Genomic DNA, 72,089 nt, shown 5'->3' with positions numbered 1-72,089 from the left:
ATATGACTATCATTACATGTTTAATGACATGTCCTTCTGTTGGTGTAAATAGGTATTTACTATTTAAACTTTACTTAAGTTTACTTAGGTTAATGCATTAATTTATTATTTTGCATTATTTTATTATTTCTCTTTATGAGACACTTAGGAGTTTTTGCATCTTCTATAGTTGTCATGTAGACAACATAGAAGTACGCAAATCTAATTATGCACATGGTGTCTACACCACAGGAGTTTGCATCATTCACTGAGTTGTCATGTAGAAAACACAAATTTTCACACTCCTAATTTAGTACATGCTATCTACAACACTGATGTGCGTGTTTCACCTTTGTAGGCTTATCCTCACATCATCGCACTTACTTTCATGCATAATGGAGGATAACCCATATCTCGTGGACATATACCTAGTTGTTGGACTTATCATGATGCTAATTCTGAGGCATCTCAGAGGCCTTTATATTGAGGCACTCCTAGTGTACTTGTACATAGAATTGAATACTATACAGTTATTCTGATCATACTTTGGTCTAATTTGTGCTTGTGTTTTTGAGTTCCTTGGTCTTGGGTAAATTCTACCCTAAGGCAGATTCTTACATGGTATCAAAGCTGAGGGAGATACTCACCACATAGCCATTGGAGACCTCGTTGCTTCATCTCTTTAAGGGACCTAATTTAGATCCAAAGCATCAGTTGCAATTGGGAGCATCTAGAGCTGAAGCAAACCTCATCATTGCATCCAGAGTGAAGATTCGGTGAAGATTGACTATAAATGTGCCTATTTTAGGCCATAGTCAACTAGGAGGCAAATTTTTTTTTTTTGCAAATTGGAACCCGAAGGCTCGATTTGCAAATCTAGGTATGGTCTTTTTCGATTTGATTAATTGATTTTTAGATCTATTAATTTTTTGCAATTTGTCTATATTTTTTGAAAAATAAAAAAAATGAAATTATTTTTTGCCCAGTTGGGCATACAGAGAAAGGCAGAGAAAATATTTTTTTGCACGTAGGCTTGAAGCCTGCCTGCTAAATATTTTGTAAAGAATATTCTCTTTTTCTTTTGCAGGTTTTTGAGGGCTACATAGTATTTTTTGGCTCAACAAGGCCTACACTGGCAACTACCCAACAGTCGGCAACAAATTTCTAGCTACATAGCTTAATCGATGACCACAATCCACCAGGATGGCCACACCTACCCGGCAGAGACCTCTTCCCAACCACTGGGAACTCTGTGGCTTTTGCTTTCATATCTGCACGTTGGCTTTTAAATGCCCTCAAAACCTAGCACGCTATCCATGTGGGACTATATTGCATGAAGTCTCCAGTACAAACAATGGATTCTAGCCATCGTTGTTCCATTTTTTGACAATGAATCCAGCGTGTAAGGCCCACACCACCCCTACATTTACATTGACACGTGGCCTCATTAGGTCTTGACACGTGGCACACAGTTAGGACTCTACGCAGCAAACAACGCACATGCAGACACCTTAGACTGGGTACCCTTGTACAGTCAACTACCACGGTGGATCCTAGTCAATTGTTGAGTTAGCCACCATGCAAAGTGCCACATCTACAAAATTTTTACTATCCATATGGATCTGTACCAAAACAAATCATTAGCCATACATAGTGACATCATCACCAGCTCAAGCAGACGATGATGTCATCAGTTTGATACCCTAAATTTGATGGTCATTTAACCATTATACCAGGGCATTCTTCAATTGATGATACAAATATTTGGATGTCAAATTTAACATATTGGTTTCCTCTACAGACCCCTCTTCAGATGCATTTTTGATTTGGCAATCCGACTTCAAACAGCCATATCTTGGTCATACAGACTCCAAATCAGGTACAATTTTTTTTTGATTTTAGGTAAAATTTCTTGAATTTTTCAGTGGTGTAGTTTGTTTCTAGTGTTGGTGCTTGGATTGGTCAGAAATCATAGTTTTTCATGACTATGCCTGTCTAATCTTGTGTTTTGCAACTTCAAACACATTGTATGGGCTCATCTAGACTCCTGTTCAGGTTCCATTTTTTTTGAAAGTGAATATTTTTTCATCTAGTTTTCAGATCTGCAATTAGATTGTAGTCTTATTTGGACAAAAGTATCACTTTCAGAGATAGGTCTTTTTTTGCATTGTAATGGTTCACAATTGATGTAATTTTGAGCTACATTGTAATAGTCCAGATTGGTACTTTATACAGAGGTTGTAATCAGCAAAATTAGAAATTCCACTTTGTCCATTTTGGCAAGTGGCCCATTGTAAACGGACTATATATAAAGTGCCAAAATCATTTATTTGGGGGGGGGGGAGGGGCGATTTTGTGATTAAGTAAAAAGGGGAGGTGTGTACTATGTACGGTGTCTCCTTTATCTTGTGTTCTTGCATTATGGGTTCTTTTTCAAAGTTAACTCCACATAATTATTCTACTTGGAAAGAAAACATTAAAGAGTCATTAGTAGAAAAAGGTTTATGGCGTTATGTCACTGGTGCAGCCAAGAAACCTCTTGTTGATGCTGATGAAGCTTGTAAAGAAGATTGGGAATCCAAAAAAGAGATGGCCTTAGGAGCCTTGTTGAAAAATATCTTTGATCCTGTCAAATTTCACATTAGGAAGCTTATAGATCCAATAGATGTTTGGGCTAAACTAGAAGCTTTGTATGAGACAGTAGATGAAGACATGGCTTACACAATAGAGGATAAACTTCTCAAGTTGGATCCTAGAAATTTTGACACAATTAAAGACTATCTTACCCAAATAGAAATGTATAGGACACAGCTAAATAATTGTGGTGAACCCATTAAAGATGGAAAGATGATCAAACATATCATGAATCATCTTCCATCTGAGTATGCTCCTTTTGTTTCTAGCTTTAATACACACAAATTAAAAATGGGTAGTGCCTATGTTAAGCCTTCATTCAAGAAATTCTCAAAAATGTTGATCCTTGAACATGACAATCTAGTGGGTATGGGAATTCTCAAGTCTTCCAAAACTAAAGCCTTGGTAGCAAATGAAGGTAATTCAAGTAGTAAAAACTCAAACAAGAAGTAGAAGCAATGGAAGGCCAAGCCACAAGATGACACACAACAGTCCTCCTTAAAACAATAATCTTCCACAAGTCAATCTTCTTCCACTCAACATTCTTCTTCACAACAAGGAAAATCTTCTTGCAAGAACAATCAAAAGGGGAACAATTCCAACAAGAAGGAGAAGAAAACATGTTCCTATTGTAAGAGGAATGGACATGAAGAACATGAGTGCAAAGATAAGCAGATTGATGAATTGGTAAACATTATGAGGAAACACAAAATTGAAGTTCCTAATACATACAAAGACAAGGGTTCTTCAACCACTTCAAAGGGCAAGGTCCAAGATTTAGTTGCAAATACAACCAATCTGGAGGAATGGGTTCTAGATTTGGGAGCCTCTCATCACATGGGTGCTTCAAGGAAGCAATTTTCCTCTTTAAAAACTTCAAATGTACCTTACATCTATGTGGGCAATGATACTCAAATTAATGTAGAAGGTAAAGGGAATGTTGAGTTAGAGAATGACATCTTCAAGGATGTACTTCATGTTCATAGCCTTAGCACCAACCTTCTCTCCATCTATCAAATCACTCACTATGGATGTGGCAACAAAGTAGAGTTCCTCCTTGACACAGTAGTGGTAAAGAATCTCAAAGATGATTCAATGGTGGTGATTGGAAAGGAAAACCATGAGACTAGACTTTATTCTTTCTCACATTTTGTGCCTAAGTCCATGTCTCTTGCCTTGTTGACTCATTCAAACACTCAAAATAAACTATGGCATGAAAGATTTGGACACCTTAATTATTGCTACCTTCAGCAATTAAGCAACAAGGAAATGGTCATTGTTCTACCTCAAGTCAAGTTTTTAGAGGGAGTATGTCTAGGTTGTGAAGTAGGTAAACATCTCGAAGAGAAATATGACAAGGGGAAATCCTGGAAGGCAACTGTTGTTCTAGAATTGCTACATAGTGATGTAGCTGGCTCCTTTCCAGTACCTTCTTTTGGTAAGGCCTGCTATGTTCTCACATTTATTAATGACTTTTCAAGATACACTTGGGTCTTCTTCCTTGGTCATAAGAGTGAAGTCTTTCACAACTTTATCACATTCAAAGCTCAAGTTGAGAAGAAATTTGGGAAAGCCATCAAAATACTAAGGATAGATAATGGAAAAGAGTATGTCAACTCCAGACTTATAGACTATTGCACACATGAGGTGATAAATCTTCAACATCCAATTGCATACACACCATAGCAGAATGGTGTAGCTCAAAGAAAGAACAGAACCCTTAAGGAAATGACTACTTGCATGCTTCAACACAAGTCTCTTGATCAAGTGTTTTGGGTTGAAGCCATGTGCTGTGCCAACTACATTCAAAACTAAAGTTTTCATAAGGCCTTAGATGGAATAACACCTTTTGAGGCATGGTGTGGTAGGAAACCAAGTGTTAAGCACTTCAAAGTTTTTGGTTCTCTAGCATGGGCAAGGATACCTCCACAAAAGCGAAAGGCATTAGAACCACAAAGAAAATCATGCATATTTGTTGGATATCCTGATCATCTAAAGGCATATAAATTAATGGATCCAAAGAATCACAAAATATTCTATGAGAGAAGTGCTCATTTTGAAGAGACATGTCCAAGTTTGGCTTCTTCAACTCCTCCTTCTTCCTTCTATGTGGATAGTGATCATAGTGATGAAAGTGACTTGGAAGATGAAATTCCTCTAACGTTGACTCGCAAGACACCACCTTCGCAGGGTCAACAAATAGTTGAGGACATTCCTTCATCTTCTTCTACTAAACCTCATTGGGCACAACAAACTCTTGATGTAGCATGTTCATTGGTGGGAAATCCTTCAGATACTCAGAGGACTAGGTCACAACACAAGTCATTTCTACATACATACATAGCCATTGCTTCAAATCCATAGTCTTTTAAGGAAGCATTAGGGATTCCAAAATGGGATATAGCTATGGAGGAAGAATATAATTCATTGATGAAAAATAACACATGGGACTTAGTTCCCCTTCCTAAGGGAAGAAAAGTGGTTCGATGCAAGTGGATCTATCGAACCCAATTTGTAGCAGATAGAAGTATTGATAAACATAAGGATAGACTAGTTCCCAAAGGTTTCTTGCAAGTTCTAGGTATTGACTATATATAGACTTTTGCACTAGTTGCCAAAATGAACTCCATTTGCTTGACACTAGCAATTGCTGCCAGATGGATGTTAAGAGTGCATTTTTGAATGCTGACCTTCATGAGGAAATTTATATGGAGCAGCCATAGGGGTTCATACATGATTCTACTATGGTTTGAAAATTAAAGAAATCCATTTATGGTTTAAAGCGGGCTCCTCAGGCTTGGTATGCCAAAATGGATTCATTTCTCCTCTCAATAGGTTTTAGAAGATGCCATTTTGATTCGAATGTTTACATTCTTCAAAAGGATGACTCTCACTTGATCTTAGTGCTTTATGTCAATGACTTGATCATTACAGGGAGCACTACATCCATCATAGCCAGTGTCAAGACCTCTCTTCAGGATAGATTTTCCATGACAGACTTAGGTTTTCTACACTAATTCCTTGGAATTGAGATCATATAGTTTTCAGTAGGGATTTCACTTTCATAGCCCAAGTATGCTCTTTACTTGCTTTCTCAGTTTCACATGAGTGACTGCAAGCCTGCTCCTACTCCCTTCCCATTAGGTGTCAAGCTAGCGACTAAGTGTACCACTCCACTTTTTGATGTGACATTATACAGATAGTTAGTTGGGAGCCTTATCTACTTGACACACACACACCCTGATATTACCTTTGTAGTTGGTATGGTTTCACACTTTATGCAATAACCTCATGAGCTTCATTGGAAGGTTGCCAAACATATTTTGCACTATATCAAGGGTACACATACACATGGGATTCATTATGCAATAGGTACAGGGCTTCAATTGATTGGATACACAGATTCAGACTATGCAAGAGACTTAGATTCTTGAAAGTCTACTTTAGGGTACACATTTCACCTTAGTTCTGACTCTATTTGTTGGCAAAGTAAGAAGCAGAATAGTGTTACTCTTTCTTCCATAGAGGCTGAGTATCATAGGGCTGTATATGCAGCTACAAAGGCTCTTTGGTTACAACATATCCTAGAGGAGTTTGGATTCGATCTACCTAAGTTGATAGTTCTTCATTATGACAATCAAAGTGCCACTGATATCTCTAAGCATCCAGTTTAGCATCAGTGGACAAAGCACATTGAGGTTCACATGCACTATATCAAAGAGCTTATACATGAGCAGATCATTTCACTTTAGTACTGTCCTACAGCAGAGCAGGTCGCTAATATTTTCACCAAACCCTTCACCGAGGTCAAGTATTCTCATTTACGAGATCTCTTAGGGGTGTGGGATGTTGTAGATAGGGGAGTCCCTTGACTTCTCTTCTTTTGGGAGGGATTTTTTCCTCTTATGAGGTCTTCTTCTCTCTCTCTCTTTTTCTCTATTGTACGTATCTCTCTTTTTGGGGGAGGGTCTTTCCCATGAGGTTTTCCCTCTTTCTCCACTTTATGAGAGATTGCATTGCATCATTTTAGCATTGCTTTTGTACATGGGTACCTAACATGGCCTAATAGTCGAGACCCATTATGCATTAGTGAGCTTAAGTGCATTCCCCTAAGTTGCACTTAAGGGGGGGTGTTGGTGTAAATAGGTATTTACTATTTACACTTTACTTAAGTTTACTTAGGTTAGTGCATTATTTTATTATTTTGCATTATTTTATTATTTCTCTTTATGAGACACTTAGGAGTTTGTGCATCTTCTACAGTTTTCATGTAGACAACATAGAAGTACGCAACTCTACTTATGCATATAGTGTCTACACCACAAGAGTTTGCATCATTCATTGAGTTGTCATGTAGAAAACACAGTTTTTTGCACTCCTAATTTAGCACATGCAATCTACAACAATGATGTGCGTATTTCACCTTTGTAGGCTTATCCTCACATCATCGCACTTACTTTTGTGCATAATGGAGGATAACCCATATCTGGTGGACATGTGCCTGGTTGTTGGACTTATCATGATGCTAATTCCAAGGCATCTTAGAGGCCTTTATATCGAGGCGCTGCTAGTGTACTTGTACATAGAATTGAATACTATACTTTTATTCTGATCATACTCTAGTCTAATTTGTGCTTGTGTTTTTGAGTTCCTTGGTCTTGGGTAAATTCTACCCTAAGGTAGATTCTTACACCTTCCATAATTGCATCATTATGGAAATTAAGGACATTAAAAGTTGAAGCTTAACTTTAAATGATATATTAGCAATAGGCTTGTACAAAAGTGAAATATTATGAGACTTAATGCAAGAAAAGATATCATGAGATTTTGTTGACATATAATTACTATGTGCTTCTTAGAATTAAATATTTTTAATGCACAAAATCTCATGATATCTTTTCTTGCATTAAAGTCTCATAATATTTCACTTTTGTACAAGCATATTGCTAACATATCATTCAAAGTTAAGCTTCAAGTTTTAATGTCGTTAATTTCAATAATGATGCAATTATGGAAGGACATGCCATTAAACATGTAATGATAGTCATATCATAAGATGAAAACTTCAAAGTTTACATGTAGTTTGAAAAATTGAGAAATGAATATTCTTTCCTATAACTAAGGGCATGGGTCCCACTAGGCTATGATATGAAAGAGTAGTAAATTGAAATAACAAAAATTCCTAATAAAGAATGAATAAAATAAAATATGTAAAAGATTATATGGCTTGGACTTGGCAAGTACTACAAGAAAAGTGTTCTAAAAAATTACCTAAATTAATGGATTAATAGGATGGGATGGAAAGATAGTGAAGAGAGAGGGTGAGGTGGAGTGTATGGTAGAGAAATAACTTTCAAGAAGAAAGAATTTATCATGGGAATCTTGAATGGAATCAATAATTTTTCAAAGTCAAGGTAGAAGACCTAGACTCTTTTCCTACAAGAAAAGTATGTCTTCATTATGCTAGAACTATTGTAGAAATTCTGCATGAATGTCTATTTTATTATAGAGTTTGAGGCAATGCCCATTAACAACAAATTTGAATCAAAAAAGACCAACAATAGAAAATTGGACCACTCCATTTGGAAATACAAAAAGAATTTCATATTGTTCTAACCAATGAGTTTGAAACTTTCCTGGGTTGTGTTGATAACTTAAATCATAAAGAAGTGTCCAATCTTCCACACCAAACACTTTATCCTTAATAAATTTATCATGCCACTTTTTCCATTGATGTTGGATGAGTTCTATGTTTTTCAATGTAGATTTGCACCATTCATCAAGGCTATTTAAACTTAGAATTTTTTCCTATTGTGCATTTCCATACCAAGTTGTAGAGCAATGTTCAATTTTTTATATTCAAAATCCATAGGCATTATAACTAACCTACCATAAAAAAGCTCTAAAGGACTGAAACCCATTGTAGATTTCCACATGGTTCTATAAGCCCAAAGAGCTTCAAGAAGGCATATGGCCCAATCCTTCCTATGGAGTGCTACTATTTTGGTGAGAATGGCTTCTAGCTCCCTATTGGTAGCTTCTACTTGGCCATTATCTTGTGGATGATAAGGTGATGATTTTCTATGTCAAACGATATATTCCTCCATGAGAGAAGCCATCAAAATAGCTATAATCTGAGCTCTCGAATCAGATGTGAAATCCCTAGGGACACCAAACCATGTAAAGATAGATTCATAAAAGAACTTGACAATGTTGTTATCCCTTGGATGTTTCATGGGTTTGGCCTCTACCCACTTAGTTACATAATTAGAGCAAACTAAAATATAGGATTTACCTTGTGAAGAGGGTACAATAGGACCTACAAAGTCAATCCCCCATTTATCAAAGGGTGTAATGACTATTTGAGACTGCAAGGGCATTTCATATGATTTAGTGGGTCTCCCCATGCATTGAAACTTATCACATTTCTTTGTGTATCTAGCTACATCCTTGTCTAAACTTGGCCAATAATGCCCAATAGTCATTATTTTAAAGGAGACTTGTTTAGCTACAAAATGACCCCAATAAGGCTCATCATGGCATGCCCTTGAGATATCATATGTTTCATCTTCCCTTATACACCTATGCATTACTTGATTAGGACCAGTATAAAACATAAATCTAGAAATCCAAGAATAGTTAAAGCTCTTTTCAACAAGTAACTTTCTTTCTTTAATAGAGAAGTGAAATAACATATTTCCTATGGTGAGGTAATTTGTAATATCTACATACCATGGATTTTGTGTTAGCAATAGGAACAGATGTTCATTTCGAAAATAGTCATCAATGGCTACAAGATCATTAGGGACATGCAACCAAGAGAGAAAGTTAGCTACTAAATTGGCCTTGTTGGGATTATCTACTATTGTGATATCAAATTCCTACATAAGTAGCAATACATGAGCCACTCTTCTTAATATTGCAAGCTTATTCATTAGATACTTTATAATAGAGTGGTTAGTGTGAACAAATATTTCATATCCAGTAATGTAGTGTCTAAATTTATTTAATGCATAGATAACTACAAGTAGCTCTTTTTTAGTGACTATGTAGTTGAACTTTGCACCCTAAAAATTTTTACTAATTAAATAAATAACATGTTCAACTGATTCTACCTTCTGGCCTAGCATGAAACTTTTGCTATTTTAAAACTACCAAGCAAAAAAATGCGTAATACCAAGATGATAATACTCACACAATCTAGAGATTAGTCAATTCTTATTAGCAATTGTATGTGCAAAACCATTTGGGCCTAACTTCAACAAAACCAAGGGTGGGTTTCTACTCTTCTGGCTCTACAAAACTAGGGTGGGTATACCCAGAGATGATTCAAGACTGTGAAAATTGTATGAGGATTATTTTTAGTTTCATTCTGATTCTCATCTCAAATCCTCAAATACATACACAATTCTTGATAACTTGATAAACATATCCCATATAACAGATATGGCCAAAAATTCTTCTATAGATCTACAAGTGTTCTCAGCGAAAGTGGCTAACTAAAGGTAAAATATTCCATGCAAACAAGTACTAGCCAACTTTTAAGATCTACAGGAAATAAAGTAAAATTAATTCAATTTTGCATTTTTTGAAAAGCATTTGTAACACATTTCTCTTACAGCTAGATCAAATTTTGATCAGTGCCTAATCCATTGGGGTTCAGAGTCTACAAAAAATTCTTAGATCTAATTTGTTGCCTTACAACAAATTTTGTCAGCAATTCTTATCAGAACTCATCATTCAAAATCATTTCCCCTACTACAGTAATCTTATCATATTCATCAGAGCTTTTACTTAATCCATTGAATTAATAGGAGTGACAAATAGATATACAACCTTACTGGATTGCATTCAATTACACAAGCCTTTACCTATACAACATCAAGGTAACCAAGTAATCAAAAGGAGACAAATTTTAGAAATAATTGATATGGGGACAGTTCATAATTTTTATTCATTTTCCTTGAAAATTGTATACAAATTACAATAGACTCAGAATGACCTTCAGAAGAAACACAGCTCATTCTATATTCATGTATTCTTAAGATCTGATAGAGAAAATACACCACCCATTCATTCAAAATAATGGACCAAAAATAGACTAAGTATATCACTTAGAAAATATAATTTGAAACCTTTCTCTAGCCCTGGAATCTCACTTATATAGTGTGAAATGCAACAAGCTTCAGGCTAAGAGAAAATGACAGGTGTCCTTGACAAGAGGAAGACACAAAAATCTGCCACAAAATGAAAAAAATGTTGGTAACAGAAGATGTCTAAGTTGAAACATTCTTTTGGTGGGTTAGCTTATGTCACATGCTTTAATGTTACTGAGTTGGCTACTATTTTGATCCTTCTTCATATGCAACAGCCAAATTAACCAACGATGAATTTTGTTCTAATGATGGCATGCCAACCTCCACCTGTGGGTCTTCATCACCTTTATCCTATATGGTAGGAACAACATCTACCTTTTTCACTTCTTTAGTCATATCAGCATCCTGTGGGCCCTGGCTTGCAACCGAAGGTGATTGTTTATTTTTGTCTTCTTCTTCTAGTTGGGCTTGTGTAGTGATAGTGTCAATGGTTTTGATTTCTTCACCTTGCACCTCATCACTGTCAGTTTCATCTTCATTAAATTGTTCATCAGGAGCCATTTTTGCCATCGACTTGTCAAATAATGTATCATCTGGCCAATTGAATTGCAAAATATCCCTTTGTATTTTCAACACATATTCAACATCATTATTAATGGTAACAAATTCTTATTTTAAAGAATCAAAGAATATTTGGGCCTTCACCATTTCTTCTATTGTGGTAGCCCATCATGCATGCCCTGATTCATTAATGACTTGATTCATTCTTAAATAGAATAAATCATCAAGTTCCTTTGCCCATTCATCTTTTCTTTTCAAATTATTCCTTTTATATAGGGCATGAGGAAACAAACTGAATTTCTAGCTCTTGTACTTTTTCAAGTAGCCTACTACTATTTTTTGTAAATGAATTCTTTTATTATCAAAGTCAACAAGATTAGAAATAATATCAAATGTTTTTTCAATTTGATCAAAAGAATCATCTATAATAGAGAAACACAAAAATGTTATTTCTTTCTCCCTCCTTACCCATTTATTCACAATAGGCATCAGAGCCTCATCATTAGCTTTCAAATCCTCCCAGATACTGATCACCTTGGCCAATTGATCATAAATTAGAGGCCATTCAACTTTATCCCCCAAATATGTGAGAGCTTTCCTTAGTTTATTTTCATATTTGGATTCCAATTCTACATGTAAGGCCCACAGTTTGCCTTTTTCTTCTTTAAAATCCTCAGCAGTGTAGTATTGTGGCTTTTGGGGTGTATTTGGTATTTCTATGAGGGGGTGGATTTGAAAGGTTCAACTAGGGGGTGAGGGTATATTATTCTTGGCCTAGTGGACCTTCCCAATAGTTTTTTCTCAAGTTCAATTCTCTTTTTTACCTCTTTAATGTAGGCATCCACCACTATTTCATACTTGCTCTGCAGCTCAGTCATTTCCTTTTCTTCCTTTTCTGTAGTAGCCAAGGAAAATTGAGAATAATCCACATTCATGTGGGCTGCCTATACATGTGAAGTATCAGCAACTCTCCTCACAATGATACTCCTTGTTAGTCCCGAATCATCCTAGATCCTCTTCTTAATGACCACATAACAAGAGCAGCTTGGTCATTGCTAAATGCAGTTCCAAAGAATTCCCTTTTATCTGGATCTTGCAATCCCAAATTATTTGACACAGAATTGAAAATCAAGGCATCAACAATGTCCCAATTGGGCAATAATAAAATATTTGCAGCCTTTACCATCTGTCTCCCCTCTTTAGGGGTTATATTCTGGAATTCTTGTATCATTTGTTCCTTTCTGCTGCCATTTTGTTGGTGTTTTAAACTACCAAGCAACAAAATGCTTAATACCAAGATGATAATACTCACACAATCTAAAGATCAGCCAATTCTTATTAGCAATTGTATGTGTAAAACCATTTGGGCCCAACTTCAACAAAACCAAGGGTGGTTTTCTACTGTTTTGCCTCTACAAAACCAGGGTGGGTATACCAAGGGATGATTCTAGACTATGAAAATTGTATGAGGATTATTTTTAGTTTCATTCTGATTCTCATCTCAAATCCTCAAATAGATACACAATTCTTGATAACTTGATAAACACATCCCATATAACAGATACGGCCAAAAATTCTTCTATAGATCTACAGGTGTTCTCAGTGAAAGTGGGTAACTGAAGGTAAAATATTCCATGTAGACAAGTACTCACCAAATTTTAAGATCTACAAGAAATAAAGTAAAATTAATTTAATTCTGCATTTTTTGAAAACCATTTGTGACACATTTCTCTTATAGCTAGATCAAATTTTGATCAGTGCCTAATCTATTGGGGTTCAGAGTCTACAAAAAATTCTTAGATCTAATTTGTTGCCTTACAAAATTTTTTATCAAAAATTCTTATCTGAAATCATCATTCAAAATCCTTTCCCCTACTACAGTAATCTTATCATATTCATTAGAGCTTTTACTTAATCCATTGAATTAACAACAGTGATAAATAGATATACAACCTAACTGGATTGCATTCAATTGCACAAGCCTTTACCTATACAACATCAAGATAATTAAGTAATCAAAAGGAGAAAAATTTCAAAAAGAACTAATATGGGGATAGTTTATAATTTGTATTCATTTTCCTTGAAAATTGTATACAATTTACAATAGACTCAGAATGACCTTAAGAAGAAACACAACTCATTCTATATTCATGTATTCTCAAGATCTGATAGAGAAAATACACCACCCATTTGTTCAAAGAAATGGACCAAAAATAGACTAAGTATATCACTTAGAAAATATAATTCAGACCCTTTCTCTAGCCCTGGAATCTCACTTATATAGTGTGAAATGCAACAAGCTTTAGGCTAAGAGAAAATGATAGGTGTCCTTGACAAGAGGAAGACACTGACATCTACCACAAAATGATAAAAATGTTGGTAACAGAAGATGTCTAAGTTGAAACATTCTTTTGGTGGGTCAGCTTCTATCACATGCTTTAATGTTGTTGAGTTGGCTACTATTCTAATCCTTCTTCGTATGCAATAGCCAAATTAACCAACAATGAAGTTTGTTCTGACGATGGCATGCCATCCTCCACCTGTGGGTCTTTACTGCCTTTATCCTGTATGGTAGAAAAAACATCTACAGTCATATTAGCATCCTGTGGGCTCAGGCCTACAACCAAAGGTGATTGTTTATTTTTGTCTTCTTCTTCTAGTTGGGCTTGTGTAGTGACAGTGTCAATGGTTTGGATTTCTTCACCTTGCACCTCATCACTATCAGTTTCATCTTTATTAAATTCTTATTTTAAAGAATCAAAGAATATTTGGGCCTTCACCATTTCTTCTATTGTGGTAGGCCACCATGCATGCCCTGATTCGTTAATGACTTGATTCATTCTTAAATAGAATAAATCATCAAGTTCCTTTGCCCATTCATATTTTCTTTTCAAATTATTCCTTTTATCTAGGGCATGAGGAAACAAACTAAATTTCTAGCTCTTGTAATTTTTCAAGTACCCTACTACTATTTTTTGTAAATGAATCCTTTTATTATCAAAGTCAGCAAGATCAAAAATAATATCAAATGTTTTTTCAATTTGATCAAAAGAATCATCTATAATAGAGAAACACAAAAATGTTATTTCTTTCTCCCTTCTTACCCATTTATTCACAATAGGCATCAAAGCCTCATCATTAGCTTTCAAATCCTCCCAAATACTGATCACCCTGGCAAAATGATCATATATTAGCAGCCATTCAACTTTTTCCCCCAAATATGTGAGAGCTTTTCTTAGTTTATTTTCATATTTGGATTCCAATTCTACATGTAATGCCCACAATTTTCCTTTTTCTTCTTCAAAATCCTCAGCAATGTAGTATTGTGGCTTTTGGGGTGTATCTGGTATTTCTATGAGGGGGGTGGATTTGAAAGGTTCAACTGGGCGGTGAGGGTATGTTACTCTTGGCCTAGTGGACCTTCCCAATAGCTTGTTCTCAAGCTCAATTCTCTTTTTTACCTCTTTATTGTAGGCATCCACCACTGTTTCATACTTGCTCTGTAGCTCAATCATTTCCGTTTCTTCCTTTTCTGCAGTAGCCAAGGCAAATTGAGAATAATCCATATTCATGTGGGCTGCTTGTACATGTGAAGTATCATCAACTCTCCTCACAATGATACTCCCTATTAGTCCTTAATCATCAGGCTATGATGGAGTAGTCTTGGATCCTCTTCTTAATGACCACATAACAAGAGCAGCTTGGTCATTACTGAATGTAGTTCCCAAGAATTCCCTTTTATCTAGATCTTGCAATCCCAAATTATTTGACACAGAATTGAAAATCAAGGCATCAACAATGTCCCAATTGGGCAATAATAAAATATTTGCAGCCTTTACCATCTATCTACCCTCTTTAGGGGTTATATTTTGGAATTCTTGTATCATTTGTTCCTTTATTTGATCCTCAATGGAGGCTTCATCCATTTTTGGATGCTCTACTTTCATATTTTTACATCTTTCCTCAAAAATGTGCAAGTTTTCCCTCCAAGAAAACTGATGGAAAGCCCTAGATTTTACAAAATTATCATCAGACAAAAATTGATGACTAGCTTGTTCTAAAATAGGGTCTAATTCACTTCCCCTAAAATCTACTATAGTTAACTCAAAACTTGGCACGGGAGGCTCTTGGGGGTTCCCTTCATCAATCTCTACCTAGGTAACAAAGACTCCCCCTTGTGATCCAATTTGTTCAATTTTCTCATCAGTGCGCTGCTCCTCCTTAATTCTCATAGGGGTTTGGGAAGGTGAGTAACTTTCATCATGTGTTTTCTCTTCCCTTATTATCTTTCTTCTCTTAGGAGAGGATTTAGGTGCCCTTTCTTCAAAAACATCACTAGTAGATTCAACTATCTATTTTACTTTATTCACAATTGGCCTTTGATCTTGAATGATAGTATATCTTGTCTTCCTTTGCACAACTAGTGGGCCTACCCCTATATTGGCAGTGAAACCCAATTTTCTCATCATTTTCTTGGCTTTATCTAGAAAAGAATCAATGAAATGTTGCTTCTTCTCATTCATTACCTCCATTATTTCAAGGAATGTACTCATAAGCTTATTCACTCCATCCACAGTAGTCACAGTATTACTAAGAGGGTTGTAATGTTTATAAAAACAATTAATAAAATTCAAAACTTTTGAATATATTCTCCACTTTTCTTTCTTTGTTTCTTGCTCCTGTAGAGAGTATTTATTCCTTATTATATCTTCAGGGAAATAAAATTCATGTTGAGCTAGATGATGCTTGATTATATGCCTAAGAGTAGAATTAAAAAAATCTTTTGCATCACAAAAATGAGAGTGAGATATTGCCATTTTATATTGATCCAAAAATTTGTAGAGGAAGACCCACCCCTGCTTGGTTATTACAAATAGTGGGCTATTGTGCAAGTGGGAAAAATTGATCCTATTCCCCTTTTGTGCAAAAAGGGTTCTTCCACTCCTCCCAACTACCACAAAAATTCAGCCACTCCTACCTTTAAGGGCACTTGGTAAGGTAGTACATGGGGTGTCCCTTTGAATCCATAAACTTTGATGATAGTTGAAATTGAATAAGGGATGATATCTCCCCAATTATGTGAAATTTTTAGACTATGGGGTTTTTCCATAGGCCTAACAAGATGCATTAGTGCCTTAGGAATTCTGGGATTGTCACTCAATATGAGGCATCTCAATTTGGAGGTGAAGTGCCTATCAAATCTAACAAAACTAGCACTTTCTGCCTCCCTAGTCATATCTACACTTCATAATTGAATTGGAAATGCTTCTCCCTCTTGTTCTCTATTCAGAACCATTTCTTTACCAAAGTATGTAGCCCCCTTAAACAAAAACATGTGCATCAATAAGGAATATTGACCCCAAACCTTTTCAACCTTACCCTTTGCAATCCCTACCAATCCACTGTGAATCTCAGTAGCTAGATAAGAAGCAAAATCAAAAATTATTTCCACACCAAATAAGGAGATTTGAGTGATCATATACATAAAACTCATAGGGATAAAGTCTTTTTCATCCTCTGCAAAAACTCTGCACAGGGTCCTATATATCTCTATTGCCCTGACATTAAAGCATGATTTCTTAAAAGGTTCTTTAGAGGATGATGTTATTGCTAGTAGGGTTCCAATTATACTAATGTAGGCCTTCAGTGCACCTTGTCTAACTATGTCCTTCTTTGACATATATTCCTTTTCTAATTCTGTCAAATCGATGGGCACATGATACCTAGTGAGAGGTCCCAAACAAAAAACTTCTCTAATCTCTTCTGGGCTGATGGTGATTAGAATTTCACCATCTAGTCTTCTCACTACCCTAATGGCTTGATCATAACTCTTCACCACGGCCTCAAGGAGGTCATAATCCATAAACACATTGGGAACAACTAGCTTTCCCAGGTCAAAATTCCATATATTGGCATGTGGGAATATAATTTCCTTTCTGCAAACCACTTCTTGAACAAATTTAAACCAGTTTGTGAGGTTTGAGCATCCTAGACCCAATTATCCTTGTCATACATTCCATCAACTATTCTCAACCTAGGGTTTAATGAGGTTAACCTTTTAAATTGCACTATTTCTACAGTAGACTTAGACAGTAACTTAAGCAAGTCATCCTGTACATTTCTATCCAAATAATTTACTTGACCTAAAAATCCCTTCTTTGGAGGCATCTTTGATTATGCTTTGTAGAAATGAAACACCTACAGAGATTACAATAGATTTACTTGAATTGCATTCTCATTTTCCTCTTTATTCCTGCAGATTTTTTCTGTGAACAAACTACTTCACAAGTTTTCCAAACTTCTGCATGATTTTCTTCAGTAATTGCTTTTGCTCAGTAATATCTCAAAATGTTTGCTTACATAAGGTGAAACTAATGAAATCTTCTGTATTATAATCTATTTTTTTCTCACATGCAACTTTCATGTCTAATTAATACAAAGAGTGGCACCATATTCTATGTTTAAATCTGCACTGTCAATCTTTAAAAATCTCACAATCATGGGATATGGAGAAAAAAAACTAGGCGTTGCACTTGACAAGTTGGTCAATCGATCCAATGAAAATTACCCACGTACATAGCTCTTTCCTTGAATGTGCTTCTGTTTAGACCCACTGACAATTTAGGACACATGTCAGCAAGTCGCTACTTCACTATACATAAAGAACAAGCACCTTGCTAGACCGAAGGAGCAACATAATCGATCTAATTTTAATCTTGCAGATGATATGTTACTGTACTGCTTAGAAAAATAGTGGTGGGCCCTCATTCGCTACCTTGCTATACGTATTGTTCAAGCAACTCTTTATGGTGAGATAGCGACAACCATTGATCTGAGATTGAATCAAAGGTGGAGAAATTGCACGAAGTTTCCTGAAAGGTGGTGGGTCCCATAATCGCTATGTCACTTAGCTTAAACAACTTGCAACTTTCCAAAGCGAGATACCGAGGACTGTTTATTTTGCTTTGCTCTGATGATCAGGATCTCTTGTACACTTGATTAATGGGACATAGGTCTAGAGTATTGATGACGTAAGAGATTCTACACTACTAGCACCCAACAAGACTTTATTTCAGTCCTAGTCATCATCCACATTACTAGAAGTCCCACCGGTAGTTGATTTTACGGCACCTCACTACTTCGCTAATAGCAAGATGCTAGAATTTTTTGATAGTGAGCTCTGGCAATTTTAATAAATCTTGACATCATCAAATACCAAGACCCATCAAATTTTTATTGCTCCTACCAACTACTTCTAACAATAGCAGTTATTATTGATCATGTCACCTAGACAAATCATGGTTACTAATAAATTTTGATGCCATCGTACCTTTGATTTCACGGCACCTCACTACTTCGCTAATGATGAGATGTAAACTTTTTTCGATAGCGAGGTAGCGAGACATCAAAATAATCATCATTCTGATGCCAACTTCTAACTGCTTCTATTGGGTTTCTTTTTCCATTTTGACAACACTTGCCAGGTGTCTGCAACTGAATGATCAACTAGAAAACAAATCTCCAATTGCTGTGTTTCATTTCATGGTCCCATTTTACAACTTTCTTGCACTTGCTACCTTGCTATACATAAAGAGTGCCCATGTTTTCATAGCGAGGAAATGACAATGGTTGATCTAATTAGATCAGACGGCTGGGGAATTTGAGAGGAAAAGTAGCTCGAGGGTGCGGAGGATAAAAGATAATAGAATATTCATCCTTTTTGAAAATTCAAACATTTTGCACTCAAAAAATAAAAATGAATGGACTAAAATGTAGGGTTATCACAAAATTTTGAAAGGCTAACAAAAGGATGACTTAGTTAGAAACCCATTTATCAATTTATGGAGACAAATCTAAATTTTCTATATCTAGGCAAAGGATTTCTACCATACAAAAATTCAGACCAATAGTGGCTCTATCTGGGGACATTGAAATCTCTAGATTCAAAAGAGGGCTCAGAATTTCTGGGAGAAGTAGACCACACATAGACTCTTAATAGATCAACCACTTACTAAGAGAACAACGCACACATGAAAACTATGCACAGGAAAAAAAATAGAGACAAAAGGATTTACAAATATGTACAAGAAAACCCCAAACTATTGTTCATGGAAATAATAAGTATTTTTTCAAGAAAAATACCTCTTCAAGAACTGTCCCTGAACTGGTAGCTCAAGAATATTGTTCGATAGATCTTTGAGTACATAAGAATCCTCACCCCAAGTAATTTCGATCAAATAAGGGCCTGACCAAATAGGATCAAATTTGCCATGTTTTCCTTTATCCTCAATTCTAGCATTCCACATTAAGACTAGATCTCCATCTTCAAACTTTTTGCTTACCATTTTTCTATCATAGGGTGTCTTAACTTGCAATTGCAACTTTTGGTTTTTAAGAGATGCTTCTCTTCTAGTTTTTGTCAGTCCTACCAATTCATCCATCCTTTCTTGTATTTCATCTATAGTATCTTCATCATACAACTGAATGTAATTGTAGAGTCCCATCAAGTTGTTCTAAGGCATTCGTGCTTGAATTCCATACACCATATCAAATGGAGCTACACCAATGGCTTTCTTTATAGTTACCTTGTCAGCCCATATTGCTAACTGTAACTTGGAATCCCATGCCTTTTTGTTATCATCCAAGGTTCTCTTAATAACCTTCAATAGGCTCTTATTTGTGGATTCAACTTGTCCATTCCCTTATGGATGACAAGGAGAAGATGATGACCTTGTTATTCCATATTTATCAAAAAATTTAATGAACTCCTTAGACCTGAAGCACATTGCATTGTCTGTTACAATTTTCTGAGGGCAACCAAATTTGGAGATAATATTATTTAGTAGGAAGTTATTGACAACTTTACTTTTTCCATTTCTTGTGGGGATAGCCTCTACCCATTTTGTAAAGTATTCAGTAGCCACTAGTATCCAAGAATAGCTAGTGCTAGACTTGGGGGAAATTTCTCCTATGAAATCCATACCCCACTGTTGAAAGGGTGCTTGAACCTCCACTAGCTTCAACGAAGTATTGCCTGAGAACTTCAGTTTTCCAGCAAACCTCTGACAAGGGTCACATTTCCTAATCATAATTTGGGCATCCTTGAAAAGGGATGGCCACCAAAATCCAGCCCTCATCACTTTATGTGCAGTGGTCTTGGCCATATAGTGCTCTCCACACAGTCTAGCATGCATTTCCTCCAAGACTTCTTTTGCCTTTTCTTGATCAACACATTTCAGCAATACCCCTTCAAAGTTTCTCCACCATAAAATGTCTTGGACAATTATTTATTTGATGGCTTGTAATTTAATACTCCTCCTTTCATTTTTGGGAAAATGGGGAGGAGCTTCCATGTGTTGCAGGTAATATATAACATTAGTGTACCAATCACAATGATCCATGTCACATAAGCCAGGTCTGAAGACATCAACTACCACATTTATCTGATTGGCATCTAAATTAGATTCAACCACAAGTTTAGCCAAACCTTGACCTCTTACCAACTTAGTTTTCTGCATTTCAATATTAAATTGTTGGATCCTATTGATCCATCTACACCTTCTGCTTGATACTTCTTGTTGAGAAAATATATCTTTCACTGTAGCACTAGGTACAAAGGCAATGATAGTAGCACCTACTAGGTAGCATCTAAAAGCCTTTACAAACTTCACTAAAGCATATGCCTATTTTTCATTTATCTCATACTTCAATTCAGCAGGCTATAGTGACTTGCTGAAAAAGGCAATGGGCTACTCATATCCTTCTTCATTTTTTTGCAACAAGACTGTAGCTATAGTGTGAAAGGATGCAAAAGAAAAAATATGCATAGGATTTGAATAATCTTGAGTTCTCAATACTGGAGCATTTTTTATTGTAGTTTTAACATCTTGGAATGCTTGTGAAGGCTCACCATTCCAATCTATAGTAGCTCCCTTCTTGAGCATTTTTGAGATAGGTCTACTGATTTCAACAAAATTGGTAACAAACCTTCTAAGAAAATTAACTTGGCCAAAAAAGGATTGAATTCCTTTTATATTTTTTGGCTTTGGGACTTTATCAATAGCTGCTACTCTCTCAGGGTCTATTTTCACCCCATCCTTGGACAATATATGTCCTAATAATTTTCCTTCTGTGACCCCGAATGTGCTTTTCTTTGTGTTCAAGGATACTCCATATTCTAGAGCTTTGATAAAGATTTTTTCTAAATGCCTGTAGTGATCCTTAGCCTTCTTACAATATGTTGTACAGTCATCCTAGTATACAACTATAAATTTGTCAATATAATCATGAAATGCTACATCCATGGCTCTTTGGAAAGTAGCTCCTACATTAATTAGGTCAAATGGCATCCTTACATATACATATGTTCCCCATGGGGTTGTGAAGGTCATCTTGAATTGTTCACTTTCCTTTACCAAAACTTGATTATATGCAGAGAAACCATCCATCATTGACATCAGTTTAGAACTAGTCACTTGCTACAACATGGATTCCATATTGGGTAATCCATAATTGTCCTTCAAAGATGCAATGTTCATATTCCTGAAATCTATGCATAATCTTATATCTCCATTCTTCTTTCTAATAGGTACCAAATTTAAAACCCAGGTGGAATGCCTAATTGGTTTGATTATCCCCCCATCCATTAGTTTCATCAACTCTTCTTGCATTTTGGGAGCCAGGGTAGGGTTTATTGGTCTTTGTTTCTATCTAAAAAGTTTTACATTATCTTTTAATGGTATGACATGCTGGAATGAATCTTCCCTATAAGCCTTAAGGTCATCATATGACCGTGCAAAAACATGTCTATACTTTCTAAGCAAGTCAATCAATGTTTTTCTGATTTTAGCATGCAGATTTTGGCCAATATAAACCTTTTTGGGAGCTTCATCAGTACCCAAGTTTATCTTTTCTAATTCCTAAGGCTTAGGGTCCTTAACTCCTGGTTTTACTCTATCCTAGTTATCAAAAATACTTTCCAAGACCACTAACCCCTTAGGCACCTTATTGGTTTTCAATTGCATAATCTCCTGACCAAAAATGGTTTCCTTACCATCTATGGTTTCAATTAGTTCACTGCAATCCATTTCCTGACCATGGTACTTGTCCTCATTTAACAAAAAATTTGTAATGTCTTTTTCATCTTCAAGGACTTGCCAATTTTCAATGTTATCAGGCATGGAAGGTCTATTTTGTACCTCAATTTGAGATATTCCTGCAAATGATATCTCCTTAGGCTTGATTGCTACATTTTCCAAGAAATCAACCATCTTATTTTGAGTCCTATCTCTCCATGAGATACCAAATGCATCAAAAGATTCAATCTAATCCCAAACTGCATTTCTATACTGCTTTAATCTCCTATTCTTGGATGCATAAGTTTCTTTTATCTGGGAGATGACTAATTCAGAATCCCCTATGACATGTAATTTCTTAATTCCATGATGTGTGGAAACTTTCAATCCTAGCAAAAATGCCTCATATTCTACAATATTATTTTTGCAAGAAAACTTCAAAGTGAATGAATATCTAAAAGTATTTTTCTCAGGAGAAACAAAAACTACACCTGCCCCTACACCCTCTTTTAAACTTGCCCCATCAAAAAACATTGTCCATAACACTAGTGAGTTAGTGCAACACTCAACTTCATGTTCAATTATAGTAGGTAAATTTTCAACTTTTTGAATAATCAGTTCAGCTTTGAAAGCATTGACACCAATATCTAAGAAAAAAGTGGCATCTTTTTCAATTTCTTCCCCTAAAATGTGATTTACCCTTGGCTCTCTATTTACCCTGATAGCTTTATCCCCTATGTGGAAAGTAGCATAAGTTAGATCACATTGCAGGCTTCCCCCCATGGAAGCACTCCATTTTCTAGAGAGTAACATTCCATAGTGTGGAGGTATATCCATTACAAGGATAGACATGGTTAACTCTACTTTAGAGTATGCAGCTAATTTGAATGGTAAAGCATTTATGGTGCCTATGACTGGGACTTCCCTAGCATCAATTCCTCTACATCTGCCTTGCTTGGTGTCCACTTTTGACCCTTAGGCTTCCATTACTTTAAAAGGCATTATGGTGTTAGAAGCTCCTAACACTAGTACATTTGAGGTGATTTTGCAACCAAATTTTGTGACCATTTATTAAAATGTTTTAGATTGGTCGCAAAATTGAAAGAAAAATCTCTTTTTTTAAAAATCCATGCCCATGTTGGTCAAAATTTTGACCAACACTTAGTTGAACATGTCAAAATGAAAAAGTGTTTCGCTCATCCATTTCATTGTTTTGTTAAATAAGGGTTTGGCCACTCATTTCATTGCATTTTGTTAAATTGAGAGGAGATTAGCCCAGAGGGTGGGAGGTATATCGCTCATAGGGCATCTCGATTTGGATGTGAATACGATTGGGATACGGATGTGAACACCATTTTTATTGTCTCTGATGGTTTGAAAGATTCTACGAAGTGCACGTGGGGGAGCTACACAAGCAATTTAGGAGAAGAGGCAAAAATCGAGGAAGAGGCAAGGAATCAAGGTGCTTATCACATTTTTCTGCCATTTTTTCCTCAATCTTAGCCATGGCATTAGGCAGTTGGATTCAACCTTTCAATTATGAAGGGATCCCCTTCATATGTAGAAATTTCTTTAAAATATGTCATGTTGTTGCTAATTATGATCTTGCAAAGTCTAAATAATCTATTTCTTAGTGGGAAGATTACTCTTTCCAACATTATATTATTGAGAAGAATTCATCCATGCTGACCTTGTCCTAGATGGTTGCTCATGATTATCCTATTTTTTCTCCTCTAGTAGATGTAGTTGGGATAGATTTTTCCCAGATGGGGGATGATGCTATTGTAGGTGCTTATGAGAATTTTCTTTCTATTTCTTCTCATTTTTCTTGCTTAGCATACACTATTGTCCTTGTTGGCATTATTGGTTATGTTGTTGCTTCTTTGGTTTTTCCTACTAGTTCTTTTCTTTCTGTAGGCTCAACAAGTAATAGTGTTCCATTTTGAATTTATGGTTTTGCTAATATTTTATATAAGGCCTCAATTAGTGCTTCTGCTATGCTTCTTGAAGGTGTTTCTAGTGCTATCTATTTAGTGGATGTTGGTTCCTTTTCTATTGGTGCTTTTGTTTCCTTAGTTTTTGTTGGCTCTTTGATTTGTGTGGGGACTCCATTACTAGATTCCGTTTTCTAGCAAGTTGAGGCTACAAAGGTGAAAGAGGATTGGATTATTGTAAAAAGGAAAAAAACTCTAAATTTCTCTTCTCTTTTGATATGACTATTCAATCTCATATATGGGAAAGAAGAATGGTAGCTCTTAGTGTCTTTTTGTTGGTGGTAGGACTTGACTAGTTTTTTTTCTAGTCTATCCTTCTTTTATTTGGATGGATATGGTCTTTCATGATCTTGTCTCTTGTCATGCAAATCTATTTTTTTGGTCCATTTCAAACATGAAAGGTGAATTAGCATTTCAAACACCTAAAGTGTTGATAGTAGGGAGTCCATTTCATCCAGTGATGAACCTTTAACTGGGACACCAAGAATAGTAAGTGTAGTCATCGAAGCTATCATACCTATGTTATAACTTAATTGTTTCATTAATAAAGATTCAAGAACCTATCAAAAATTTTCTTTCTTTTTAGAGATGTGAACCACAAATGACTTTATACATTATTATTTCATTCATTAAAGGTTCACTCACCAAACAGGGGTGCTGCTCCACCTGCACTTTCTTTTATGACTTTGATTCCTTTTCCATGGGCCTCTTTAGCATATTTTGTCATTCCATTAGGTGTTCAATGAGTAGATTCAATGGTTATCTACAACACAAGTAGAATTCAAATATCTTATCAAAATGTGTGGTACCAAATATTGTTGTATTCCATTTACTTAAGCATTTATTAAAATTATTCTTCAAGAAATTGTGTGCAATTCAAATAGTCTTCACAAACCAACCTCATATGAGACACTAGATGGTTTGAGAATTTTTGTAGCAGCTGTCATGACTAGCAGATTAGAATCTGAGCCAATTATAATACCCACTTCTAAGCTACCTGTAAGAAATAGACAAAAGGAAGAAATCTTAAGACAATAGTCTATGTATGTATTGAAACAAATCATAGAATGAAAAATAAGACAGAAAATGGTAATGCAAAAGAATAGAGATATTGGAACTACAAAATCAATTGGGATAGATGCCTAAAAATATTGAATAAATAATAAATTGTCAATTCACAAAACTGTAAGCATATGTCATGATCAATGAGTTGATATTATTGTACATCAAGGGTCTAATACACCAAGATGATGGAAATGAACTTAAACATATTCATCTGTCAATTGGAATTGCTCCATTTTGCTGATATATGTGCTACTAATCCTATGTATTCAAGGTATGATACATTGAGATGTTAGAAGGGAACTCAAGCTTGATGGACTGTAAAGTCTGATTTGTGGTCTCTATGAGCTATTATCATCCAAAAAATATACCCCCTTTCATTCATCTATCCATGAGCTATTTCTTGTGATTGTGATTGTGATTGAGCTTGTAACTCAATGACCTACTTTGGTTGCTAGTGTAGTTTTAGTCTTTTGCTTACTTAGATTCACTCCTCCATCACAATGTAATGTCCCCAAATCTTATTTGATATACTAACAGATTAGATATAACAGAGTAAATATTATTCTAAATAGAATAGGAAAAGGTGGATTATAATTAACGAGGACTGTCATCAACATTTATTTTCCAAATATAATTTTCAAGCCTCTTGGAGCATGCAAGGGAAGAAGCTGACATAGCTTATGAAATTATGCTATGCTCTTATTCTATGGAACCAATTTTTGTTGAGGTTGGACACCAAAAATATTACCTCACAACCATGTTCATGGTTGATAAGGCACTGGTAGAAAAGATTTCTCAACATATTCATTTTGTTAGAAAAGAGTCAATGCACAAAAAAATTCATCAATGCACATAAAAATTCAAAAATCATTCCTAATGGATATGGAAAATTAATGAAATAAGGGGGGTATGATCATATTGTGTGACTTATGCAGATAGATATTGGAACCCTTAACATGAACTAATATACTACTATAACCTTGTTAACATGTTTTTTTTTTTACAGCAGATGATCTGTGATGTAGCCACATTGTTCTTGGCATTGAGAGCCCAGTCATGTTTGGAGGCTTCATAGATCAAAATTTACAATTATTTTTTATTGATCTTTGAAGGATTCCTAGATTAATTTACAATATTTTCAGTAATCTTCAAGGGCTTCAAAAAAAAATTCACTTTGTGTGATCTATGAAGGCATCAAAGATAAAGTCATGATATTTTCAGTTATCTTTGAAGACTTCATAGATAGATATGTCAAATTTTCCTAAGTTCAAAGATTTTAGAATTTATGTATTTCATAGAAGGATAAATCCCACAACATAATTATATTGTTAGTATCTATTTTCTCAGAAACTAATTAGAGAGGAGTATATCATTGAATATATAGATTTTAGTGGCTTAAAATGAAATTCCATATGGATGCATGACCAGGATTGATATAATGCCTGGATATCCAAAACATCTTGGGGACAAGGGTATTTCAAAATGTAATGACACACAAAATGATTACCTAGAGATCTATTCAATATTAATAAAGGAGTGAAAGTCTCAATTAACAAGAGTAACAAACCATGTCTAATAAGGATAAGATTGAAAACTAAGAAAAGATGACAACTAAAAGACTAAAATAATTTTCCAATCAACTAGAATGTTAAAAACTTTCAGCAAATCCAATCTAATTGGATAAAATGACTCACCTCTAGATTTTTGAAGCAATGCTAGAATAGAGAAATGCTGCCACCACCCATGACACCCATTCAAAATGTAATTCAAAGCTACCAAAACTATAAACCTTACAAAAAATCCAATGCAAATGGATATTGGGTCCACCCCTAAACCTCATTTGAAGCTCAATTTTATGAGGAACAAAAGAAATTATACATACCCCAATTCTCTCCCATTATACCTACATAATCAAAATACAAATTAAAATAAAACATTAAGATCAAGATTCAAGGATATGGAAGTCAAATCACAAAAAAAAAAATTTATAATAAAACCTGGTACTATAATCTTCTCTAATTCGGATATGTATCTACCAAAGGATTCAGTGCACAACATAGCTTTTTTGCTTTATAAACTATTATCCAAACCAAAACTACTCTCATAAGGAAGATAGGGCTCAACCTTTTAGACCAATAATTACATGGAAATGTATGTGAAATGTCTGATCCTATAACCCACTTCAATTTCCTGATCATTTTTTTTGTTCTCTCTCATTGGCTTACCAAATGACATAATGTAGATTGTGAAGACTTCTAGCAATTCTATTGGCTTACCAAGTGACATATGTTGTTACTATCAGACATACTTTTCTTCAGTGGATGAGAAGTAGAAATCCTTAGGACATATCATAGAGTTGGATCTCATCCGCTAGATCCAATATGGATGAGAAAAAAGAGTCAGCTTCCCTTAGTAATGACAATCCTCTCATTAATTTCCCATATGCATCTTGAGTTTTGTTTCCAAAGTGTTGCTTCTTAATAAATAGTAGGTAATTTTTCATGTTTTGATGGGAATTGTGCCATTTAACTAATAGTTCCCTCATAGAGTAGTGCCTTCCAAATTGCATGTAGGCTTTTTATTTTCATCTTTTGAAGTTTTACCTATATGGGTGCATGTGTAGTTTTTAATGTGCATGAGAGTCCCTCATAGAAGACCTCAAAGGGATCATTTTTAAGTTTTTCGAGTTAGTAACTTTGAACTTTTGATCTTCTTTCTTCTCCTTATTATGTGACCATCTTATTCTATTAGCTTGTGTGTTGGTCAAGGTCACAAAAGCCTCGGGCTTATCATCAAAGTAGTATTCTAAATCTTAGATGAGGATTTTTTGTATTATAATCTAGTATTATAAACTAGTATAGGAGTAGTTATGCATATAATTTCATACATCTGCAATGTAATTTTAATTTTATGCATGGTTAGAACACTAGTTATAGTTTCTTAGTTTAGGAATTGAAGCATTATATAAAAAAGTATGTACAATGTAAATAATATTGAATTTTTTTTTGCAATAAAGCTTTATGCAATTGTTGCTTCACTCATGGTGTGAGAATGCTTATATCTATGTCATTTGATTTTTTTCCACATCTTGTTCAAAACATATAATGCAATCTCATCTATGAAACATATTAAAAGCTAAGGGTTTGGAGTGACTCATATACAATTCATTTTTTGTCATTTCATTATATAGTTTGAAAAAGTGTGGAAAAAAATCAGATTTTAATTATGAATTTTCTGTTCACCAATCTATGTTAAACTAATCAGCAAGGTCACTTTCCTAATACTTTATGAACTGGATGCTATTCACAAGGTCAGTTTCCTAATATTCACTATAGTACTTGCTATTTAATTGAGATACACATGGCTCATTAGTTAGTTTGTATTCTCTTTGGATTTTGTTAAAGAAGATAGCTGAATGCTATATGAACTAAAAGTTCTGTGGTGTCAACAGGCTTGTGCATCTCTTGAGCCAAATTACCAGCCCTAGTGACATTTGTGGTTGTTCAAAAGCAGCACCATACTAGACTATTTGTAAACAACCATGCAGATAGGCATTCTATAGATAGACTTGGGAACATCTTTCCAAGTCTTTAGTACATAATAAAACAACTGAATTTCATAAATTTTTTTTTTGATAGTTGATTTATTTAAATATTGCCCATCAAAAATTACTTAGTACATCTCATCTATTTTTTGCACAGGAGCTTGTAGTTCTGAAGAATCTGATAGCGAAGAATTTGAAGAAGATATTGTAGCAAAGGTATATTTGGTGTTCTTTTTTAAGTGAAAATGTGATTGGAAATTTTGTATGTTTTCATATTTCACTTGTAGAGAGGTCAAATTATAAATAGAAGTGAAGTTGTATGGATTTAAGTTTCTTCTTCATTATTTATAATGCTCTTGATTCCTTCTTTGTAGCTGTAAAAGTACTTGTTTATTTTCACCTTTCCAGATACCCTTTACCAAGTTCTTCAAGATTCCAAAATATCTTGGGCTGACCCCACTCTAGCATGTCCTAACTCCTACTTGGTTCAGAGACCTAACTCCTTTTTATATGTGTCTTCCTCTTACTACTCCATCTGCAGGTTGCAAACAAATTATCCTTGTTCCACCAACGAGTCATTCCATTCAAGAAAGACCATGTCTGACGATATCAACAGAAAAAGAAATAGGGAGAAAATTTCTAGACTATGGTCTAACTTAAAAAGAAAAGGTGATGGAAAATATTATTGTCCTTTCAAAATGTGTAAGGGCTTAAAGACTCAAAGATATCTAATCACAACAGCTGAGCAACATTGTAGGCAACATGGTCACATTGAAGGGGGAAACGAGTATCACCCATTGGTATGTATTTTAATAGTTTATAAATTACATAAGACATAATTTGATGATGACATCATGGTCATGGTTAATATAGGGTCATCATTTTCATATAGGTCAATATCCCTGAGTTTCATGTTATGGACCATGACAATTCGAAGAATGCAAATTTCCAAATGAGGGAACATGGAGGTGTGAATATTGAAGTAGAAACTAATGATACCATGAAAGAAGACTAGGATGATGAAGATCATGATGATCAAGATGATGATGATGCAGAGCTTGATGTACCTCTACTTGAGAAGGCACAATAGTCCCTATATGAAGGCTTGAAAACAACTCTTCTTGCTGTTGTATTGCTATTGGTGAACTTGAAGGTTATGAATGGTTTATCCAATGTAGCAATGACACGTATGTTAAGGTATGCCATCATCTTTCATTATTTTACTTGTAGTTCCCTTAAAATTAACATTGGGTTTGTGTAGCAATTAATATTCTTTAAATTAAGAAATTGTATTTTTGGTTGTAGGTTGATAGATGAGTGTTTGTTACCACCATCAAACATTCTACCTTGCTCATACTGAGAATTATCTACCATTATGAAAGATATTGGAATGGAGTATCAAACAATACATGCATGTCCAAACGATCATATTATATATCATAAAAAGCATGAATTTGCAACATAATGCCCTACTTGTCATATCAGTAGATATCACTAAGATCGATTAACAAAAAAGGTGCCTCGCAAGGTTCTTTGACATATTCCCATTATTCCACGTCTGCAACAATTATTCAAGTGCAATAGCTTGGCACAATTTATGGATTACCATGCACACAATATAAGTCAAGATGACATTATGTGAATGCCTGTAGATGGTTCAACATTTAAGGAAATAGAGGAAAAATGGCCACACTTTAAAGAAGAACCTTGTAATCTCAAGCTTTCATTGGTAGTAGACGGTGTCAATCCTTATGGAGAGATGAGATCTACTTACTCGGTGTGGCCTATTTTTTTTTATCAAACAATAACATACCTCCTTGATTGTCCATAAAGAGAGAGCACATAATGCTGACACTGATTGTTCTAGGTATTTTTTTATTTAGTGGTCATCTAAATTAATTTATTATTACTAATCCATCAAATGGTAAAAATAATTATGTAATTTTTTTTCTCATTCAACTAGGTAAGTACCAAGTTAAAGATATCAATGTATATATTGAACCCCTTATCGATGAGTTGGTGGTGTTATGGAATGGGGTTACTATGTATGACATTTGTAGACCAATAGGACATAGACAATTTCAATTTCATGTAATGCTTGTATGGACAATACACGATGCCCCTGGGCTAACACATTTTTGTGGTATGTTCTCTTCTTGACACCTCTTTTTTGGTATGTCAAAGTTAATACATTTAATACAATTATACACGATCTTGCAGGTCTTCAAACAAAGGGTAAATTTGCATGTCTAGTTTGTGGTCCAAAGATGAAATCTCGTCATTCAAAAAATTTAAGAAAGCAAGTGTTTGATGAGAATAGACACTTTCTACACAAAAATCATAAGTACCAAATTAAAAAATATATTTTTTCAATGGTCTAGAAGAGACTACGTCAAAGCCATAGAGAATGACACCTCATCTATGAAAGTTGGCATACAATAAAATAAATCGTCGAGGTAATGTCATTCCATTTGATAGGTTTTATTTCAAATTTATATTTTGATATTGTGTTTTGTTTACTAATGATGTGATTGTTGCTTGTGAAGGTCATCAAGACATTAATGACCAACTTCCAAAAGGACTAAAAATTTATCCTACATAATTTACTAGGTTACCGTACTATGAGCAACTCCCAATTGTGCATTTTTTTGATCCTATGCATATTGGAAAGAATGTAGTAGAGACATTATGGAAAATCTTGGATGGAAGGTGTGACAAAGATCAAATTGTCAAAACTTGTAGTGACATTGAAGAATCCAACCATGCCATGAAAAATGGCATTTGATTAAATAAAAATGGAGACCAAATTGATACAAGTGCCTTTAGTTGGTTATTTTCAGAGTAGCAAAGCAATGCTATAAAAGAAGTCATAAAAAAATACGATTTCCTGCAGGATTTGCTACGAACATAAACAATGTCATGTCAAATAAAAGTGAATTTTGGCTAGGGTTGAAAGCACATGATTGGCATACATTTATTAAGGTAATTCATGTTATTTTGTATTCACTACATATTTATATACTACATGTAGTCTCAATTGCATTCTTTTATAAAATATTGACAATATCATTTTACAAAAATTGTAGTACGTTCTACCTCTATCTCTCCCATGCCACTTCGCCAACAATGTCAAACAGGTTATATATGATCTTGGAAAATACATGAGGTGGTTGTCATCTAAATAAATCAGTAAAGAAGATATAAAATATTGGAAGAGAAAAATTCTTCTTTTGATGTGTGAAATGCAAAAGTGTCTACCTCCAAGTTTTTTCAATACACAAGAACACTACCTCATACATCAAGTTGAAGAGATTGAATTGTGTGGACCTGTACCAACTAGGTTAATGTGGATGGTTGAGAGGCACTCAAATTTTTTGAAAGGCTTGGTTTGACAAAGAGAACATCCTGAGGGTTCTATGGTGGAGGGATATATGGTATACCAGACCATGGTGTACATTAGTGAATATCTTCCTACGTTTGTAGCAAAGATCCATGTAGATTGTATGTGGGATCCCAACTCAATTAACAAATTTGAAGGGGAGTACTTGATGGGAAAAGGTAGATCGAGGTAAATCTAAGATGTTATTGTAGTTAATTAATTCTTATAAATCTTCAATATAAGTTATTTTTAATTGGTGTATTTTTTTTAAAATAGGTGGTCGAGAGTGGGATGCAATACATTTGTGTATTGCAAACAATCTTGATTGGATGACAGAATAGATTGAACGATGTCAAAAAAATGGTTGCTCATTAACATGGGAAGGTGTTGCTTCATTGGTTATAGAAGCTCATCGTAATGGAGATTCCAATGTTATGCCGATGGTAGTTGATCTAGTAAAGGGTTTAAGAGGTGGAGAGGTACGTAGAAATTTATTAATGATCATAACTTGACATATGTTTCATATCAATTCATGATGCAAATAATTTACAAACACTTCAAAAATTGCAGGTCAAGCACCACAAAGCTATGTACTATCATGGCCAAAAATTTTGCATAAAAAGGTTGGATGACACAAAGAAAATCTATGATCTTGGGATAACTGCAGTTTTTGAGGTCACCAATATATCATCTAGAAATGACATACGTCCTCAACAATATCAAAATAAATACTATGGCATCTTGGATGATATAATTGAGTGTGAATTTAACACCTTCAAAGTAGTTTTATTCATCATCAAATGGTACAGGTTATGATTAAATCAAAATGATCCAGATAGAACGATTATTCAACATGATAATGGATTTACAATGATCAATACAAGGTCATTTGAGCTAGTTGGAGATGAGCCCTATGTTCTTCCAAGCCAATGTGAGAAAATGTTTTACTCAGAGGTTCCACATAAATAGGGTTGGTCATTTGTTGTTAGACATGATCCAAGAGGAAGGTCTATAAAGTATAATGTTATGGAAGAAGAAGATATTGAAGATGATGAAGAAGCAGATGATGAAGATCAAGATGATGATGATGACGATGATGGTGATGGTGATGATGATAATGATGATGGTGATGATGATGATGATGATGGTGATGGTGATGATGGCGATGATGATGGTGATGATGGCGATGATGATAGCAATGATGGCGGTGATGATGGCGATGATGATGCTGATGATGGCGATGATGATGATGATGATGATGATGATGATGATAATGATGATGATGATGATGAAGAAGATAATCAATGACTACAAATGTCATCACCCCTTCTATTGATGATCTTGCATTCCATATATAAGGTAAATTTGTTCATGTTTATGATGTTGCATATTGTTCATTTTATCTTCTAAGTTATTTGTAGCATACACGTATCATGTAATTTTTAGCTAACTTAAGATAAATGATTAACATATGCAGGAAATTCGATTACATATTTATTGTGTTCATTTCTAATGATTACAACATATGTTATTTATAGTTACCAATGTTTATGTTGTGTCTGATTATGACCCTTTTTCAAATAGTCAATTGACTATAGGTATATCATCATCCCTTTTGTTGACGATCTTGCATTCCATATATAAGGAAAATTTGTTCATGTTTGCGATGTTGCCTATTGTTCATGTTGTCTTCTAAGTTATTTGTAGAAAACATGTATCATGTAATTTTTAGCTAACTTAAAGTAAATGATTAACATATTCAAGAAACTTGATTACATATTTATTGTGTTCATTTCTAATGATTACAACATATGTTATTTATAATTACCAATGTTTATATTGTGTCTGATTGTCAACCTTTTTACAAACAGTCAATTGACTACAGGAAATTTGACCCATTTGGTGTGGATTGTGCACAGTGACATGGATCAGAAGGTATAAGTCAATAAATAGACATAATTTTCTTAGATTCTTCTTGTTTATCATTGAGCACGTATGTCATAAATAGACATATTATATAATCATATAATGTATATATAGACAAAGAAGGTCCGTATAGAAATATAATTGTATAATCACTTTCAACTTACTACATTTTATATTTGTCACTTTCACTTTCCATTTGATGGATTGCAGGACCCACCAAATGGGTACTTGTTGGATCTATCTACATCGAATGAGGGAAATGAGGAACTGGTAAATGAAAGCTCTACATGTAGTACGGCTAAAATAGGGAGATCAACTAGAGGTCAAAAGAATAGAAAAAAAATTGATAAATGTATGCAATTTTTCCTTGCTAATGGGGGGTCATGTTCTTATGATGATGAGACCAAAGGCAACATCAAGGTGCCCTTTTGGTACTCACACATTTAGAAAGAATGGGTACCCAATGAGCTAACTCCAATTAACATAGATTTTTGTGTTAATGAGAGGATATATCACATTGCTCCATCCTCATTACATGGTTTGGACCTATTTTCCATGAATGGGATAAAGGTAGGTTACAAAAAAGTTGTCAAATTGTTCAAGTATGTCGGTCCATGTTACAATTACAATGATTGGATGCAGATTGTTCTGTATAGAAAAAGTATGCATAGGTATGGGGTATCAGCTAATTATATACAACGGAAAGAAAATGATCAAAGTAAAAGTTTTGCTATGTACATTGATGGGAGACCAAAAGTGATAGGTAATATTGCAAGTTTTATAAATAGTACGTGACCTTCTTCAATTAGTAAGCAACCCAATTGCATATTTGAGGTGCATGACGGGAATGAAGTTTTTGTTTGTGCAATAAAATCAATAAGTGCAGGGGAAGAACTGCTAATCGATTACCATTTAAATCGCATAGATACAAAAAAAGTTACTATCATGAGGGTTGTAAGTACTATTTACCATTTTGTTAATAATTTTTTTTTTTTCTGTCAGTTGCTTTCAATTAGCTGAATTTTTTATGTTTAATCTTTGTGACAGGATGATATGGATCCGACAGATGATAGAGGTCACCAGGATGCTACTCCCACCCCTTCTTCAATGAGGGTAAACCTTTTTGAAATTGTACAAATTAGATAGTTGAAAAATGTTAGATTACTAAGTTATTTTATTTACAGTGTAAGTACTATTTATCGTTTTGTTAATAAGTTTTTTTTGTTGTCTATTGCTTTTAGTTAGCTAAATTTTTTATGTTTAATCTTTGTGACATGACGATATGGATCCGACAGATGATAGAGGTCACCAGGATGCTACTCCCAGCCCTTCTTCAGTGAGGGTAAACCTTTTTAAAATTGTACAAATCAGATAGTTGAAAAATGTTATATTATTACATTATTTTATTTATGATTTTTTAGTTTTTATGATAGTTTTACTAATATTCCTCTCACAATTTGATGTTCAAGATAAGGGTAAAGCAACATCAGTAAGTGCCGAGCCACTAGCTACGTCTTTTGATGAGGATATTGTTGAAACTCCCAATTTCATAAAAATGTTGAAGAAAAAATTTTAAAAAATTAATTTAGAAGCAATGAAAATTCTGGATGAGGCAAATATGGAATCTGAGGAGATGATGAAGAGGCTATCAAATTTGAGAGTGCAATCTCGTCATTATGAAGTAAGCTCCAATGAATATTTAGTTATAAGAAAAGTTTAATAAAGATTTGTATTTTATAATCTTTTATGTTGTGAAGTAAAATATGTAATATTGGAAAAAATACTTTATTGGTGGAATTTTTTTAAAGAGTTGTAAGAAACTTTAACTACTAAATTCTTGTTATACAGGAATTTTTGGTAACTGATCCACAACTTGGTCAAGGACAACGCGATGAGGCTGGTAGTAGCAGAGCTCCGACTACCACTAGTAAAATAATCTTTTAGTTGACAAGTTAGAAGGAATTTTTTGTTTCAAACATTCAAAACTTCTTAACTCTTACTTTTATTATTTCAGAATGTCTTTGCTAACAATGTATTGTTCAAGTCATCCAGTGCAGGAGACTCCTAGGAGGTTGACAGATGCCCGTACGAGATTGCTGACTACAATGTCGACAACAAGGGGATGTCTAGCTGGTAAATCCTTGTTTTTCTATATTTGGTTTTATGTCAATTATGAGTTGATAATATGTACTTTAATCTTGGGTGCATCACAGTGTATTATTTTTTTGTGGTAGGAGATGCACCGTTTGGTACGCCACCAAATGCAGATCATAGTGCATGTATTGGTGATAATTCACCATCATTTCCTGGAGCTACCTGTATTTATAGCACGGGAGCTGTTGGGACTAAAAATTGCATGCTTCATTTTTAGTCACATTTTGAAAATTTTGGAAAATCATGTCCTAAAGTGCCTTTTATGCATATGTGGCCAGTTGGTAGCTTGAGGCCTAGATGGTGTTTGAGTGGCTTAACACCTTTCATTTGACATATTCATGTGATCCACAATGTTATTTTTCCATCTCGAATCATTTTGCGAAGTCCCATTTTGAGCTAGTGTCAAAATTTGCAATTCTGCCCATGTCAAATAGCGATCAGAGGCCCAGTATGCATCTGAATATTTTTTACCCAGGAATGTGTCATGACCCGCCACTTTGGAGATGTTTAGTGTCCATAACAAAGAACTTATGTTTCAATTTTCAAGTCATTTTGAATCCGTTTGACTAGGTTTTGCACCCCCCAAAGTTGGTCATTTACTGTTTTGTGCATTTAACTAATTGTTCACAATTCTAGGAAGCCCCGTTCGACCAATCATATCTTTGACCCAGTTGACCCAAATGAAAAAATTCTTTTTGCATTGTGTTCCAGGTGTTAGATACTTCACATGTTCAAATTCTTAAGTCATGATGAATTCGTTTGATCAGTTTTCAAGCGTGATTCAAAATGGAATTTCTGACTTTTTGCTGGTATCAGCACTTGCAGATTTATTAGTACCCCAGTTCGTGACATTATAACTTGAAATCCCTGATTGGAAAGATCAAATGGAGTGTACCCCTATGTTTTCCACTGAAAGTACTACAAGTGTGCCAATTTTTAGAACTTGATGAATCCATATGCATGCTTTTCCAGGTCAATTCCATTCACAAAAACTGCTTTCTGTCAACATGTCCAGTTGCAAAATTCTGAGTAGCCTACTTTGAACATCTGCCATTTGTGCCCAGTTATTTGTCATGAGACAAAATTGCATAGTCATACTCACCTCATGACAGAGTTTTAACGCCGCAATTTTCATCTCCCCATGTGCTCATTTGCCTAGTTTTCCAAGCCAAATCCGAACCCTGTTTTTTGTTTTCTGACATGTTTGTTTGCAGATAAATCTGAGAAGATGACTTTGAGGGTCAATATCTTTTGACCCTAAATTCGTCAGAAGATGAGATCTGATAGGGTGAAAGTATGCAGAATAGAGAATCAGTGGGTCAGATTTTAGAGCCTAGTCAAAGGTTTGGGTCAGTTTTTAAGGCTAGTCAACAGACCTCTTGACACAAATTTGACAATTCACAGATAAGTGGTAAAATGAGTTCAGTTGATTTTTCAATGATGCAGTAAGGGTTAAATTTGAGCCTAATCAATGAAATATGCTTATTGAATCAAATTGGCAAAGTCAGTCGCCCAAAAACAAATTTTTTTTAGCCGGGCTACCATGTGCCCCGACTCTTATGATCAAGATATGGTTTTTTACGCAGTCAAGGGCCATAAGCATTATTGTATTGCAAGGGTGTTTCAGTCTTAATGAAGGCCATTGTTTTAATAATAGGATAAAATTGAATTTTCCTATTACAGTGCAAATGTTGGACATGGATATCAGTGTATCCGAATGGTTAGTAACATCCATTTGAATCTAGATGCTAAGCTAACAATGGCTAAATATTCCTAATGGTCAATTGTATATTGATAAAAGATTAAATGGTTGAAACAAATCAAATTCAAAAAATAGGAGGCAATGTGCGAGAAAGGTAAATCAATGTGAAGCAATGAGTTTGTCCAGGGGTACCAGACCCATCAGAAGAAACAGTGACTCTCCTTAATATGGCTACACCTTTTTCATATATGAGATAGAACTACGAAAACAAGCTTGTACAAGAAGGAAGTCATCTTTTCAAGCCATAACATGCAAAGAAAAGAGGAGGTATTTCAAACTAGTCAATAAGAAGCATGCCACCATTATAAAGAGCATTCAGTACATATCACATAGCAAGGGGAAGTGTTTGTGAAGTTAACACGCAGGTCAAATGTATGGTGATCCCATGCTAAAGTAAAAAATGACCAGTTGATAAGCTACTTTCCATGTAGGGTTGAAGGAGGTTGCCTTGTAAGAGATCCACGCATTGGCAAGAAGGTTCATGTCAGGAACAAGGAAGCTCATGGTTTTTAAAAAAGGAAGCCATCCACGTTATAGTATGAGTAGGCAGAGCAAACATGAATAGAATTTGACTCAAAGAGAGATGGCCGCCATGTTAAATAGAAGACGCCTTGCAATGGCAATCCTTAAGCAATAGAAAGAAAACATCAAACAAAAATGTATCCATGTCTCACACAAAAGGAAAGAGGGAAGCTGTCTCAAGGACACCCACGTGAAGTAGCCAACAAAGATGAAAGGAGGAAGAGTACATCGCAGGTAAAGAAGAAACTACCAACCATAGACCAAAGAGCCACAACTTTTGTTTCAAGAAAGCTGCCAGTTTGCATCTATAATCAATGCCAAACTAAGAGGTGGAAATAAGTTAAAACGGGGGTGTCATCAGTTAAAGAAGCACCACAACATTAAAAATGGGAGTCGATTGGAGTAGCTAAGATAAAAGCTAAAACTCACGCATGAGAAAAGAAGTTGTTGGCCAAAGAACAGTGAGATATCATTATCCCACATCGGGCAGACAGGAAACTTTTTAAATGTTCAAATAGAAAGACACTCTCACTACATTGTGTCACAAAGAAAGGTTTTTTCGTGAGGCAAGACATGCGCGGGTGGGGCCTGTGGTTGGCTGGCAGGATAAGACAAAAGCAATAAATTTTAACAAAGTAGACTGCTGGGAAAGGTCGCTAGAAAAGTAAGAAATCTGGCTAGTCGCTACCTTGCTAGCCGAAAATTTCTTGAAAATCCGGCTAATGAGGTAGCAAGTCGTCAAATTTTTTTGAAAAATTCGGCAAGGGTCAGAATGCAACGTGGGTCCCACGTGCATTTCCATCAGCGAATCAGATGGTGACAAGTGGCGGTAACAGAGTAAATGGACAGTGACGTGGCGGATGATGCAGATCAGGTGTCCAATTAGAATTCGCCACGTGGCATTGGTCAAACCTAGAGTTGACCCGGATGGAAGGAGAGGGAAATATGAAGGCAAATAAAATAATAATTTTTTATTGTTTCCCAATTTTCAAATCACGTTCAGGTTTTTTTTTTAAAATTGAAAAAGGGCATATTCTAAAGTTTTGACTTTAGAAGTATTTTTAAATTTTTCAAAAAAGTTTAAAAACAAAGTGTGCAGACCTGAGCATTTTTTTTAGGCAAGGGAGTCATTTTTCAGATCGAGATTAAATGGGTTTCTGGGAGGCTAGATATGCAATATTATATATCGCCGGAACCAAGAAGAAATGAATTTTCCAAATATGAAGTTAGTTCTTACACTGGTGTTCATAAATTTGAGTTACAAGTCAATTTGTAAAATCTAGGGCATTGGTGACAGAACAGCCTGAGTTCTTCATTGATGATTAAGATTGGTTAGAGGACAGTTTTAGCGGTCAGGTGCAATCTTAAAGTGAAGAAAATCAATTTGAGGTTGTTTCCTTGGCTTCTTGAAATCACATTGTAATTGGTTTTTCACTTCTTACCCTGAATGCATCAAGAATCAGTTGCATCTTTTCATCATTACTTTTTCAGATATTTTGATGCCTTTGAGAGGTATAATGATGAAGATTTGATCTGCCAATGGATAGAGAGAGGGAAGAAAAAGGTTTTTCAGTTTCAGAGGATTGGATTTCAAGTGGACACCTAGCAATTGCATATCAGATCCAAGAATTCATTTCTTGATATATCTTTCTTTCTTCATTTAGTAGGGGTTCCAGTTTCTGGAAAGAAGAAGTTCATTGCTGTGATACCATTAGGGATTCCAGTTTTTGCACTGTGAGACCATTGGTTCCAGTATTTTGACATGTTTCCATGACTGCGACACCATTTTCTTCAGCAGAACTCTCATGTGAACAGCATTGTAGAGATAATATAGATAGTTATGATATATTAGGTTGTTTCATGTTTTAATTTTATGCATTTGAATGTATAGTTTCAAGGAAATGAATACATATGAGCAACAATTTCACTAGTTTTGTTCTGGTTCTTGTCTCCTGTCTCAGCAATCTGTAAGTCTTATGTGATTTTGAAACAAAGATTTGAGACCCATTTGCATCCCATTTAGGTTGTATGTTTGATGTATTTTGCTGTTGGACCAAAGGGCCAAGTAAATGCTCAATATGTTTAAATAAGGTTACTGGTTGTTTGAGAAGGATATTTTGTGAGAATGAGACCTGAATGAACACTGATGTTTGAATCAAAAGATGGTTGGATAGATATGATGTCTGGGTATATGAGATACGCCCTGATGTCACAGATGTATGTTTTGAATTCATGGAATTGCCCAATGGAGTAGGCACTGATCAGTTATAGGATCACTGGTTATACTGTTGCATTTTTGAGGTTTTGTTGAATCAACATCTTTAATGAAATGAATTTCCCTTTCATGTTGAAGAGCTATAAACAGAATGCCCTCACTCAGCCTATGAATTTCATTGTTTTGCATCTAGCTACTGCAGATATATGTTATTTCATAAGTTATTAGGAGAAATAAGGGTTTCTATCTGCTTTGTATTAGATTCAGTGTATGCTTTGATAACTGGTACCATATAAGGAATCTATAGGTTCACCCGCCTAGGTTTTGTAGAGCCTGAAAAAGAAGAAGGGTCATGCCTTATAGTTGGCCTGGTGTTTGAATGGATGTGTTGATAATGGGAGTTAGCTACCCCTAGATGTGTCATATTCTCATCAGGGTAATTGGAAATGGGTAACATTTTCAAACTCCAACAAAATGGCGACTCTGCTAGGGAGTTGCATATAGAAAGAATAAAAATCTCTGCCATGAAACAGATTGGATATAGCAAATCTAGAGCAAGATGTGTTCCCTTTTCTTTGCTGAAGTTTCATGTTCCCCAGTTAAGCTTTATTCATGATCAGCAGTAGGTTGTAAAATTGGATGCAAATTGTGTTCTATGACTGTCATAGGTCTATCTTCAATCAGTCTAGTTTGCCAATACTGTTGAGAGAGTTTCAGAGTGAAGACTTCGTTTATAAAGTGTAAATTCTCTTCAGGATGTTAGTGATCTGCAAGTTTCTCCTACATTGAACGTCTAGTTCAGATTTGTCAAGTGACAAACTATGTTTTATTTCTCACCAAGTGTGAGTGGCGACTCTCAAATCTCTGTACCAGTTTGTTCCTAGTTGATTTCATTGCAAAATTTTGAAAGACTTTCAGTTGTATGGGTAGATCTGAAGCTTTTGGTAGTTCCTTGAAAAGGAGTTTCAAATTCTTGATAAGTTTTTAAGTGCTGGTTGCAATCTGCTATTATAAATAATTGAAATGTAAAAGTAGATCACAGCAGTGATTATTTTGTTCCTCTTGCAAAGAGGTGGCGACTCTACAAAGTTTGATCAGTGGTGTGAAGGAATTCCAGTCTTGCACCTGTGCCAAATCAGCAGATCGAAGTTTAGCATCAGCATTGGAGGTATTTTGATTTTCATGCTTCTTTTCATGGAAGTCAAGTGTTTAAAAAAGTTGCCTCTATTCAGTGATTTTCAGCACTAGAAAGAAGAGGTAGAAATTTTGTTTTATAATGGAGTCAGATCTAGAGTTAGATCTCAGATCTGAGATTAGGTTGCCAAATTTTGAGAGTCTAGAAACTGTGAATAATAATAGTGCTATGTTGAATACAATGGTTTACAAAAGGATTATCAATATTATAAGAACTGAAGTAGGTAGTACTCAAGGTCTAAGTGTTGAACAATGTTATTTAAGGCTTAAGTCAGTAATCAGTAAGATGCCTTTTCATTGTAGACCTGAGGAATCTTCAATGCCTAGTGTTTTCCTTGATGTTCTAGTACCCAATTCAGTCAATTGGCCAGCACCTATAAGATTACAAATTTTTTTACAAATTGAAAGATTCATTCAGAAGATGGAAGATGATGATTACAGATTTCATATTATGTCTCTTGATGATAATGAGTGTGCTGAAAGCCAAGATAGTAATGAATACAATGAGTCCATAGAGCAAGATAATCTGTCTTTTGATTGTGAAGAGGTGGATTCAAATGTTAATGAATCAGGTAATAGCAATCAGCATGAAAAGGATGGATATAAAAGAGAAGATAAATTAAGTTACAATACATATGAAGTTGAAGAAAGTTGTAACAACAGTAGATCTAGTGATTGCCATGATAAGAAAGAATGTTATAATAATTCTGATTTTCCAGATTGTTACACTAAGGATCCTGCTGTTGTAAGTTCTTCATGTTATCTAGACGACAATCACAGTCAGGAGAAGATTTGTGGGGCAATCTTCTTGAGTTCTGATGAAATCTCTATTTTTTTGGCTTGTGAGTTTGAAAAGCATGTAAGTATCTCTAAGGATCTTAATATATTCTCTCATAATACTTTCTCATTCAGTCAAATCAATTCCCCAAAGTTTGATGTGGAAAAAGAGGTAGAATCTGAAAAATCTTTGTTAGACTTTGGAGGTGTATATAACAGAACCTCAAATGTTTTTGCACATGACGATTTGCTGGATGTAGGGAATGTTGATGAAGGGAAGTTTAATGTTGTTTCAGATTCTTTTTATGTTGATCTTGCTGAACATTGTTTTGATGTTTCATATGGTGAAGTGGAAAATAGTGAGTGTTCTCAATCTAATTATAGATTTTATTCATGCACTGATAAGTCTTGTGAAGATAAGTTCAAGGTGTATTCTGATTTTCAGTTAGATGAAGAAAATGATAGTGATCAACATAGTTTAGATCAACACTTTCAGAATGAGTTTTCAATTTTGGTAACTAATTAGTTGTTTGAAGAATGTAAAGAGATTACAGTGAAAGATGAATCTGATTTGGTAAATGATAAGACTACAAGTAGGCAACAATCGGATTCCAAATACTCTTCACAGCCAAAGGCACAAGGTGAGTTACCATCTAATTCATGTAACTCATTCAATGAAGTAGAATATCAAGCTTTTGTGTTTCCGGTTGAAGGAATCCATGACTCAATCAGTAGTGATCAGTTTCATTTTCAGTCTGATGTCAGTTATTATGATCACACTGATTCATATTTTCATAGTGGGCAAGATGAAGAAAGTATATCTGATTTTTATTCGCACTATGAAGATGATGATAGTTTTGTTTTTCCTATTGAGCTGATTGTGAATAATGATGTGTTGGGTAAGACAAGGAAGAATGAGAGTTTCAGTTTTCCTTAGGAGAATGTCAATGAAAATAAGGTATCTGACAGAGGTAAAAACAACTGAAACTTTTTAGTGGCCTGGGGCCATCTCTTGTACATAGTTAAGAGTAGTTTTCCTGTTTTCAATAAGGTTGTTCGAGAGAGTTTTGTTGTTCAAGTGTGTGGTCTACTTCTCCCAGAGATCTGAAATCTTCCCATGCCCGAAAGGGACATGCATTCCCAGACAGAGCCACTGTTGGGACTAAAAATTGCATGCTTCATTTTTAGTCACATTTTGAAAATTTTGGAAAATCATGTCCTAAAGTGCCTTTTATGCATATGTGGTTAGTTGGTAGCTTGAGGCCTAGATGGTGTTTGAGTGGCTTAACACCTTTCATTTGACATATGCATGTGATCCACAATGTTATTTTGCCATCTCGAATCATTCTGCGAAGTCCCATTTTGAGCTAGTGTCAAAATTTGCAATTCTGCCCATGTCAAATAACGATCAGAGGCCCAGTATGCATCTGAACATTTTTTACCCAGGAATGTGTCATGACCTGCCACTTTGGAGATGTTTATTTTCCATAACAAAGAACCTATGTTTCAATTTTCAAGTCATTTCAAATCCGTTTGACTAGGTTTTGCACCCCCCAAAGTTGGTCATTTACTGTTTTGTGCATTTAACTAATTGTTCACAATTCTAGGAAGCCCCGTTCGACCAATCATATCTTTGACCCAGTTGACCCAAATGAAAAAATTATTTTTGCATTGTTTTCCAGGTGTCAGATACTTCACATGTTCAAATTCTTAAGTCATGATGAATTCGTTTGATCAGTTTTCAAGCGTGATTCAAAATGGAATTTTTGACTTTTTGCTGGTATCAGCACTTGCAGATTTATTAGTACCCCAGTTTGTGACGTTATAACTTGAAATCCGTGACTGGAAAGATCAAATGGAGTGTACCCCTATGTTTTCCACTGAAAGTACTACAAGTGTGCCAGTTTTTAGAACTTGATGAATCCATATGCACGCTTCTCCAGGTCAATTCCATTCACAAAAAATGCTTTCTGTCAGCATGTCCAGTTGCAAAATTCTGAGTAGCCTACTTTGAACGTCTGCCATTTGCGCCCAGTTATTCATCATGAGCCAAAATTGCATAGTCATACTCACCTCATGACAGAGTTTTAACGCCACAATTTTCATCTCCCCATGTGCTCATTTGCCTAGTTTTCCAAGCCAAATCTGAACCCTGTTTGTTGTTTTCTGACATGTTTGTTTGCAGATAAATCTGAGAAGATGACTTTGAGGGTCAATATCTTTTGACCCTAAATTCATCAGAAGACGAGATCTGACAGGGTGAAAGTATGCAGAATAGAGAATCAGTGGGTCAGATTTTAGAGCCTGGTCAGAGGTTTGGGTCAGTTTTTAAGGCCAGTCAACAGACCTCTTGACACAAATTTGACAATTCATAGATAAGTGGTAAAATGAGTTCAGTTGATTTTTCAATGATGCAGTAAGGGTTAAATTCGAGCCTAATCAATGAAATATGCTTATTGAATCAGATTGGCAAAGTCAGTCACCCGAAAACAAAATTTTTTTAGCCGTGCTACCATGTGCCTCGACTCTTATGATCAAGATATGGTTTTTTATGCAGTCAAGGGCCATAAGCATTATTGTATTGCAAGGGTGTTTCAGTCTTAATGAAGGCCATTGTTTTAATAATAGGATAAAATTGAATTTTCCTATTACAGTGCAAATGTTGGAGATGGATATCAGTGTATCCGAATGGTTAGTAACATCCATTTGAATCTAGATGCTAAGCTAACAATGGCTAAATATTCCTAATGGTCAATTGTATATTGATAAAAGATTAAATGGTTGAAACAAATCAAATTCAAAAAACAGGAGGCAATGTGCGAGAAAGGTAAATCAATGTGAAGCAATGAGTTTGTCCAGGGGTACCAGACCCATCAGAAGAAACAGTGACTCTTCTTAATATGGCTACACCTTTTTCATATATGAGATAGAACTACGAAAAGGAGCTTGTACAAGAAGGAAGTCATCTTTTCAAGCCGCAATGCAAAGAAAAGAGGAGGCATTTCAAACTAGTCAATAAGAAGCATGCCACCATTATAAAGAGCATTCAGTACATGTCACATAGCAAGGGGAAGTTTTTGTGAAGTTAACACGCAGGTCAAATGTATGGTGATCCCATGCTAAAGTAAAAAATGACCAGCTGATAAGCTACTTTCCATGCAGGGTTGAAGGAGGTTGCCTTGTAAGAGATCCATGCATTGGCAGGAAGGTTCATGCCAGGAACAAGGAAGCTCATGGTTTTTAAAAAAGGAAGCCATCCATGTTATAGTATGACTAGGCAGAGCAAACATGAATAGAATCTGACTCAAAGAGAGATGGCCACCATGTTAAATAGAAGACGCCTTGCAATGGCAATCCTTAACCAACACAAAGAAAACATCAAACAAAAATGTATCCATGTCTCACACAAAAGGAAAGAGGGAAGCCATCTCAGGGACACCCACGTGAAGCAGCCAACAAAGATGAAAGGAGGAAGAGTACATCGTAGGTAAAGAAGAAACTACCAGCCATAGACCAAAGAGCCACAGCTTTTGTTTCTAGAAAGCTGCCAGTCTGCATTTGTAATCAATGCCAAACTAAGAGGTGGAAATAAGTTAAAACGGGGGCGTCATCAGTTAAAGAAGTGCCACAACATTAAAAATGGGATTCACTAGTTTTGTTCTGGTTCTTGTCTCCTGTCTCAGCAATCTGTAAGTCTTATGTGATTTTGAAACAAAGATTTGAGACCCATTGGCATCCCATTCAGGTTGTATGTTTGATGTATTTTTCTATTGGACCAAAGGGCCAAGTAAATGCTCAATATGTTTAAACAAGGTTACTGGTTGTTTGAGAAGGATTTTTTTGAGAATGAGACCTGAATGAACACTGATGTCTGAATCACAAGGTTGTTGGATAGATCTGATGTCTGGGTATATGAGATACACCATGATGTCACAGATGTATGTTTTGAATTCATGGAATTGCCCAATGGAGTAGGCACTGATCAGTTATAGGATCACTGGTTATACTGTTGCATTTTTGAGGTTTTGTTGAATCAACATCTTTAATCAAATGAATTTCCCTTTCATGTTGAAGAGCTATAAACAGAATGCCCTCACTCAGCCTATGAATTTCATTTTTTTGCATCTAGCTACTTCAGATATATGTTATTTCATAAGTTATTAGGAGAAATAAGGGTTTCTATCTGCTTTGTATTAGATTCAGTGTATGCTTTGATAACTGGTACCATATAAGGAATCTATAGGTTCACCTGCCTAGGTTTTGCAGAGCCTGAAGAAGAAGAAGGGTCATGCCTTATAGTTGGCCTGGTGTCTAAATGGATGTGTTGATAATGGGAGTTAGCTACCCCTAGATGTGTCATATTCTCATCAGGGTAATTGGAAATGGGTAACATTTTCAAAGTCCAATAGGAGCTATGTAGACATTGTTATTGATTGACGATGATGAATCAATGCCTTTGAAATGTCCTAAGATTCCAGGTACTTTAAATAATATTGTTTTATATTCTAATAAGGATTTTCTTGCAAGACGTAAACATGATAGGAAGTGGTTTGGTAGGATCATCTGAATTATCAATGACCTTTTGTCTATACCAATAATTCTCTAGTTTAGTAATTCTGTAAATTGCAATTTCATGCTTTCAGTAGAAGATACTAACCAATTTTTCTGTAGAGAACCAAAAGTGGGAGTCTTCTTTCATATTCAATGTTGAGTTTTCAATGATTTCCCACATCAGTGCTATTGCTTGTTAGTGTTTTAGAGTGCTCATTTTTAGCTTCACTATCTATTTTAGCAATATTTGTTTTCCATAATATCCGAGGTATGATCAATGACAACATCAATTAAGAATGACAAAAAATGAAGGTCATGGCAAGTTAAATGTATTATGCACTATATTTTTTTTTCAAGGTATACTGATTAATATAGTCACAATACATTTTTCAGTTTCAGAACATCAGCAATAGAACCTTGGTAGAGTTTGACTGGTTTTAGACATTTTAAAAAAAATTCCAAATTTCTTTTTTGGTCAATTTTGGTCAAGTTGATCCTCCAACCCTGAAATAGATCACTAAAAAGATGAAATGTATCTCATTTTAAGTATTTTTTATTCACTATAAAAAGTATTCTTCGCATGATTCATTTTACTGGTTCTTACTATTAATTATCCCATGACATTTTTTGTAGGGAAAGATACATTTTATAGGAAGCTTTATGACCTCACATTGTGAAGATTCGAGCCCACCATACGTAAAAGGTGGAATATCATAGCTGAACTAATTTTATCCCACTATTTTTTTTCATATCATTAATTGGTACAACATTTTTACTTTCATTCGAGTCTTTTATTATACTAGCTATATCTAACAATTTTGTGTTTTTTCTTAAAAGGTGGAACTACCAAGATCAAAAATTAAAAGATGAGCTCATCAAAGATATAGAACATGAGTTTGGTAGTAATATTTTTGATCATAAGAAATTGTTACAAAAAGCTTCCAGACATCTTAAGGTTGTGAGGGACACATATAGAAAGAGCCTCGTCCTAAACCTAAAGTATGAGCGTCCTCCCTTTGTTTCAGTGAGGGACTGGAATGAGTTCATTTAGGATGCAAAGGAGAAAAGGGAATGTCCAAAAGAAAGTACACCAAAAAATCCAAAAGAAAGTACACCAATAAATTCGAAAAGCTATGCAATAGAAACTACTAGTACATTAATGAGCAAATTTAGGGTTCAGCTTCAGTATCAACAATTTCAACTAGCTCAATTTAATCTATCTATTGATGAAAGGTATGTAATTCATATGCTGACACAATTGCTTATAAATCTCAATCTCAATGCTGACACAACTGTATATATCTCAATCTGGGCATAAATCCTACATAAGATATAAATAGTGCACTTATAACTTCACATATAGCTATATTATGTCTTGAAAATATAGTAATGCTCAACTACATGTACCATAGTCGTATGTGTTAGCAGTATAGGTGATAAATGATATTCAGTAATTGTAATGACAAGTACAAATTGTTTTGAAAAAATTTGCAAGAATTTTAGTAATGGTCAGTCTCCTAAAAGTAATAAGCATCACGTTCAATGCCAGAAACACAAGTTAATGACAATAATCATGTTCCTATCTTTGAGGACTGACAACAACCCTTGTAGATTTATATTTATTGGTATTGTGGAGAGATGATCTAGCCTACACTAGGTAAGACAAACTATTTGAGACTTCATTTGGATGACATGATGTATGTTACCTATAGACCATGGCTAGGCATAGAGCCATAAGATGATGTCTTCTCCTAGCTAGGATTCATGTTGGTATCTTAGCCACTGAATGGCCATTCTTCATTGAAGATAGAGATATTTCCACTAACCCATTTCTAGAGATAGTTCAACTATCAATACAATATATCATAGGAGTACTGTAGTTACACTTGCTTCACCAAGGAGGTAAAGAAAGGTTGTTCTCCTAGATTGGACCCAATTAGATGTATGGAAGATGTTAGTGGCCTTACCATTTATAGGTGGGACTACTTTCTAGATGTAGTGAATGATGGTGTCACTCCCTAGTAGATAGAGGATTTGGCCACACATTCATTTGCTCATATAACTGATTCGATAGGGGTAGTTAGTCAAGCACCACACCCTGATGTTCAACAACCACAAGAAAATCCTTTGAGGGAGGAAAGACCATTATAATGGCCACTAGTAGTTCTTGTTACAATTGCTTCTCATACTATTAGATTGGATCTTAGATTGAGCAACAATGAATAGGCACATAGGCCTACTCATGTGAGAACTCATAGAGAGATGAGCACCATGGGTGTAGTAGGAGGTGATGCCAGGAGACATAGGGTAGAGGTGTCACCACAATAGGATGTGGGTGGAGGAGGGGATGATGACATGCCAAATTAGCCTCCATAGGTTTCACCCATAGGAGATGTATTAGCACAGACTCAAGATTCTCTATGACATGTGAGGGAGAGATTGAGGACTTCTCAGAGGTAGGTGGGCAAGTTATAGGTGCAAGTTATAGTTAGAGATGCATGACTAGCTAGAAGAGGGGAACCGTGAGATAGTAGATCTATGGTCTACGATCATAGAGCTAAAGAGATAAATAGAGTTAGAGCAATATGAGACCTGTCATCATACCTCTCGGGCTACTCATGTCAATGATATATGGTTTAAGATCATAGAGCTAAAGAGATAGATAGAGTTAGAGCGATATGAGACCTGTCATCATACCTCTTGGGCTGCTAATGTCAATGATATATATATATATATATATATATATATGATGGGGACACAACCCAACAACCAGAATAGACACAATAGAAAGGGGAAATTATATTAACTGAGAAAATAAGCTGGTACAAACAGTGCAGAGAAAATAAACTCAAAACATGCCCTGCGGGCTTACAATAGCATAAATCTGGAGAATATTTCTCCTTTTAGCACCTCCTCTCAAGCTCCAATCCGAACTGCCTTTTACAATGCCAGAAATCTCCTTAAATAGACCCCGGAGGGTTAAGGACTAGGAGTACATTCTAGAAAGTGCTAGTAGGCATCCACCGACAAAATAGAAGGTTCCGGAAGCTACGTTAGAAGTCGGTGCAATTCTAGAAGAATCCAGAAACGGTAGCCGAACTTCCGGGAGGCATAACTTTTGAACCGTAACTCCGATTGACGAACCGTTTACATTTTCGGAAAGCTCTCGAAGCGCTCTATAGCCCTATGGACAAGCTTTGCTCGTCCCCCATTTTTTGACCCTTTTCGAGGTCATTTAATGCCCCAAACCTGACTTTGAAGCATTCTTAGGGGGTCTCCAAAACCCAAAAAACTGCAATAACTTTGAAACCGTGGGGCCTTTTGACCTGATTCTTTTTTTGGAATGCTCTAAATCTCGATTACATTCATCTGGCCAAGTCACACCTTCCAGGTCACCAAAATGATGGTCAAATTGCATGCTCCTATTTTTTCGAGATTTTTAAATGCACTGATAGTTGAACTATGAGAGTTGGAACCTTTATTTGAGCCAAATGGGTATCCAAAAATGCAAAGACATAAAATAGAAACTAAGTCTAAGTACATTTTTTTGGGTGACACAGGATTGCCCTTATACCTCTGGATGCTCCTGCATCAGACACCCAGGGTAGATTGAAAAGTGACCCTGTCACTTTATGGATGGTAGAGGAAATCCCAAATGGGAAACCTTAGCTGCTGAAATCCAAGTGAGTCTTCGATCGGTCGCCCTTTCCATTTGACCAAATACTCTTCATACTGCCTGTTTCTGGTACTCCTACCCACATGATGATCTAGAATGTCTTCTATCTCCTCCTTCTTAGAAGCAGGAATTGGACATGGCTCTAAAACCAGCTCCTCATCAGTACCATCATCATGATACTCTGTCAAATCTGCAATGTTGAAAATGGGAGAAATGTGAATACCATCTGGCAGCTCCACCTCATATGCATTTCCTGAGTTATGTTTCTTCAAAATTTTGCAGGGGCCAAATTTCTTCATTTTCAGCTTGTTGTAAGTACCAACTGGAAATCTTTCTTTTCGTAAGTGCACCATGACAAGATCCCCTACTTGGAATTCCTTATGTCTTCTCCTTTGATCAGCCCTAGCTTTATACTCTTGATTCATCTTGATAATGTGTGCTTGGACCTCCTCATGTAGACGCTTGATGTGTTCAGCAAAATCCTCAGCTTTAGCACTTGTTCTCTCCCCTTGTTCTATCTTCCTCAATTCTGGTGCAGTCCTTGGGCTATTTCCATATACAATTTGAAATGGTGATTTTCCAGTACTCCTATTTACAGAGTTATTATAAGCAAACTCTGCCTGTGGTAGAATCAAATCCTATCCCTTAGGCTTATCTCCAACTAAACATCTCAGCAAATTGCCCAGACTTCTATTTACCACTTCTGTTTGGCCATCAGTCTGTGGGTGATGCGTGGAACTGAATTTCAAGTCTGTTCTCAACTTCTTCCATAATGTCCTCCAGAAATACCCCACAAATTTAGTATCTCGGTCAGAAACTATACTCCTTGGAAGACCATGTAGTCTTACCACCTCTTTGAAAAACAAGTCTGCAATATGGACAGCATCATGAGTTTTATGGCATGGAATGAAATGTGCCATTTTGGAGAACCTATCAACCACCACGAATACTGAGTCATTACCCCTTTGTGTCCTTGGCAATCCAAGAACAAAATCCATACTTATGTCCTCCCATGGCCTTGATGGAACAGGCAATGGCTGATATAGGCCAGTATTTTGACTAAACCCCTTGGCAACTTGACAAACTTGGCAACTCTGTACAAACTTCTTCACATCCTGTGTAATTTGAGGCCAAAAATAATGTTCTCTAAGAATGGCAATGGTCTTATCCCGACCAAAATGTCCTGCCATCCCTCCACTGTGTTTCTCCTTAATCAAATTTTCCCTCATGGAACTCCTTGGAATGCACAATTGACTACCTTTCAACAACATGCCATCCTGAATCAAATAGTCTAACCACTTGGTTCTATCTACAGCAACAAGTTCTTTACAAGATTTCCATGCTTCAGCAAAATCAGGATCCTCGGGGTACAAATTCTTGAGTTCATCAAACCCAACTACTTCAACCTGCATTGTTGTAAGCAACAACTGTCTCCTACTTAATGCATCTGCAACCCTGTTAGATTTTCCACTTCTATGCTTTAACACAAATGTATAACTCTGCAAGAATTCTACCCACTTCATATGCCTCTGATTCAATTTACCTTGGCTATTTAGGTACTGTAATGCCTGATGATCAGTATAAAAAAAAAATTCCTTTGGCAACAAATAATGCCTCCATTTCTTTAAGGCCTGAACTATCGCATAGAACTCTTGATCATAAACAGAATAGTTCTTCTTTGCATCATTCAATTTTTCACTAAAATATGCAATAGGCTTACCTTCTTGGCTTAATACAGCCCCAATAGCGCTACCACTAGCATCATAGTCCACCTGGAATACTTTTCTGAAATCTGGAAGTGCCAACATAGGCTGTTCAGTCACCTTCTTCTTCAGCAATTCAAAACTTCTCGCAGCTGCTGCAGTCCATTTGAACTCTTTTCTATCCCCTCTTATTGTATCAGTTAGGGGTGCACATATGCCACTGAAATTCTTAATAAACTTCCTGTAAAAACTAACCAGACCATGAAATGATCTTACCTCAGTAGCAGACCTTGGAGTAGGCCATTCCAAGATGGCTTTTACCTTTTCTGGATCCATTTTGAGACCTTCAGGTGATATAACAAATCCCAAATAGACTAACTCCCTTTTTGCAAAGACACACTTCTTTAGATTAATTAACAATTTCTCTTCCCTTAGCCTTTCAAAGACACTACGAATATGCAGTAAATGTTCTTCCAAAGTCTTGCTGAAAATTAAAATATCATCCAAATAGACAATAACAAATTTTCCCAAGAACTTCTTAAGTACCTCATTCATGAGCCGCATGAAGGTGCTTGGGGTGTTTGTCAATCCAAAGGGCATGACTAACCACTCATAAAGACCCTCCTTGGTCTTGAAGGCTGTTTTCCACTCATCTCCTTCACGAATCCGTATCTGATGATAGCCACTCTTCAGATCTATCTTTGTGAAGTACTCAGCTCCACTCAAGCAGTCCATAAGATCATCCATCCTTGGCAAAGGAAATCGGTACTTGATGGTTATCCTATTTATAGCTCGGGAATCTGTACACATCCTCCACTCTCCATCCTTTTTTGGTGCGAGTACTGCAGGTACTGCACATGGACTCAGGCTCTCTCGAATCAAGCCCTTCCTCAACAGCTCCTGAACCTGTCTATTTAGCTCCTCTGTTTCAGTAGGAGTCATCCTGTGAGCAGCCTTGTTAGGCAAACTAGCTCCTGGAATCAGATCTATTTGATGACTGATTTTCCTTACTGGTGGCAATCCATCTGGAACATTATCAGAGATAATATCTCCAAATTCTCCTAGTAAATTTGAAACTTCAAATGGTATTTCACTACTACCTTCTTTATCTTTTCTAGGAATCAAAGCATAGCACATGCGCTGATGTTTCATGCCATCTAAAAACTTCCTTCCATCAACAAGACAAATCCTAGCACTGCTACATACCTTTTCACCTTCCTTTTTCATGGGCTTCAATTTGTGGCGAACTCCATCCTTTGTTAGAGAGTATGTGTTTGCATGTCCATCATCTATTGCATGTCTATCAAACTGCCATGGTCTACCCAACAATAGATGGCAAACATCCATCGAAATAACATCACAAAGAACTTCATCATGGTAACTTCCAATTTTGAATTTTACTAAACATTGTTCACTTACCAGGACCTTATGATCATCTTTTACCCACGAAATCCGATAGGGCTGGGGATGTTTCTCCCTCTTGAGCTTCAGCTTAGAGACCATCTCTTCGGATACCAAGTTATCAGTGCTACCACCATCAATGATCACATCACAACATTTATCCTCACACTTGCATCTGGTACGGAACAAGCTCCTCCGTTGTCCTGGTTCATTTTCACCACTTAGTAGGACTCTTTCATTTACCAAGGTCTCTCCTCTTTCTGCATCCTCTGAATGTGATGATTGTGCATCCTCATCCACATGAGCAACCCTAGCTTGGCCCTCAGCTCTCCTATCTGTCCTTCCTTGTCGTTGAGGGCATTCAAAGGCACGATGACCTTCTTCATTGCAATGGAAACAGGTACCACGGAAGCCTCCTCTTCCTTGCCCACGTCCTCTACCTCTTCCTCTTTGGTTTCCAAAGTCTTGATCACGGGAGCGGTTGAAACCCTCATTCCTCTGGTTCCTGCTAGTACCCTCATCTTCATTTTTCTTTTGAGTTTCATTGCGGCCTCCAGATGATCTACCGCTTCCCCTTCCTCCTTGACCGCGCCCTCTTTGTCTTCCTTCAAACCTTTTACTCAGCTTCTCTTCAACTCATAGGGAAAACTGGTATGCTTCTTCAACGCTGGTCATTCTTACCAGACTTAGTTCTTCCTAGATTCTAGGTCGTAACCCACTGATATAACGAGCAACCTTCTCTTTATTTGCTTCTGCATGCCCCGCTCTAATCAGGAGTCGGTAAAACTCCTCTGTATATTCTTGGACTGATCTGCCTGCTTGCTTTAACCCATGCATCTTCTTAAACAGATCTAGCTCGTAGTCCACAGGAATGAATTGCTTCTTCAATTTGTCCACCATGCGATCCCATCTTGTGATCTTCTCCTTTCCTCTTCTAAGTCTTTCCAGTTGAATCTCTTGCCACCAGATTTTGGCATGGCCTTTTAGTTTGGCCTTTGCAAACTTAACCCTATTTGGGTCCCTTATATCCTCATACTCAAAGTATTCGTCCAATTCATTGATCCAATCGATCAACTCATCTGGTTTCAAATTTCTCGAAAATATACCCACTTCAATTGTAGATCTTTTCCCAAACCTAGAAATGGCCCTAAAAAGCCTTTCCTCTACAGGATTCAGAACTTCCCCGTCAACTTCCATTACTTCCTCTTCATTGTCATCCTCACTATTGTCATCTGCGGCAATATTTGCTCCTCTACGAAGCTCCTCTTGCAATGCTTGTACCTGTCTCTGGAGGGCTCTAACCTCCTCAGGATCAACAGCTCTGGCCCTTCCACCATGCTCTCTTCATGGAGGCATCTTCTAACTTGAACCCACAACCACACAGTCCTGGTGCAAACTGCCTCACAGTCGGCGCTCTGTCTACACACTCAGGAAAACCCGCTCTGATACCACTTGATGGGGACACAACCCAACAACCAGAATAGACACAATAGAAAGGGGAAATTATATTAACTGAGAAAATAAGCTGGTACAAACAGTGCAGAGAAAATAAACTCAAAACATGCCCTGCGGGCTTACAATAGCATAAATCTGGAGAATATTTCTCCTTTTAGCACCTCTTCTCAAGCTCCAATCCGAACTGCCTTTTACAATGCCAGAAATCTCCTTAAATAGACCCCGGAGGGTTAAGGACTAGGAGTACATTCTAGAAAGTGCTAGTAGGCATCCACCGACAAAATAGAAGGTTCCAGAAGCTGCGTTAGAAGTCGGTGCAATTCTAGAAGAATCCAGAAACGGTAGCCGAACTTCCGGGAGGCATAACTTTTGAACCGTAACTCCGATTGACGAACCGTTTACATTTTCGAAAAGCTCTCAAAGCGCTCTATAGCCCTATGGAAAAGCTTCGCTCATCCCCCATTTTTCGACCCTCTTCAAGGTCATTTAATGCCCCAAACCTGACTTTGAAGCATTCTTAGGGGGTCTCCAAAACCCAAAAAACTGCAATAACTTTCAAACCGTGGGGCCTTTTGACCTGATTCTTTTTCTGGAATGCTCTAAATCTTGATTACATTCATCTGGCCAAGTCACACCTTCCAGGTCACCAAAATGATGGTCAAATTGCATGCTCCTATTTTTTCAGGATTTTTAAATGCACTAATAGTTGAACTATGAGAGTTGGAACCTTTATTTGAGCCAAATGGGTATCCAAAAATGCAAAGACATAAAATAGAAACTAAGTCTAAGTACATTTTTTTGGGTGACACAGGATTGCCCTTTATACCTCTGGATGCTCCTGCATCAATATATGACACTGGATGTGAATTTTCAATGATATATAACTTCACATATAGCTATATTATGTCTTGAAAATATAGTAATGCTCAACTACATGTACCATAGTTGTATGTGTTAGCAGTATAGGTGATAAATGATATTCAGTAATTGTAATATATAATGATATATAATAATTGTAATATAATATAGTAATCATACTTGAGACCTGTAGTTAGAGCGAGATGAGACCTATCATCATACCTCTCGAGCTGCTCATTATTATGTAGTATATGAAAATGCAGTACCTCTAGCTCAACACATCTCAAGGTTCTTTGATTATGATTGAGCTTTTGATGGTGTAGTGCCTCCTGCACATGCAGATGTTACTCCTCCTCCTCCTCCTAGTGATGAGGGGGAAGGCTGTAGTTAGGTCCATGCTATCTTTTGTTCCTTTTTGTATCTTTATATTGATCATGAGATTCATTGTATATTTGATGTATCATTTTGAGACTTGAGATATTGATAGTGCTCTGATTAGCACTTAGTTTTGATCTTTTGATTGCATCACCCCTCCAACATGTCAATGATATATATATGACACTAGATGTGAATTGTCCACTCTTAGAAAGCATTAGAATTATTGATTGCAGTTTTCCCAGTAAGATAATGGTGAGCTTCTATTTACCTAAATGTCTCTATTTGGAAACTAACACTCAACTTTTGGAACATTTTGCAAAAGTGAAATCGATCAGGAAAATCACCAGTTCTGATGATGAAGATTTTGCTAATGTCAAAGTTCTACAAATGCTTTCCTTATTTGGAGGAATTGTGCATGCATTCTCCATTATTGGCCGTGTCCCCTACAAGTGTAAGCATTTATGTTATTTTAATCTGCATGAAAGAATTTGTTTGCAATCATTTAAAGTTATGAATTTTTTTCTAGAAAACTCTAACCCAAATTTCATTCTTATAAATAATGCTGATAATTTCTGCTATTTCTTTCCACTCTATGAAATTTCCTATTTCTTAAACTCTTATACCTTATTTATAGGATCAAAATTATGTGGCATTATTAAAGTGAATGGTTTAAACATGATCACATACTAATTTTCTTAATTTCTACAGTAAAAGTGTTAAAGTTGACTTTTTATTTTTCCTATCCTTAATTCTTCTTTTACTGTGTGACTTTTAAGAATAGTTGAAGCTTATCTAAATAGTTTTCTATCCAAATGTCAGCTTTGAAATTGTTTGTTGTGGATGTAGACTATACGAAACATCCTCCAAACTATGATGTAACATTTTTTATCTTCTTAAACAATCTGAATGGTGCTCCACTACTAGAAGCAATCAAAATAAACATAGGTTAAGACAAGTCTTAAGTCGTGAGTCTTCTGTTGGAACAATGCTAGGTAGTTCCTATTAGTTGCTAGTTATCTTAGCAAATCAATGGGGATTTTGTTTTAGTTACAACCACCATTTATAAAATTAGTTCCATGTAGTGTGGAGGCTAAAGAAGCACTTGATGCACAAAGGTGATGTCTTTTAAATTGAAAACAAAAAAATACTTACTTTTCAGCTACGGGTAAAAAGGAATGCTACTAAAGCAATCTGAAATCTGACATTCACCCTCAAGTTTATACATGTTGCAACCTTGGGGATAAAAACACTTTGAGTGTGGAACCTAGGGATAAAAATTTAATCTATAAAATCTACTAGCTGTTTCAACTTTTAGCTTACCGTTTACTTTGTGTGACAATGGATAATATAGACTGTTGAAATTGATGTGCAATTTTATGGAGAGGCATATCAGAATATGGATAAATACTTAGCATGAACTCCATGGATAAATAGCATGATTCCACATGTCAATTAAAGGTACAATTCTATAATTTCTTCCCTTTTTTCATATTTTTGGTGGAACATGCTACTTTATGCTAAAACCTTCATACCACATAATAATCCACTATTTAGTACAGATCTTTATATCTATATCATCTAACATATTTCAAACTTTTCATATTTTGTAGGACACATCAAAGGCAACAAAGGTGAGGCTAGAAAAGGTTGGATAGCATAGACTTGGCTCTGGGGGATATTCAAAAATCAAACAACGCATTGTAAGTAGCAATAAATGAATTGCAAAGAAAAATTATTTATAAAATGCAAATAATTTTGTTAATTAATAAAAAAATGCAGGGCACTGATTTTAATCTGGAGGCCATAGAAGAACACAAAAAAATTGCATTCTAGCAAGGCTATGCAGCGGTGGCTAAATGCCTATGACAAACTTCCATTGCCCCAACCAAACAGTCTCCTGCATCATCTGCATAGGTAAATATGCCAACATATATATTAGAAATTGAATACTTGAGCAACAATTTATTTGATAATAATGTGCATGACATTGCAATGCAGCCTGTTAATCGTGACACAGATCATACGCAACATCATGAAGCCCCTCATGTGTATTATACTATCGATGGAGGTGCTCATTTGTTATTTAAAACTAATTATATAATTATTAATACAATTTAACATCTTTAATTGAACTTGGTATAACCTTTTTGTGTTGAGGATATAGAATCATGTCGTGTTGAATGAGTGCCGAAGGATGTTCAGACTGATCAATAGGTAGATCATGTCGCACATACAGGTAAATAAAATCTATGTTTTGTTCTTTTAAATTAATTTTTTGATTTATAATTCTTTTACTTAAATAAAAACTCGTAATTCACTAATATAAAATGGTGCAAATTTAACTCATGGAGTACTTGTTATTGCAACGGACCCCCCTTTGGTGCAACGACCTCATGATGTTCCTGAATAGATGAGGAGGAGACATGTGTTAGAACTAGTAGAGGAGGGGGATGACGAGGACATTGATATTCCTCTTAGAAATTTTATGAAAAAAAGAAACGGCAAGAAAGCAAAAAAGAAATGATTATTCATGAATGACTTACTCTTGAATATTGTTAATGAATATTGTGTTAATGAATATTTTTAATGAATATTATTCATTAATGTTGGGTGTTAATGAATTATTTAGGAATGACTTACTCTTGAATGTTGTGTGTTAATGAATTATTTGTTAATGAATTATTCATGAATATTGTGTGTTTATGAATTTTATGTGTTCATGAATGTTATCATGTGATTATAATGATTGAATGTTATCTTTCAAAAATGGATGAATTGAATGTTATTAAATATTAATGGGGATGACGAAGACATTGATATTCCTCTTGGAAATTTTATGAAAAAAAGAAACGACAAGAAAGGAAAAAAGATGTGATTATTCATGAATGACTTACTCTTAAATATTGTTAATGAATATTGTGTTAATGAATTATTCATGAATGACTTACTTTTGAATTATTCATGAATGTTGTGTGTTTATGAATTTTACATGTTAATGAATGTTATCATGTGATTATAATGATTGAATGTTATATTTCAAAAATGGATGAATTGAATGTTATTAAATGTTAATGGGGAATTTAGAGTGATGTTAGGGGGGCGCAGAGGGGCCAAATGAGCTTCCACCTTCACGTGGTTGGCCCTATTAAGTAGAGAATATTTAACTATTCTCAAAACCAAGTGAAGCTCAAACTTTAAAGATAAGCTAATAGTTAATAGTGATAACCAATTAGCGAGTCGAAATGAAGTTCTTCGTTACAGGTACCCTTTTAGTTTTTAAAGCACAATATCATGTTTTAATATTGTATAGTTTTTTTTCTTAATTTAAAGTATTCTTTTACTATAACAACATAATTTATGACCATTTTAGTAACTATTCTAACATCGCTTTATGAAAAATCTTGTTTTGGCAAAGATGGCAATACGTGGTGTTGTCTATTCCTTGGGAGATTGGATTGCATAGGTCTATATCTCAACATCAACATGGCAAATGGTGTGAAATTGCACTTTCCTTAGTCATGGTTGCATACCTAATGAACTTTTTTGTTTGAAAAATGAATAGAAATACCATATCTAGTAGCTTCTCTATGTTGTATTCATTTATTGATAATGATTCAATGTCATGCCATTTGATGGTAGCTTCTAGAGTTTCATTTAGTTGTAAGGTGTGTCTTATCTTTTCAAGTTTGTATACTCCATTTGGTAGTTTGGTATTAATTGATGATGTCTGGGATCTTCTACCTTCATTGTAGTCTTCATCATCATCCAACTTGTTGTTTGGTATTTTCCATGTTATCCTCTATTTCCATGGTCTTCAGCATGGTTGTGTATTTTATCTATCTAGTTCAAAAACTCTATGCGCCTAAGGTGGAAGCCATTTAGAACTAATAGTTGGAGAGATCATGTTTCCCCCCATAAAACTAGAAAATGTCATGAGTTTAAGATCAAGAAGGAAGAAATCATAACATTTTGAGTAGCAAAACATGCTTAAAATTACATATTTAGTTGATTCTTTGGTGAAGTTTCTTATTTCAATTCAATTGATTTTGGTTGTCAACCAAATTCCTAACTCCAATTGTATTTCAGTGCTACATTTTCATAGGGATCTAAGTAAAATGATAGTTGACTATTATTTATATTTGAGAATTTGTGTTGTGCCTTACTATGATCCTCTGATAATAGAGGATAAATCAATCTGAATTTGTTTCTCATGTCCCATGTTCGATGCTTCTTGTGTAACTAACCACTTTTGATGTGGGTTATGAACTCTGATGCTAGTATGCTGTTACACTACCATTTATTATAGAGAAGATATAATAAGTATCTCTGAATATACTGTAAGGGTCTCTTAAAATGAGTAAAGCAGTATTACATAACGTAGATCTAAACTCAAAATTCATGATGTTTTCCACTCTGGAGAAAGAGGGGAACTTAATATACTCATAAAAAACCCCATCAGAAGAGGTCCATTGGATGGTTTTTATTGGGGTTTGACTCTCCTAGTGTAGCACTAAGCTAGGCTTCTAGGTGCTAGGATATTTTCTCTTGTTGGTGGTTCTAGACCCACTGAATGCTCTAGATAATTATCTGTCAAATTTTGGTTGAAGGAGCTATGCTTGGGCTTCAAGTCTTATGCAAAGTTTGTCTTATTTTGTGGTGATAACATGGACTTTTATCAGTGCAAAATTATGGTCTATAAATTCTTAGAGTCTCTAGTGCCTCTAAGATTTACACCATTGGGTGACTAATTCTTTGAAGTCCCTAATGTTTGGTGACATTGAGCTATACCTATGTGAGTTATGTTTCGGTTTTCCTTCCTCATCTTCATTTCACTTTTGTGAGTCGTTTTTCCTGAGGCCATTAGAAATTCCCTTTGCTAGTTCCTAAAATTGGATGGATCTAGTACAATTTTGGGCTATTCTATGTTTGTATTCTAGTTGAAATAGAGATCTCTCCACTTCAATCATGGTTGATGAAAGGCCATGGGTGAAGCATTCAATATGAGGGTTGTCCATTTTGTTGTAGAGATTGCATCTCTATAGGATACATGCCTAATGATTTCCATTTTGTGTTGGATAGGTGTTGTCACTTGATGGAGGGCCGTAAAAAATGACCATTTGACAATTATAGCTTCTAATTCTGTTTTAGATTTTCCTTTTGAGGACTTATTTTCTAATGAAGAAGAAATTTTTTTTGATTATATTGATGCTTCTCATGCTATTGGTTTGAGCTAGACTTCTATCACTTCCATTCTTGTCACAATTTTGGATGTTAGACTGTATTTCAGGTGTGATGCCCGCTAGCCTTGTGGCCTATGTTGTTGAAGTTACTGCTCCCACTTTTGTTTTGAACAAAATTCTACTAATAATGCTGACTCTTAAATAATCACTCTTGGGACTTGTTGACAGGTTGTAGTGGGGTTTCCTTTGTTGCAATCCTAACAATAGTGTTGCTTAGACTTTTGTCCAAGTGCATAGGAAACTTGGTTTATTTTGTTGTCTCAGCAATCTGTAAGTCTTATGTGATTTTGAAACAAAGATTTGAGACCCATTGGCATCCCATTCAGGTTGTATGTTTGATGTATTTTTCTGTTGGACCAAAGGGCCAAGTAAATGCTCAATATGTTTAAACAAGGTTACTAGTTGTTTGAGAAGGATTTTTTTGAGAATGAGACCTGAATGAACACTGATGTCTGAATCACAAGGTTGTTGGATAGATCTGATGTCTAGGTATATGAGATACACCATGATGTCACAGATGTATGTTTTGAATTCATGGAATTTCCCAATGGAGTAGGCACTGATCAGTTATAGGATCACTGGTTATACTGTTGCATTTTTGAGGTTTTGTTGAATCAACATCTTTAATCAAATGAATTTCCCTTTCATGTTGAAGAGCTATAAATAGAATGCCCTCACTCAGCCTATGAATTTCATTTTTTTGCATCTAGCTACTACAGATATATGTTATTTCATAAGTTATTAGGAGAAATAAGGGTTTCTATCTGCTTTGTATTAGATTCAGTGTATGCTTTGATAACTGGTACCATATAAGGAATCTATAGGTTCACCTGCCTAGGTTTTGCAGAGCCTGAAGAAGAAGAAGGGTCATGCCTTATAGTTGGCCTGGTGTCTAAATGGATGTGTTGATAATGGGAGTTAGCTACCCCTAGATGTGTCATATTCTCATCAGGGTAATTGGAAATGGGTAACATTTTCAAAGTCCAATAGGAGCTATGTAGACATTGTTATTGATTGACGATGATGAATCAATGCCTTTGAAATGTCCTAAGATTCCAGGTACTTTAAATAATATTGTTTTATATTCTAATAAGGATTTTCTTGCAAGACGTAAACATGATAGGAAGTGGTTTGGTAGGATCATCTGAATTATCAATGACCTTTTGTCTATACCAATAATTCTCTAGTTTAGTAATTCGGTAAATTGCAATTTCATGCTTTCAGTAGAAGATACTAACCAATTTTTCTGTAGAGAACCAAAAGTGGGAGTCTTCTTTCATATTCAATGTTGAGTTTTCAATGATTTCCCACATCATTGCTATTGCTTGTTAGTGTTTTAGAGTGCTCATTTTTAGCTTCACTATCTATTTTAGCAATATTTGTTTTCCATAATATCCGAGGTATGATCAATGACAACATCAATTAAGAATGACAAAAAACGAAGGTCATGGCAAGTTAAATGTATTATGCACTATATTTTTTTTTCAAGGTATACTGATTAATATAGTCACAATACATTTTTCAGTTTCAGAACATCAGCAATAGAACCTTGGTAGAGTTTGACTGGTTTTAGACATTTTAAAAAAAATTCCAAATTTCTTTTTTGGTCAATTTTGGTCAAGTTGATCCTCCAACCCTGAAATAGATCACTAAAAAGATGAAATGTATCTCATTTTAAGTATTTTTTATTCACTATAAAAAGTATTCTTCGCATGATTCATTTTACTGGTTCTTACTATTAATTATCCCATGACATTTTTTGTAGGGAAAGATACATTTTATAGGAAGCTTTATGACCTCACATTGTGAAGATTCGAGCCCACCATACGTAAAAGGTGGAATATCATAGCTGAACTAATTTTATCCCACTATTTTTTTTCATATCATTAATTGGTACAACATTTTTACTTTCATTCGAGTCTTTTATTATACTAGCTATATCTAACAATTTTGTGTTTTTTCTTAAAAGGTGGAACTACCAAGATCAAAAATTAAAAGATGAGCTCATCAAAGATATAGAACATGAGTTTGGTAGTAATATTTTTGATCATAAGAAATTGTTACAAAAAGCTTCCAGACATCTTAAGGTTGTGAGGGACACATATAGAAAGAGCCTCGTCCTAAACCTAAAGTATGAGCGTCCTCCCTTTGTTTCAGTGAGGGACTGGAATGAGTTCATTTAGGATGCAAAGGAGAAAAGGGAATGTCCAAAAGAAAGTACACCAAAAAATCCAAAAGAAAGTACACCAATAAATTCGAAAAGCTATGCAATAGAAACTACTAGTACATTAATGAGCAAATTTAGGGTTCAGCTTCAGTATCAACAATTTCAACTAGCTCAATTTAATCTATCTATTGATGAAAGGTATGTAATTCATATGCTGACACAATTGCTTATAAATCTCAATCTCAATGCTGACACAACTGTATATATCTCAATCTGGGCATAAATCCTACATAAGATATAAATAGTGCACTTATAACTTCACATATAGCTATATTATGTCTTGAAAATATAGTAATGCTCAACTACATGTACCATAGTCGTATGTGTTAGCAGTATAGGTGATAAATGATATTCAGTAATTGTAATGACAAGTACAAATTGTTTTGAAAAAATTTGCAAGAATTTTAGTAATGGTCAGTCTCCTAAAAGTAATAAGCATCACGTTCAATGCCAGAAACACAAGTTAATGACAATAATCATGTTCCTATCTTTGAGGACTGACAACAACCCTTGTAGATTTATATTTATTGGTATTGTGGAGAGATGATCTAGCCTACACTAGGTAAGACAAACTATTTGAGACTTCATTTGGATGACATGATGTATGTTACCTATAGACCATGGCTAGGCATAGAGCCATAAGATGATGTCTTCTCCTAGCTAGGATTCATGTTGGTATCTTAGCCACTGAATGGCCATTCTTCATTGAAGATAGAGATATTTCCACTAACCCATTTCTAGAGATAGTTCAACTATCAATACAATATATCATAGGAGTACTGTAGTTACACTTGCTTCACCAAGGAGGTAAAGAAAGGTTGTTCTCCTAGATTGGACCCAATTAGATGTATGGAAGATGTTAGTGGCCTTACCATTTATAGGTGGGACTACTTTCTAGGTGGGATATGATACCACTTTCCTCTATTATTAATGGGGCTTGTTGGGCAATAGTTTATCCTACAACAACATTATTGTTTCCTATCCCTCCCAATCATGATAAAGCCTCGCTCTTATGTTCTTCAATTCTAAGAAGTTTAGAAAAAGGTACTTTTATAGTTATTTGGGACAACATAGATATCATATCAACAGGTTTGACAATAGTGGGTTTTACAAGAGTACCTGGAGTTGAAGTCTTTTGAACAGTAGGCACCAATGTTTGCTTGATAGTATCAGGTTCTGATTTCTTTGGTTACACAATTTCTTTTGATGTTTCATTTATTTTAAATTGAACCTTCTTTTTTGGTTCCCACTTCTTTCCCTTGTTGTCCTTGATCTTAGGCACATCAACATTGACTTTCTTATTTTGATCATTCATCTTATGGGTGATATCTTTGATGAATACACTAGATGACTTTCCTGCATCATTATTCATTGTTCTATTTCTCAAATTGTAGTTACTATGGACCTGAGAAATCATTTCTACTATGATTCTGTCAATCTCTTCTTTTGAAGGCATTCTTAAGCTTGTGTGATCTACATTAGAGGATGTAACACATACCTTATTTGTATCATAGCCTTCATCATCTGAAAGCACTTGCTGATGATGTAAATGATAAGAAATTCTCTAACTGGTAATATCATTTTTCAGGTTCCTCAGAATCAGAATCTACAAAGTCATCACACATGCTCACCATATTGCAACGTATATCATCATGGCTTTTTTCTTCACTTCCTTCTTCAGGCTACACGCCTTGATCTTGGGAAAATGACTGAGCAATAGCATAATAATCAGTAGAATGAGGTGATTGACATACAATGCACCATGGTACATCATCATTCATATTCACAATGTTCCTTTGCAAGGGATCCAAGGTACCCTTATCTTTCACATTTTGTGTCTGGTTGGGGATTGGCTTACCATCTTTCCATTGGGTGGTGTAAGGGTAATTTTGCATTCTAGGTTGCCTATTGAAAATGTTGTTATTCATAGGGGTTCTCTTAGCAACATTTGGCTTATCGAAATTAGTGGGATTCATCTTTGTGAGCAATTCCAAAACCTGGCCTATAGTAGGTTCTTCTGGCTTCTTTCCTATAGGAGTTTTATCACCCTCCCTTTTGTTATTATTCTTAGGGTTAAAAAGCTTTGGATCATCCCTCCTACCCATTTTTCTAGATGCCTTCCTATTATTCTCTATATTTACTACAATTTTTTAGGCATCCCTTAAAGTCTTGGGATCCTTATCCCTCAATTGATAAGACATTTTGCTATCAAAAGCATTGAAATATGTTGTAAGACAGACATCCTCATTTAACCTCATAACTTGAAATAGTTTGTACATACCTTTCTGGAATCTTACATTGAAATTGAATGTGGACTCATTGGGATTCTTCTTGATGTTGTTGAATTAATTTAACATGAATCCTGCATTATTGTTGTGTCCATATTGCTCCTTGAATAATTTCTCCAAGTCACTCCACGATGTGATACTATCATCAGGAAACCTCCTAAACCAATCCCTTGCATCCTTAGTTAGTGAATGCACAAACAATTTCATTACCATATCTTCATGTTCAACTTCATAATCATTCAACATATCAATGAAAATTCTCAAATGTTCTTCACCAGTAACAACATTATTCCTAGAGAACTTAACCACTTTGTCTCTTAAATCAAACGATATGGGATGTGGGGCACCAAGAATACCCGAAAATGATATTTGTCTATAATTTTCTAGGTATACAGGTTTCTTTTGGAAACTAGAAACATTTGAGGTACTTGTTATGTTAGCTTGGCTTAGAGGAGCAGCTTGGGATTGCTGAGGTTGAACAAAGGGGACTTGGGTGCTAATAGTGGATGATGAGCCAAGGGCAGATTAGGATATTCCCTAAGTCAGGATTATTGGACCACTGGCTAGTGTACGAGTTGCAGATGGTATGGAAAAATTGGGCCATGAAGCCAATGCAGAATTAGATTTTATGAATTGGATTTTTCTCCTAGTTTCTGTCGCTTGAGCTTGATTCTCAACCTTCTCAAGTTCTTTTGCAAGATCTTCCCTCTCTTTTCTAGCCTTCTCCAGATCTAGATCTAATTTTGACATGGAGGGTTGTATGGGTTTTCTTGGTATAGCTTGAGGCTCATTTATTTGGATTCCTATAGCTTTGCCTTTCCCTTCATCTGGAGCTTTTGCAGTGGTCTCTACAAGGTCCACTTGAACAGGTTTATAGGCTTGGACTTGAGCAACAACTAGCTCTTGCCTTTGATTTAGGTGTTTTTCTTCTTCCTAAACTTTAGCTCTTAGATTGTCTACATCTCCAAATACATCAGTATGGAGAGTTGTGCTATTTTCTTCTAACTTTTTATTCTGCTCCTTCATGCAACCATCCTTCTTGGCAGAGCATCCCTTTCTATTATGGCATCCAAGGTGGCTTGCTCCTTTTCTTTTTCAAGATGAACATGTTTAGCTTCTTCCTCAACAATCTATTTCTTCAAAACTCCTATCTCATAATACACTTCTTTAGGATCTACAGAAGTAGCTTATGAATTAGCAAGATCATCCAGATCTATAAGATTGGGCTCCATGTATGGGGTTGCTCTGGGATTAAAAGGATTATCAAATGAACTCCTAAATCCTAGCCTATAGTTCATATGTGCTACAAGATCTGGCCTTGATGAAGCAATTCCTACCATGGACACATCTTTGTCCTGAAAGACTCTCTCATCTGGTAATGGGGTACTGAAAATGCCTCCTAAGAGTCTTGTAGTTTTGGATTCAAAACTAAGTGAAGAAAACTCTCTTCCTAATACGGGTTGATACTAGGAATTGACAAATGCATTGCCTATAGGTTTCCAGGTAGGATTTGGATCTTTCCTTTTCTTATTTTGGTTCTTCTTACCACCTTGGGGTAAATCAGTATACATTGGTAAATCAAGATTGGCTCTCATATAAGCTCTTGTGTTCTTTCTCTTGTTAGCCATATTCACCTTTTGTCAAAATAAGCACTAGCTTCAAAACCTTGACTGAGTCACCACTGTATTATTGGGAAAATACAGAATGACAATTATTCCTGACTCGAAGGAAACAACACACAAATAGAAACAAAAATATCTAGTATAGGTAGACCAATTACTGATGCCGTAAGACTGCAACTCTTTCTTGTTAGATAAGACACTCGGATAGGCTGGATACGTCAGTGTGTAGCTGTGGTACTTCGGCTATTCTCTCTTTAAATTCTCAAGGTTTGTCACTAAAATATTCCCTTATAACCATAGACAAAACTTAGATAACCTGACACACATGTACACAACAAGACCAAAGAAACTATAGTACTTTTCACAAATGTGTTGGACAACTCCCTAGTAGAGTCGCCATTTCATTGGTGTTTTAAAACTACCAAGCAAAAAAATTCTTAATACCAAGATGATAATACTCACACAATCTAAAGATTAGCCAATTCTTATTAGCAATTGTATGTGCAAAACCATTTGGGCCCAACTTCAACAAAACCAAGGGTGTTTTTCTACTCTTCTGGCTCTGCAAAACTAGGGTGGGTATACCTAGGGATGATTCAAGACTATGAAAACTGTATGAGGATTATTTTTAGTTTCATTTTGATTCTCATCTCAAATCCTCAAATACATACACAATTCTTGATAACTTGATAAACACATCCCATATAACAGATATGGCCAAAAATTCTTCTATAGATCTGCAGGTGTTAGCAAAAGTGGCTAACAAAAGCTAAACTATTCCATGCAGACAAGTACTGGCCAACTTTTAAGATCTACAAGAAATAAAGTAAAATTGATTTAATCCTGCATTTTTTGAAAACTAGTTGTGACACATTTCTCTTATAGCTAGATCAAATTTTGATCAGTGCCTAATCCATTAAGGTTCAGAGTCTACAACAAATTCTTAAATCTAATTTGTTGCCTTACAAAAAATTTAATCAGCAATTCTTATCAGAACTCATCATTCAAAATCATTTCCCCTACTACAGTAATCTTATCATATTCATCAGAGCTTTTACTTAATCCATTGAATTAATAGCCATGATAAATAGATATACAACCTAACTGGATTGCATTCAATTGCACAAGCCTTTACCTATACAACATCAAGATAAGCAAGTAATCTAAAGGAGACAAAGTTTAGAAAGAATTAATATTGAGATAGTTCATTTGTATTCATTTTCCTTGAAAATTGTATACAATTTACAATAGACTCAGAATGACCTTCAAAAGAAACACAACTCATTCTATATTCATGTATTCTCAAGATCTAATAGAGAAAATACACCACCCATTCGTTCAAAACAATGGACCAAAAAAAGCTAAGTATATCACTTATAAAATAGAATTCAAACCCTTTCTCTAGCCCTAGAATCTCACTTATATAGTGTGAGATGAAAAATGCTTCAGGCTAAGAGAAAATGACAAGTGTCCTTTACAAGAGGAAGACATAGACATCTGCCACAAAATGACAAAAATGTTGTTAATAGAACATGTCTAAGTCAAAACATTCTTTTGGTGGGTCAGCTTCTATCACATGCTTTAATGTTGCTGAGTTGGCTACTATTCTAATCCTTCTTCATATGCAACAACCAAATTAACAACTAATGAAGTTTGTTTGATGATAACATGCCAACTTCCACCTATGGGTCTTCACCGCCTTTATCCTATATGGTAGGAACAACATCTACCTTTTTCACTTCTTTAGTCATATTAGCATCCTGTGGGCTCGAACCTGCAACCGAAGTTGATTGTTTATTTTTTTCTTCTTCTTCTAGTTGGGCTTGTGTACAGACAGTGTCAATGGTTTGGATTTCTTCACCTTGCACCTCATCACTGTTAGTTTCATCTTCATTAAATTGTTCACCAGGAGCCATTTCTGTCATCCACTTTTTAAATAATGTATCATCTGGCCAATTGAATTGCAAAATATCCCTCTATCTTTTTAGCACATATTTAGCATCATTATTAATGGTAATGAATTCTTGTTTTAAAGAATCAAAGAATATTTGGGCTTTCACCATTTCTTCTATTGTGGTAGCCCACCATGCATGCCCTGATTTGTTAATGACTTGATTCATTCTTAAATAGAATAAATCATCAAGTTCCTTTCCCCATTCATCTTTGCTTTTCAAATTATTCCTTTTATCTAGGGCATGAGGAAACAAACTAAATTTTTGGCTCTTGTACTTTTTCAAGTAGCCTACTACTATTCTTTGTAAATGAATCCTTTTATTATCAAATTTAGCAAGATCAAAAACAATATCAAATGTTTTTTCAATTTGATCAAAAGAATCAGCTATAATAGAGAAACACAAAAATGTTATTTCTTTCTCCCTTCTTACCCATTTATTCACAATAGGCATCAGAGCCTCATCATTAGCTTTCAAATCCTCCCAGATACTGATCACCTTGGCCAACTAATCATAAATTAGTGGCCATTCAACTTTTTCCCCCAAATATGTGAGAGCTTTTCTTAATTTATTTTCATATTTGGATTCCAATTCTACATGTAAGGCCCACAATTTTCCTTTGTCTTCTTCAAAATCCTCAGCAGTGTAGTATTGTGGCTTTTGGGGTGTATCTAGTATTTCCATGAGGGGGGTGGATTTGAAAGGTTCAATTGGGGGGTGAGGGTATGTTATTCTTGGCCTAGTTGACCTTCCCAATAGCTTGTTCTCAAGCTCAATTCTCTTTTTACCTCTTTATTGTAGGCATTCACCACTATTTCATACTTTCTCTATAGCTGAGTCATTTCCTTTTCTTCCTTTTCTGCAGTAGCCAAGGAAAATTGAGAATAATCCACATTCATGTGGGCTACTTGTACATGTGAATTATCAGCAACTCTCCTCACATTGATACTCCCTGTTAGTCCTGAATCATCATGTTGTGATGGAGTAGTCTTGGAGCCTCTTCTTAATGACCACATAACAAGAGTAGCTTGGTCATTACTGAATGCAGTTCCCAAGAATTCCCTTTTATCTAGATCTTGAAATCCCAAATTATTTGACATAGAATTGAAAATCAAGGCATCAGCAATGTCCCAATTGGGCAATAATAAAATATTTGCAGCCTTTTCCATCTGTCTCCCCTCTTCAGGGGTTATATTCTAGAATTCTTGTATCATTTGTTCCTTTATTTGATCCTCAATGGAGGCTTCATCCATTTTTGGATGCTCTACTTTCATATTTTTACATCTTTCCTCAAAAATGTGCATGTTTTCCCTCCAAGCAAATTGATGGAAACCCCTAGATTTTACAAAACTATCATCAGACAAAAATTGATGACTGGCTTGTTCTAAAATAGGGTCTAGTTCCCTTCCCTTGAAATCTGCTATAGTTAACTAAAAACTTGGCATGAAAGGCTCCTGGGGGTTCCCTTCATCAATCTCTTCCTAGGTAACAAAGACTCCCCCTTGTGATCCAATTTGTTCAATTTGCTCATCAGTGAGCTGCTCCTCCTCAATTCTCATAGGGGTTTGGGAAGGTGAGTAACTTTCATCATTTGGTTGCTCTTCCCTTATTATCTTTCTTCTCTTAGGAGAGGATTCAAGTGGCCTTTCTTCAAAAACATCATTAGTAGATTCAACTATCTATTTTCCTTTATTCACAATGGGCCTTTGATCCTAAATGATAGTATATCCTGTCCTCCTTTCCACAACCAGTGGGCCTGCCCCTATATTGGGAGTGAAACCCAATTTTCTCATCATTTCCCTAGCTTTATCTAGAAAAGAATCAATGAAATGTTACCTCTTCTCATTCATTACCTCCATTA

The sequence above is a fragment of the Cupressus sempervirens genome, chromosome 8 (genome assembly GCF_028749045.1).
Source record: "Cupressus sempervirens isolate cs-2001-9-10 chromosome 8, ASM2874904v1, whole genome shotgun sequence".
In the NCBI taxonomy this organism is placed as follows: Eukaryota; Viridiplantae; Streptophyta; class Pinopsida; order Cupressales; family Cupressaceae; genus Cupressus; species Cupressus sempervirens.
This window is presented reverse-complemented; position numbering follows the sequence as displayed.